The sequence below is a fragment of the Sphaeramia orbicularis genome, chromosome 24 (assembly GCF_902148855.1).
Source record: "Sphaeramia orbicularis chromosome 24, fSphaOr1.1, whole genome shotgun sequence".
NCBI lineage: Eukaryota > Metazoa > Chordata > Actinopteri > Kurtiformes > Apogonidae > Sphaeramia > Sphaeramia orbicularis.
The window spans coordinates 15,595,222-15,656,169 of NC_043979.1; the positions used below are offsets into that span (position 1 = coordinate 15,595,222).

General features: G+C 37.9%; 2 protein-coding genes across 2 annotated transcripts; both read left to right on the top strand.

Annotated features, from left to right (window-relative positions):
• The first annotated feature begins 17,270 nt into the window (after positions 1–17,270).
• Positions 17,271–42,560, top strand: sptlc2b (serine palmitoyltransferase, long chain base subunit 2b). The gene is made up of 12 exons (XM_030127834.1): positions 17,271–17,524; positions 20,946–21,140; positions 22,738–22,892; positions 24,679–24,827; positions 25,349–25,473; positions 29,143–29,236; positions 29,798–29,903; positions 31,509–31,728; positions 32,507–32,633; positions 38,118–38,253; positions 38,553–38,682; positions 40,199–42,560. The coding sequence occupies exons 1-12, from the start codon at positions 17,381–17,383 to the stop codon at positions 40,304–40,306; spliced, it is 1,689 nt and encodes a 562-aa protein (XP_029983694.1). The 5' UTR covers positions 17,271–17,380; the 3' UTR covers positions 40,307–42,560.
• Positions 42,561–47,603: 5,043 nt separating this feature from the next.
• On the top strand, positions 47,604–57,978 carry ism2b (isthmin 2b). The gene is made up of 6 exons (XM_030127847.1): positions 47,604–48,322; positions 51,637–51,888; positions 53,061–53,391; positions 55,254–55,391; positions 55,596–55,664; positions 56,779–57,978. The coding sequence occupies exons 1-6, from the start codon at positions 48,212–48,214 to the stop codon at positions 57,294–57,296; spliced, it is 1,419 nt and encodes a 472-aa protein (XP_029983707.1). The 5' UTR covers positions 47,604–48,211; the 3' UTR covers positions 57,297–57,978.
• Positions 57,979–60,948: the final 2,970 nt, after the last annotated feature.

The window sequence follows — 60,948 nt, forward strand, 5'->3', positions numbered from 1 at the left end:
GAAGACGGTGGCCAGAGACAGATCTTATCCTCCTATGTGAGATTTGTCCTTCTTTTCCAGCACTGAAGTCTGTCACTGTAACTCAGACACTTTTTTACGTTGCATTGATGAAACCCGTTCGCATTCATGGGCAAAATGATTGTCCTATTTCCTCTAATCCACATGGACAGATGAGTTGTTTTCAGGAATATAAACTGGATCGTGAAAGTTGAAAATCCCCTGTTCACTGTGGGCCCAGAAGTTAAATTGTGCTGTCACAGCAGGGGTTTCTAATCATCACAGAGACAGAGTATCCCTGATTTTTAAATAACTCAGCCTTGAATCCAAGCTGTATTAATATTCATAAAAAATAAAAAAAAAACCTGACTTTGTGTATTGTGAAAGTTACCGCTGTCATGTGGTGACAAACCCACAGGGAAGTGTCAACCTGCTCTGTGTTCCCCTCGGAGACTTTAGTGTCACCATCAAACAGAATGAGCGCTTTACCACATTGAGTAATATCACAGTTTACTGCAGAAAGCAAAATGAATCATATTAATAAAGTTTTAAAATTACCAATCAAATGTACAGACACTCATTCATTTTTCTTTATTTTTGTCATTATCTTACATTGTAGATTCATGCTGAAGACATCAGAAAAGTGTTAAACACACCAGAATCTGTTTAATATTTTCAATTATTCAGTAGCCACCTTTTGCTTTGATGACAGCTTTGCACTCTTGGCGTTCTCACAATCAGATTCATGAGTTAGTCATCTAGAATGGTATTCCAACAATGTTTATTATATTCTAACATACAGTCAGGTCCATGTGGGTGCTTTGATGAAACTGGTCCCTAAAAACAGGACACAGGGGCTAAAACAGTGTTTTTCAACTTTGGGGTCGGGACCCCACGTGGGGTCACCTGGAATTCATAAGGGGTCATCTGAAATTTATAGTAATTGATAAAAAAAATATATATATATATATAAAACAAATTACAAATAAAAATATTTTTTAATGATTCAATATATATTTCATTATAATTAAAACATCACACATTTTTCCTAATAAAAATCCAGTTCAAATAAAATGCAGGACATAATATCTGAGAGGGCATATCTTGATTGACCCGTTCATGTGACCACATGCGTTACTACGCTTCAACCTGCCCGGACACAGTCGCAGTCAGAAAACCAGACCCAACAGAGAATGGAAAGATTTCTTCACTCACCTGGCCCCACTAAGACATCTCCAAGAGAAAAATGTCTCAGTTTTGAATGTCTGGGGTCGCCAGAAATTTGTGATGTTAAAATGGGGACACAAGCCAAAAAAGGCTGGGAACCACAGGGCTAAAAATTCAAACAAGATATAGACTAATGTTATGAAGCATGTTTGGAAGCACTTTGGGTCTATTTTAAAAATAAATTTCACTGAAATAAAAGAGAAACTATTTTCCAAATAAAACACATTTTTATATTATTTTTATTTAAAAAAAAAATATATCTGCATGTAACATGGTAAAAAGGACATGAAAATTATGCACTACTATTTTTTCAAATATCTTTTTATTCTCTCCCAGGTATATTTTGGGAATCGAACTAATTATGCAAGAGAGAGTGTTTCACAAAAATGACTGCTGTTGCAAAATCACTTGCTATTTATATATGTTTAAATGGGCAGGTTCTGCATGTAATGTGAGTGGACACGATGGGTTACACATGAAACCCAGAATGAGACTGAGATTCATGAAAAACCCACATGTCTGGATTAGAAAAACCACTAGCATCATCAAATTTAACACAGTGTCTTTATTTATAGCGGTATGTAAGACCATTTCCAGCCATGTTTTCCAGATCAAATGCACTGACACCTAGGTAGTTTTTCAAGTCCCTATTTTGATCCTATTTTTGGCCCCAATATTTCATTAAAAATTAAATAATTTTGGGATGGCTCAGAGCAAGAGTATAATTTTTTTTGCATTTATCTGAGGTCATCACTTGGTACATCCTGGCGGGAAATATGTCTAAATTTCTTTTTTATTATTGGGTTTAAAAAAAGCTGGCAATGTGCCGGGTACCAAATGAACCCAGTTTCACAGAAGCACCCATATATATTTGGACAGTGACATAAATGTTGTCATTATATTTCTGTACACCAGCACATCCATTCATCCATCAATGTTTGAGATCACGTAGTTCTATTAGGGGTCATGTAGGTTGCCGCAGCCTATCCTGGACACCTATATAGAAATGCAGGGTTCAAAATCATCCCAGCATCATCATAATCATCATAATCATCATCATTATCACCATCATCATCATCCCAGTACATACACACTATAATACACTGTATTGTGATACACTTAAGCAGCAAAAGAGGTGTTTTTCTATCGGTTTGGACTGAAAACAGCTCTCATAAAACACCACAGACTTTTCCTTTAAGCCATAAAAACCCAAACAGCCACCACTGACCAACAGCATCTTATGATGTAAAATGTTTAATAACTATTGATCCACTAATCTTATCGATACATATAAATAATTTGTGTAAAATGCATTTTGTCATCTTTTCATGGTCATCAGACATGACCCATTTGGACGTTCAGACGCTCCGTAGTGAACGTGGAAACACCATCATCTTCTACAAGTGTGTCCATCCATTATTATTGATCCAACTCCATGGGTTTTACTGGTGAATCAATGTTTTATGTTCAGTTGATGATATATTTGCAGAAAAAGTCACTTTTTCTTCAGTTTTCTCTGCTTTTGATATAATAACCCTCAACTTTGATCTGAACTTGAAGGAACATCTACATGATCAGTAAATTAAATATCACAAAATACCAGGTTTTCACTGAAAAAAATGCAGAATACAGATCATAATATTGGAATAAATAGTGATAATTCACTCTGGAAAGGTTATATATTGAGAGAAATTAATTTGGGAACTGACAAAAAAGGTAGCACTGGGTCTTTATGGGTTAATCTGTTCATCTGCACCCTTTGCTACTTTTTAATTGAAGCGATAAGAAGAGAAACCTCATTATTGTTCAGTGTGTAGTGTGTAGAGGACATTTCAGACTGAATATTGTGGCCAAATAAAGTACCAGTTTCACACTTGTTTTTCAAAATTGGATTCACTACTGTCAACCTTAATAAACTGAAAATGAATTTGTTACGTGATTGTTCATCATTAGAGGTCAAAGGTTAATCTGCTTTATTGTCCTTATGGGTAAGTTCAGTCTCTACATTTCACCCATTCTAATACACACAGTCCATACCATTAGCATTAGCATTAGCATTAGCACATAGCACCCATTATGAGCAGTAAGTAAGTAAGTAAAGCTTTATTTATGCAGCACTTTTTAAAACAACATGTTACAAAGTGCTTCACATAAAGGAGAGATAGATAAGAACAAATAAATCAAATCAAATTTTATTTATATATCGCCAAAAGTTATCTCATGGCACTTTACATATAGAGTTGGTCAGAACAGACTAAGTCAATTTACAGAAACCTAAAAGAATCCTCCAGGAGCAAACACTTGTGAGTGGCAACAGTGGCAAGGAAAAACTTCCCTTTAACAGCAGAAACCTCGAGCAGACCCAGACTCCTGAAGGGTGGCCGTCTGCCTTGAAAAGTTGGGGTTAAAGTGAGAGAGAAAAGGAGGAGAAAAGCGAGAGCAATAGAAATAGAGAGAGGCTGGGGGAGAGGGGGAGAGGTAGGGGGAGACACATGGAAGCAGCTGATGCACAGATAACTGAACTAGAACATCTATGGAACTGTATAATAAACACTATCATAACTATATGGATAAGTGAGTGATAACGATGAAGGTGGAGAGAGGCAGGACCACAGCGGCAGGTCTAGAGATGATCCTGGGAAAACCTGTGATGATCCTGGAAAAACCTGTGAGGCGATAAAGCACTGAGACTCCAGGGAAGAAGTCAAGTCAGTAACATGTATTCACTGGGGCATAAACAGAAGAGTGAATTAGGAGAGAAAAAGTCAGGGAGAAAGAGGAGCAGAGAGGAGGTCATAAAGGAGGAAAGACAAGAACAAGAAAACAGTTTCAACATGCAGATACAGACTTTCTGGTGCAAGTAACACACACTGAATGAACACCATGGCCACATATGTCACAAACAACCCCTATAAGACAGACCCATAACCAACACTTAATACACCAATACACAGACACAATATAAATGTTAACAAACCTCCATACACAAATATTTGCATACGCACACACACACACACACACACACACACACACACACACACACACACACACACACACACACACACACACTACACTGTCCAGTGAGCTGTCACTGAAGACCCCAGGGACCAGCTGTAGATCTTCAGGAGAACCGACAGGAGAATTGACATCTATGTACCTGTTTTTAACCCTTTATCGGGCAAGTGACTATTTTTAGGCATTTCCGCAAACATTAAATATGGGGCCAATCCTGTGCCTCAGTGAGGTCAAGAAGCATGTTGGTTTTCACAACATTATACAATGATTTAGAGAAATTTCATAAACATTTTGAAGCTGTAAATAATGAATATTAGTGATTTTTTAAAAATCAATTTATGACTTTATAACAGTTGTTTATAACAGTCAACAGGTGTCTGAATCAAGGTTGTTATCGTTAACGAAAACTAACGAAATGACGAAAACTAGAATTGAAAAAACATTTTCGTTAACTGAAATAAATAAAAACTATAATTAAAAGGAAAAACAGTAACTAACTGAAACTGTATTGTGTGCTTACAAAACTAACTAAAACGTATAAAAATTATGGGTAAAATTCCCTTTGTTTTTGCCTTTGTCAGTGTTGGACTGATATGAAATCAATTTATTTTGCTCGAGCAATTTTAGTTGGTGGCACCACTTGACACGCGACGGTCTGTCACTTCTCGTCATTTGTCATTTAGTCGTCTTGTCATCCCAACTCTAACTGGAAACATGGAGACTGAAATTGGGAGAAAGCAGCAGAATCCTGTATGGGATTTATGTGAATACGACAGTGAGGAAGAGAAAAGATACGAAAAAAAAAAAACTAAAATTAATACTAAAACTAAACTAAAACTAAGCATTTAGAAAAAAATAAAACTAATAAAAACTAGCAAACCTGCTCGAAAACAAAAAGAATTAAAATTAACTGAATTAGAGAAAAAAAAAAAGTCAAAACTAAATAAAACTAAACTATAATGAAAAATCCAAAACTATTATAACCTTGGTCTGAATCAGCACTTATGTTGTTGCATTATTCTAAAAGTGATGTTGAAATGTTCTCAAATACATGTTCCTTTCACCTTATATGTGTTTTTCTTTTATGTATTTACTTCTTGGATTCTTTTCTTTGCCACTTATGGGTAAGGAACTAAATTTGGTAACTTCATTGACCTTGATTTTCTACATTGGCTAAAATTTACTTAGGGGGTCAAATGAGTGGCCATTTTTGTAAAAAAAAAAAAAAAAAAAAAGTTGTAAGAAATGCAGAGAACTGTGCTGAAATAATGCTAATCCATTTGTACACAGACTACTGATATTATTTGACAGTGGAAGCTCTATTTTCAGAAATATTGGATTTTGAATAGCACGTGTATGTGAAAAGTTTTGCTGGTGGACGGACGTGACATTACCCATGATGATCTGGTCAGTACCAGTACTTTATTAGTAATAAACTTATAGACTTACTATTGCTAATTCTCCTCTTATTCATAAATGTTAGTATTGTGGATCTAAAACAATAACAGCTGACACAAAAACACAAAATGTGGCAGTGGACGGATGTGACATGGTTGTTACGGATCCCATCATACTGATGCTCGGCAGCCATGTCACCATTTACACTAATGATCCCTGTGCAAAAACTAGTATCAGTATTATTTATTGTGTAGTTTATCATCATACTAAAGAGGAAATAACAATATAGAATTGTTATTTCTTCATAAAAATGCTTATTATTACAAAACTGTTGATTTAAAAAGTGACATGTGACATTCTTAATGTATGTGTTGGCGTAACATAAGCAGGATGGATCAGCACCATACTCCATATTGCAACCTGTAAAAATAAAACATGTGATATGTAGGATAGAATCTTGTGAGAAAAACTGGGGAATCTAAAAGAATAGAATATTTGTTTTTCAGGTAAATTCAGTTCAAATATAACTTGGCCATTTGTGACATGAAAATAAAGCATTAATTGTGATGAAATTGAACATTTTTGACCTGAAAACATAGTTCATATGACCATCAACATGTTGCAACAGAACTGAAATCCTGTAAATTTGCAGAACTTGCATTTACCAACACAAAGTTCCTTTAGGGATTCACTTATATTGATTTCTTATGCACAAAGACAGAAATAAGACCTCTAAGCAAATTTTAGCCGACTCATCAATAAAAATTTTGTAAAAGTAATAAGGTCTTGTTATGTCCTCCAATAACACACTAACGTTGAAGTGTTGAATTTCAGAGTATTTCTATGTGTGCCCCATAAAGAGTTAAAATTAACAGTTGTCTAAAATCCTAAAGATATAAAATCTGTTTGTGCACAGTCAGTTCTGCTCAACACTGTGTGAACGTTGCTCTGTCTATTTGCATTGTCAGTGTAACTCATGGAGTGAATTTCTAGTGAATACAATCTACAGACGCTGTGAATTGAATCTGTCAAACTGACATTCAGCACACTCCAGCAGCCTGTCACTTATACACTTTCTTATCATTAGTTCCTCATCTGTGCATATTTAGGCCGGAACTCACTCATCATTAAACTGCAGCAGTGTGAGTCTGGAGCCGGACAGAGTCTACTGCTCACTGGAAAATGGTCTTCCTGTCAATCTGTCCATCCCCGCCTGTCTTTACCTGAATCCCAGAGTGGAGAATTCATCCTCCTGCTCACTGGTTCCCTCTGTGGGCGATCTATTATGCTGGGAAAAAGTAGACAGGCATAACAATCTCTAATGGTTGTGTCAGTCAGAATGCGGCCTACCTGCAACGCTCCAGCGACGGGGGCCCGGCCAAGCGCAGAGGGAGTCATGTCGACTGCTCTGGGATTTGCTCTGACAGAAACTGATTGATGCCTCAGCCAATGTCTTCATTTAAGGGAAAGGCATCGGCTGGAGAGAATGTGGAGTTTGAATGGAAACATTTTGTGGCAACGGAGGATGTAAGAGATATTTAAGGGGGGATGGGGGCGGGGGATTGTTCTTTCCAGAGCTGTGTTTGCACTATTCCAGTCTTGGACTGTGTGTGACTGTTTACTGAACAGCAAGAATTAACAGATCTCAAAACTTTTCAGCTCAAGCCCCTCAATTTTTTTTTGAATGTTTACATTTTTGCTGAGATTCTTTTTATGTTAGTTTGGACTTGTTATGTTTTTATTTTTTCTTTTTGTCATATCTTCCTCTACACCATTTTTGTCCTTTTGCATTTTACTGTATTTTTTTATGTATTTTGTCATTGTGTCACATGATTGATGTCATATTAGTTTTGATGTTTACATCATTTTTTGTTTTTTCACTTCTTTTATATCCTTTTCAACTTGTGTCTTTTGCATCATTCATGTCTTTTCGTGTCATTCTTGTAATTTTGCATCTTTAATCAATTTTTCATCCTGTCACATCATTATCTTATCTTCTCACACCATTTTTTTTTTTTTTTTGATCAATTTTTTATTAATTTTAATTGTGCATTTCCAAAAGTACACTGCAAAAAAAGAATGAAATTCACATTTCATGATATAAGATTTTGTGGCATACAAAGTATAAACCCCACCCCCCCAGAACCAATGGCGACCCCCGTAGAAACCCAACTATTATCATTATTGACATCAATTATTAACATCCCGCAGCAGTCCTTTTGCATTTTACTTTTTTAATTAATTTATTTATTTGTCATCTTGTCACATCATTTACACCATTTTTGTTATTTACATCAATTTTTCCTTTTTCTATCTTTTACTTCCCTTTCATTTGGTTATGTTTTGTGTCATTATTATGTTCTAGGTATTTTATTTTATTTATTTATTTATTTTTTTATCTTTTTACGTATTTTCCATTGTCCTGCTGTGTCTTTTACATCATTTTAGTCCTTTTGCCCTTTTGCATTTTGCTTTTTTCTTTTTTTTTATTTGTGAGTGTCACATCATTCATACACATTATTTTTGGTTTTTATATCATTTTAGTCTCTTCACATCTTTTATATCCTTTTCATCTTGTGCCTTTTACTTCATTTATATCTTTTCGCATCATTCTTCTAATTTTGCATCTTTGACTTATTTTTCATCTTGTCACATCATTTACATCATTTTTATTATTTACATTAATTTTTCCTTTCCCCATCTTTTACTTCCCTTTCATCTAGTTATGTTTTGTATGTCATTATTATGTTCTTTGTGGGGTTTTTTGTTGGGTTTTTTTGTGTGTGTGCATATTTTCCATTGTTCTGCTGCATATTTTGCATAATTTCTGCCTTTCACACCATTTTTGTTCTTTTGCATTTTTTGATTTATTTGTCATCATGTCACATCAATCAATCATGTCACAGTTTTGATTTTTACATCTTTTTTGTTTTTTTTCCCCTTCTTTTATATCCTTTTCCTCTTGTGTCTTTTACATCGTTTATGTCTTTTTACATCATTCTTGTAATTTTGCATCTATTACTTTCTCCATCTTGTTGCATCATTTATACAATTTTCGTTATGTACGTCATTTTTATTTTATCGTATCTTTTACTTCCTTTTCATTTTGTTGTCTTTTTACATCATCATCGTCTTTCACATCATTTTTGTGCTCTTGCATCTTTTATATCCTTTTCATTTTTTTGTGTCATTTACACAATATTTGTCATTTCTGTCATTTGTACCTTTTGCTTTATTTTCATCTGGTCTTGTTTTTTTTTTTGTGTCATTATTATCTTTTACCTCTTCGTGTTCTGGCGTTTTCATTTTGTTGTTTATTGTTTACATGTCTTTTTTTCCCTTTTAGCACATTTTCCTTCCTGTTCATCTGGTTGTGTCTTTTACATCCGTTTTGTCTTGTTACTTTCTTTATAAATCAGACATATCCTTGGCATTTCACACTGCTTTACAAAACTGGAAACTGATAAATGACTGCACATATCCTATTACTGTTTTCAGTTTTACTCTGCCAGTTGACGACCCTATAAAAACAGCTCCATGATCCATTTTAGCTCCTGACCCTAAGTTTGGGAAAAGCAGCTCTAGATAATTGAATGAGATGTAACTTCAGTGGTTTGAATTTCTTGCGATGAGCCTCCTCATTTATACTCATTTACATGGTTACTTGTGTACTATTGTTATTTCATCATTTGTTATCTACCACATTTAGACGCCGCTGAAGTATGAATGGCTGCTTGCTTCCACTTCCTCTCTGGCAGTGTTGGGTCTTAATGGGCTGTCGAGGGAATAGGAGGAGAGACTGATCCTCCTGATGATTTCATTAGGTGACATCAAAGCGGGGAAATTGCAACAGGGAGCTGGAATACATTTTCAGTGAATAGGAAATCATCTGTCATTTGAAAGATACAGTGAGAACAACGGGAATGATGTGTAACTTTGTCATTGGAGACAGTAATTATGGGGCTTGTATCAGTCGCTATGTAGGTGCTTCTCACTGTGCGACATCATTTATAAATGCATGATGTTTGTTTTATGGTCGAACAGGGATGCTGGGGAACACTGATAACATGAACAGTTTAACTTAGATCCTCCAAAGCCAACTGAGATTGAAATGATTTACATATTTCAATATCTATCTATTGGAGTTACTTTTAACCCTTTCATGCATAGTGGTCACTCCAGTGGACAGCTATTCAAAGCTGTTCTCTTGTGTACTCATGGATTTTGTTGTTTTACTTGCATATCAACCAACACAGTGGACGCTAATGCATCATCCCATACACTGCAATTCACATCACTACTGTAACTTTACTGTTCTGGATAAACTTGATCTGCACTAACATGTTTGAGTGCAAATCAATTGGTAATTGTTATTACACCATAATTAACAGGTTTTTTTTTTAACCTTCCTCTTGTGTTAGCTTTCAGTTACCATCTGTTATGTTAATGGGTCAGTTTTGACCCATGTCTTAAATCAGCTGCAAAACACACTAAAAATAATTATCTATCATCCAATTGGCTTCTCATCTCTTGGGTACCTTAGGCTTCCTTAGCCATGAAAATATTGGTTTTAATATTTTTGGTGTGGGCCTCTGGGCCTTTTTTTTTTGCCAGTATACCCCTCACTGTGCACTGTGCCAGTCACCAACTCTATACTGAACTGACCTCACATGTGTGGATATACCCGTCTGTGCTTGTTTTGTTTTTGTGCAGGTATACTGGATAACAAGGCAAAATGAGAATCCCCAAAAGCTCACATGATTGGTAGTGGAGCTGGCTGTCAGTCTCTTGGCTGACAGTGCACTAATGATTTCACCTTTGGCTCTAATTATTGCTTTATAATCATATTTTTTATAACTGAGTCAAAACTGACCCTAACAACACAAAGGTCATAATTTCAACCAGAGCATTTCATAATTTAGTGATTTGTAATTTTTTTTTTGTATTATGTTGTTGAAATAGAGGATCTGGACAAAGTCAAAAAGCCTTGATGCAATAAAAAAAAATTTTGTGGTTCTTTTATGCATTTAAAACCTGAAATGGGTCAGTACCGACCCTAACACAAGAGGAAGGTTAAACAAAAAGTTGTTGTTGTTTTTTTGCATATTATCTGAGTGAGTAATAACTAGTATTATAGTATGTTAAAATGTGAGATAACAGCAGATTAGGAGCTTTAAAAAATGTTTTTACTTCATAGTTTTCACACAGTATATCAGTAAATGCATGTTTCTTTGCTTCAAAAATTAACACATGGTGTCCCGCTGAGTGGACATTTTTGTAACTCCATGAAAAATAAGTTCATAAAACATTTTCAATCACATTGTTTTTTCAAGCCTAAAGAGGAATAAAAACACTTAGGGGAAAAAAAAAAATCTTGATTAAGATTTTCATAATTCATGCATTAAAGGGTTAATTAATATCTTAGACCATGATTTATTTTTAAATGTGTGTGATTGTTCAAAGTTATTTAAATCTATGGGAAAAGGACAAATCTGGATGTAGATGTTTTTCTAATTGAATGAATCGTGTTCTGCTTTGAGATGCTTTTAAGGAACATTGTTGTTATACTTTTAGTACCTTTCAAAATAATGGTGACGTTTTATGTGTGTATGTTCTTATTTAGTGTTTTATATATGGTTTTAGTAGTGACTTTTATTGTGTTTTATATATACTTTCTTATGTATATTTTCAGTGTAATTGTATGGCTGTGATTTCTATTTTGTGTAATTTCTGCTGCTGTTGTCTTGGCCAGGACTCGCTTGAAAAAGAGTTTTTAATCTCACTGAGCTTTTCCTGATTAAATAAAGGTAATGATAATAATGATAATGATATAATAATTGTGTTGCAAGCACAATCATTATCTGCACCTTCTACTCTTATACTTTCAAGACAGGGTCATTGCTTTAGTTTTAATGCATTTGAAGGGGATTATTGCTATGTTTTATTTTGAATCACATAAACCTTCATAATATTCAAGACTGATATCAACTTAAATGGATAGAACAGAAACACAAAGTAAAGACAACCCTTTAGTAGATCCATCAGTGAATATCACACACCCCAAATACATAAAAGGGGTCACAAGATGAATGTGAAAGATGACAAAAATGATAAAACAAGATGTCACAAAATGACATTTACAGTGGTATGTGTCTTTATTTGTACAAGAAATAAGCAGGAAATACATTATTCTACAATATTCAGATATTTTTTCCTGAAATGCATGACCACACATATCCATTACTCATTTTTTGTAGTAATATAGGCATAACTGGAATATACAGCCAATATGTAAAAATGCATTTGTGTATGTATGTGTGTTTCAATGCTGAGCACAAATTTCCTGCATATTTCTTGTTATAAATAAAGAAACAAATTTCAGTCCTGCAACAACAACAACAAAGCTAAGGCTGCCTAAGGCTTACTGTATATATGTAGTCTGTGATTTTTTTTTTTTTTTTTTGCTTATTTTGTTAATTATGTTTATTTTGATGTAATGTTGTAAAGGGCAATGCATTTGGTTTGTGTTCTTATTCAGCAAAGACATGATGGAAAAAAACACAACAAGATAAAAACAACATAAAAGGTGCAAGAACATGAAAACAGCAAAAATGGCATAAAAGAGGTAATGGAACGAAAACACATATAATAGACCCAGGAAGACATTAAACAAGACAAAAAAGATGAAAATAATGTAAAAGAAGTAAGAAGTAAAAATAGACATGAAAGGGAGAAACTGCAGAGAACAGAGTCTTAATAGTTCAAGTCCTGTCCTACTTTATACTTTTATACTCTGAGTATATTTCACGTTCACTTCTTTGTTTTACTTTACTTGTTTAACTTCTGCCTTCAATAAAGAAAGTGTTTGATTATTTAATGTAACTTAAGTATAAAGTATTATAAAAGTAAGTATAAATTGAGATGTCTAAATCTGTTTTATATATGCCATGCTCTCTCATGATAGTAATGTAGGTGTTGCAAATGTTCACTTGCTAATAATGATCTTTTTCTCATTGATTTTCACTTAAAGGATTCCTTAGCTCAGCAGAATCTGCATGTTGTATTGACCAGTTCAGAGAAGTACCCCTAATATCTGTATCCAAACAAGGACAGAGACAGTTTTTAACTTTTCTGCAAAGTGAAGTTAAAGTTTTTTTAAAGGAACTAAACCAAGTGTTTGTTTAAAACAAAATGATGTCATTGTTTAGAGCAGTAATGAAGACCTAATGAAATCGATGTATGCATGTGTACATCATACAACAAATAGATACACATTTTATTTATTTATTTATTTTTTAATTTCATTGAGAATATGTCAAAAGGTCAAATTAAGCCCCCGGTTTAAACAGTTTGGGTTTCCTGGTTCTTAGGCTTCACACAATCAGAAGTGACGGAAAATCAGATAATTGTGATTATTGTAAACAAATGTGCATTTTATCAAATTACCCAGGGCTTGTGGGCCCTGAGGCACTGGTTTCATGACAGATACAATATAAAGCGGTCGTAAAACTGTGTCACCACTTATCTCAGAGCCTGTATCAGTCTGTTGTTACCCTTTCAGAACTCACAAAGCCTTTGGTGAATGTGGAAATGTATTCAGGATTACATTGTAAATCCTGCTCACTGCTTACAAAAAAAACCCGAATCACTGTCAGCAGGTTTTAGACATCACGTCAAAAGAGATAATTCTAAAGTTGAAATTGCTTGTTCATCTAAAATCGATGTCATTTTCCAGAGTCCCGTTCTAAATTCCAGTCATTGTTTAAGTTCCTCGCAGTGTCTGTATCAATGAAAGTGGATCCTCTTTCCTTTTAACCCTGCCTCTGATCCTATTAAAACTGGATCCTTATCACCTTTATCAGGTCTGGAATGGATGGGAGCTTAACTGCCTCTGTGCACACTGGCAGGAGCTGGTCTGGCTGATCTTTCATTATGTTGCACTCAAGGTTACAACCTTGAAAGGAAACAAAAGGGAAAGGCTCGGGAATTGATTATAGAATCAAATCATTAAATGTTACCATCAGTGTCTTCATCATGAATGTCACACCCTGAGCTCGCCACACGCCCTACTACATAACCCCAGCAGCAACACGACCTCTGACTGTGTGTGTTTACAGCGTGGCTCACCCTCTGTGTGGTCCAACAGTGCCATCTAGGAGGCTGAACGAGCAGAACTGAGTCACTCTGCAGAGAGGAAGCATGCTAGTGCCAGTCAACAGGTGGACTATTACTGTTATTATTATGAAACAGCCAAACTATACCTAATCTGTCACTCATGCCAACACAGTAGGACTTTGTGCTACCAGGCACATTTCACTACATTGTATTAACCAAGCAGGAAGACAAAGAGGTCCAGTATAAAATACAACCATGAACTCCAGGAAACTCCCCCAGTGTTACACTGAATTCTTTGACTTCCTCATGTACGTAATGTGTTTACAACAGTAGCCTTCTGCTGCACACTGACAGGAAACATCTCACACAGCAATAAACATGAATCATAAATGTATTAATAACAGGCTCTTATCCTTATCATAGAGATAACATTTGTCATGTGCAATAAAGTGTGAGGATTGTTGCCCTGCCCCCCAAAGGAGAGGCAACGGGTATTGTTTTTGGCCCAGTTTGTTTTGTTTGTTTGTTTGTTTGTTTGTTAACACTCTAGCAGCAAAACTATTGGTTGAATTCTTACCAAATTTAGTTTACAGATTGCCAGTAACCCAGAATAGATCTCATTACATTTTGGGAAAAGTAGGTCAAAGTTACTTTTTTTTTTAATGAATTTTTAAAATCTTTTTCTTTTCCCCATTTACTTATAATGGGCTAAATTTCACATGTCTGTAGCACCAAAACTATTGACTGAATTCATACCAGACTGACTTTATAGATTGCCAGTGACTCATAAAGATCTCATTACATTTTGGGAACAGTGGGTCAAAGTTAAACATTTTTTATTACTTAAAATGGGCGAAATATGTGCGAGGGGCGGGGTTTGTTGTGCCTGGCTCCACTAGTTTTGTTTATGTTGCATATGTGATGACATATAGAGTTATAGTTTAACAACATGACCATGAACCCATTACTGGCATGCTTTATTTCATTAAAGTCACTGATTAATTATACTTGAATACACACAGGTGTTTAACAAACAACAAGGGACAAGATCAGAGACTTTTTTTCTCATTAGTAAAGGAGCCTGTCATATGGGCTCCTGGCCTACATAAGTATGTGTGGTGGAAACCGCCTCGGAGATATGTAGCCTTGACCCTTGTTTGCATCCTGCTCAGGTGAGAAATGCCGTCACCGGAGAGGGGTATTAAGCTGACGCCTGGAAAAAAGGTTATTGTGAGTTATTTCCACGGGCTGGGCTGTAGGACGTCCCACGCCGAGCATAGGATGACGTCTGGCAGAGAGGGGCGGAGAGACGGAAGACGTCTCACTCTGAACTCTATCAGGATTCAAATGACGACTGGTGTCATTCTACTGTCAACAAAAACAGGAAATATGATTAAGATTGAATGGAATTCAAAAAAGAAATCCTTCATTAGAAACTGTACTCATGTGTAAATGTTTAAATGATTATAAAGGCTTTTCCATCATATTTTGTGTAATTAATCTTTGATTCCTTGAAGAAGGGCCAAATATGCATACACACCGTTGGCCATAAAGTCGGAATAAAATATTTTTACCTTTTCTCAAATGATTGTGACAATATGCTTTATTCATGATCAAGTGTAATGTAATTATTGCACCTGGTCAAAGGTAATTACTGATGTGTATTAATAGAGGAATGTGTCTGAAAACAAAAGTATTCCAACTTTATGAGTAACATTATATTTTTAGTAAAACTATTTAAAAATAATAATAATAATAATAAGACAATCCCATCAATATCTTCATTTTTGTTCTTAATCAGATATGTCTACCTGTTCAAAATGTAGTAGGAGAGTGTCACAAAATTAGCAAAAGGTTTCAGAAAGTCACGTTTTGTTTGTTTGTTTGTTTGTTTGTTTGTTTGTTTTTTGTTTGTTTGTTTGTTTTTCAGTTACAAGAAGGCTCAATGAAGCTGGTTTTATAAATTTCTAAATAATTTATTTATCGCCTTCTTTATATTTTTTGGACTTTTTGCCTCACTTTAACCTTTCTTGGGTTATTGGTCATTTTTATTTTTATTTTTCAATATTATGCAGAATTTTGGAATCTATTGTTGAAGACAAAACATAACTGAAAAACATAGTCTTTACTGAAAGTATATGGCATATATGACTGGAAAGACACAATCACAAATAATATAGCCTATTACAAGAAACAATCAGGTTGTATTTTGAGGTTTTGTTGAGAAAAGCCTCTAGAGGAATGATCTCGGTTTTACAATTTAAGGCAATTTTCATGATTCATCAAAGGCAAAATCCAGCTAATTCGATAAATTACCCAGCACAACAGATCATCCTTTAATATTGGCAGGTAGGTCTTACATAAAGCTACGTTTTAACAAAGAGTAAGTTAAAATGACATGAATGAGAAACAAATATACTAGTGGAATTGTGTTATATTTGTGTTTTATTCTTTCACACATGCTTACACTTACCCACATCACATGTTTTGGTGTTTTATTGCCACATATTTTTCCTCCATTAACCCTTTCATGCATGAATTATGAGAACCTTAATCAAGATGTTTTTGTCCTGTTTTCATTCCTCTTTAGGCATGAAAAAAATAATGCGATTAATATTTTTTAAGAACTTATTTTTCATGGAGTTGCAAAAATGTCAACTCAGATGGATGCCATGCGTTTAATTTTTTAAACAAAGCAATGTGTATTTACTGATATACTATGTGAAAACTATGAAATAAAAACATTTTTTAACATATTCATATATTTTAACATGCTCTGAATACTTGTTATGCTGTATGTAAAGTGTCTTTGAGTACCATGAAAAGCACCATCCAAATACAAAGTATTATTATTATTATTAGTAGTAGTAGTAGTAGTAGTAGTAGTAGTAGTAGTAATAGTAGTTACTACTCACTTCATGGAGATAATATGCAAACAAAACAAAAAAAAATGTTGTAAAAAACAAAACATTACAATCTAATGACAATCAGCAATTGACTTACACTCAAACATGTTACTGCAGATGAGGTTTGTCAAGAACAGCACAGTTACAGTAATGGTACGAATGTCAGTGTATGGGATGATGCATAACTGTCTACTACGTGGGCTGATATGGAACTAAAACAACAAAAACCATGAATATACAAGAGAACAGCTGGAGGAGAACTGTCCACTGTAGTGACCACTATGCATGAAAGAAAGGGTTAATTGCACAAAAATGGTAAAAAAGAGGTTGTCATGTGTTTTGCCCTAAAGAGTATGTGTATTTGAGAATATAAAGTAGAAGAACGGAGATACTTAAGAGGAAATTTCAAATTTCTTCGAGCAAGAAATGAAGTATCTGAGTAAGATGTACAGGAAAATGTTCATGTTCTTTTAGTCTAAGTGACCGCGCACAACCTGAGCAGTGAGTGATTGTTCCCACATAGACGATCTTCGTCCTGGAGTGTCAGCACTGTCCAATGACAAGCTTCGGAGGCGTGTATTTCCGGCAGGCTCGTGCGGTCACAGTGCAGAGTGGGCGTCTAATCTGTCTCCTCCAGCTCATACATGACTTCACGATTAACGTTACACAAGTTGGCTCACTCCAAACCCTGATCCCTCCTGCCGTATTCCCTCCCCACAAACATGACGGAAAGCTCCGCGAACAAGCTCTTAAACGGAGACGCCTGTCACCGGACGTCAAATGGGAAAAAATCGACTAAAAATGGCTTCGTGAAGAACCACTGCCTGTTCCAACAGCCTCAGAAGTATCGTCGCCCAAGGGAGAAGGTAAAGGCCCGACGTCAAACTGCACGGCAGGGGAGCGTGGCTCCCCCCGTGCCGTTACGTCCACTGTACAGTCAAGTAGTTTGACATATTAGCATGGTTAGTCCGTCCGTGTTGAGCCTGTAAATTATTCTTTCGGACTAAGTATGGGTTTTATTTACACTCGGGTGTCAAGTGAGCGCTGTGCTTGAATGACGGCGGCAGCACTGTAAGGAAAACGGTTTGAAAAGGGAGTTAAGCTAATTTACCAACAGCTGCCATTTAAGCATCTATTGTTAGCTAAACATTGTGTCATAGCTTACCGGTACGTCCTAATGCGGTATATTTTTAGCTTAGCTGTGCTCTCTTGCTACCCGGAAGGCTACTTTATTTTACATCACGTGACTCCAAACTACTAACTTTTGTTATTACTATTATTTTTGAAACGCAGTTGAAACTTCAAATGGATACTATGTGAAACGAAACCTGCTTGTATTATTGCGTCTAAAGCAGTTTGTATGGTGATGCTTGCCACTTGATCAGTGAGGATTGTAGTGGTGACTGTTGTAACCTTACACCCTGTTGTTCATCTGTGTGTGTGTGTGTGTGTGTGTGTGTTGTCAAACCTGTCTCTGTTTACATTGAATGTGGTGTGAAGAAGCCCTAGCTCTGCTGTGTTATTAACAGGGAACCTGTGTTCGTCTCCTGGGAAAGAGGAGGGCAGGTCTGCCTCCACATGACACTTAAGCGGGAGAGGAATGTCTCCAGGCTGTAAAGGGTGTGGTTCCTTCTAGCTGTGGAGTGAAAAGCAGTGGAAAACAGTGCGATTGTGTGTGCCGGTTGTAGGGTACACACTCAAGTCTTTGTTTAGTTAATTTTATTTTAAAGCACGGCACATAAACAGAGACAGCTTGGTTGTCACTTACTACACCGTTTACAGATGGGTGACACATTGACGGAAAACCCAAAGAGGAGTGGTCTCTCCTAGGATGACAGTTTACTCATCCACAGGGCGTGTAGGGTCACTGGATGGAGTTTGAGGAGGATGTGATGAACACTTATGGGAGATTTTGAACATGTTATGTCCATCATCAAAACATTAAGTGTAGGAAAAATAGTCATCCATTGCTCACAGATTTTTATGTTGGTTTTGTCCATTCTCTGTGCATTCTGAAAGACATACTCAACTTAAAACAGGATAAAAGTTTTGATTTCAACATATTGTGGATATGTTGCTTTGGATTTAGGTGCAATGACTGTGATCTCAGTTAAATCCATTTTATGGTACTTGAAGACCTTATGATAATACTGATGTGCTATGAACGGAGTGTGAAAAGGCATTGTGTTTTGGCTGTAGATAGACTGAAATGAGAGAATAATAACTGCAACTAAAACTATTCCAATATTGTTGTGACTATCCATGCTTTTGAATGATAGCTGTGTATAAATCCGACTGTGTAACATTGATGACCTGTTGTAGAATAGCTACAGACTTTAATTTGACACATTATGTATGTTTTAGCGCACACTGTTAAAAAAATGGGTTAATCCACTAAACATCATCAAGATCATACAATACTGAGTCTTTCAAAAAGCATACAGAAACTAAAATTGTTTTTTTAAAGACCCACAAAGGACAATATGATCCGCAACAGGGCTGGCGGACTGCAGTTAATTGCTTGTTTTTTTAGTTGTTCAACACCTGAGTGTATGACCAAGCTGGTTTGTTCTTATTATTCCTATTGATACTAAGAAATTACGTGTTGAATGTGATGTCCTATAAATTCAGGTGTATTTTGATTAGCAGTATTTTTTATCTCATCAAGTGAACATGTCCTTCACCTTTGCTGCTGTTATAGCTGTAATATGAACATCCACTTGAGTAGGAGCAATTCAACAAATTGTTTAGTTATCCTTCTTGGTGTGGATGCATTTATTGTGGTAGAGGCAAGTGTTACAGCTTTCTATAAATTTTACCAAAAAGATACTAATATGCAAGGGTTTGTAATACGCAGGAACACTACCCACACTCAAAACATTGCCACAGATCAGCTTTGCTTAATCTTCACAAAGAATACACAATAGTCGGGTTCAGATCCACATTGGCTGGTATCTTCGTCTGGAAAAAATAATTATCTCTACAGCGGGCCCACAGGTGTACCATTCATGCTGGCTGGTTAGCGCACTCCTCAAGATAAATACAGTATTTAGATTACTTTAAGTAGATTCAGACTAATTAGAAATTCTCACCAGCTGAGAAATTAGTCTTAACCTTCTTACCAAGCTAGTTGTAATCCCCATTAGGGGAGTTTTTTCTAGAATGAATGATTTCAGCTTCTAGCCAGGACGTTAACTGCATAGCTAAAACAATTAGGCTAGCGGACTTATTCACTTATTCCCCCTCCTTTGGTCCCAGTGAGACAGGTAGACCAAGCTGTTTTTAATGTGTGTACAGTGTAATGTGATCATCAGTTCAGCTGTAGAGCAAGCCTGTGAAAAGGCTCGATATCCAGGTGTCAGGTGACAGCTATAAACAAATTGCACAGGTCTGCCTTTTTTCTCACTAACCGTTGGTCTACAGGTATAAAAAATGAAGCAAATGTTACGTCATTGAAGCTGCATTTAGCTGCTGTGGTTGAATTGTGTATGTGTGAGTCTCTTTTGAACGGTGAACTTGAGTGTGAATGTGTCTCTTTCAAAGGTAAAGCAAACCATGTCTACTGGATTGCAAACATTTGAGTATATTATGGCAGATCTGTAGAGAAAGGAGACATAGTGTGGTTCTGGGCCGTGATGTCCTTTTCCCCGGCTGTGAGGTATTTCTTGGAGAAGCATGACTGGTCACATGTGGTGTGGTTGCTAAGCTGCAGGGCAGAGCTTTTAATAAATGACCATCCTCATTTGTTTAGCGTAGGTTCGGTACACAGCCAGTACACAGTTCACTTTTCAATGACGCATGTATTCTTTGTTTTAGTAGCCCATACTTTATTAGCTTAGCACATTAAGTAGGCTAGTCTCTGAATTGGTTTTGTGTGCTCCCCTATGTTGAACCACGTTTATGTGGCCCCATAATCCTCAATCAATATTTGTATTCATAAACGTCACTGGAGCAGAACTCAGGATTGATGTTCATTTTACTGCTCACTGGTCCCTCAGGGCATGGGCATGGTTTGGTCTCCACAAATAAATGCGCTTATTGTGGCCTTTATTAGGTTTCAAACTTCTTTCCAACCAAAACTTTAACAAGTAAACAGACCTCTGCTGTCTGAGGGAATGCTCTAGGATTTACGTAAATCTTTACCATAGGCTTAGATGTGTCAGTAATCTTAGGAAAACTTGGTTATACCCTGAAAAAGTGTGTGAAATTAAAAACAAACTCAACTATGAGCAATAAAAAACTTTCAAGAGTAGAGTTACAACTTCTTTTCTTGTATTGTTCCCCCAGAACCACAGTGTCCCAAATAACTCCAGCCTGTACAAGAAACCCTTTGTGGAATCATTTGAAGAAACTCCTCTTCTTGTGGCCGTTCTTACCTATATGGGCTATGGCATCCTCACCATCTTTGGCTACCTCAGAGACTTCCTCCGCCAGTGGAACATTGAGAAGTGTCATGTGGCTCGGGAAAGAGAAGAACAGAAGGTAAGGTAGTCCACAATCCTTTTAGTCAGACAAATGATTAGTGGGGACTTTGTTTTAAAGTATGACTGTGATCACTAATCATACTGTCAACACTCTCCATGTGACTACATTAATATTTATTATTTTATGGCTTTAACTGTACAGGGTGGGGAAGCAAAATTTACAATATTTTGAGGCAGGGATTGAAAGACAGTGTATGACCAATTAGTTTATTGAAAGTCATGAGAATTTATTTGCCACAAGAAAATTTACATAATAGAAAATGTTTTTATTCTATGTGTCCTCCTTCTTTCTCAATAACTGCCTTCACACGCTTCCTGAAACTTGCACAAGTGTTCCTCAGATATTCGGGTGACAGCTTCTCCCATTCTTCTTTAATAGTATCTTCCAGACTTTCTCGTAATAGTTTTGCTCATAGTCATTCTCTTCTTTCCATTATAAACAGTCTTTATGGACACTCCAAGTATTTTTGAAATCTCCTTTGGTGTGACGAGTGCATTCAGCAAATCACACACTCTTTGACGTTTGCTTTCCTGATTACTCATATGGGCAAAAGTTTCTGAAAAGGTATGGATAATAGTGTTAGGTATGATTATGACATCAATATATGTTTGGTTTCAAAACAATTGACGTAGTGCCTGCTGAGAAAAAACAACTAAATGTTCATTGTAAATTTTGCTTCCCCACCCTGTAAATGGTAAAAATGGAACAAATCTGTATTGCAACTATTATTTTTATTGTGAGACCATGTACTGTGTTAGCATTTAACTAACAAATATAAATACTCGCACTGAAAAAAACTTTCAAATAGTTTTATTTTGTGAGCATTATTTGCTAAATAGAGCATTGTTTTTATTGTAGTACCCACATTAAGGTTTTACACGTTAAATATAGATGTCTGATCCTACAGCTAAACAATACTGCAGAGAAATGTATGGGAAACAAAACTACAAAGAAGTAGTTTGAACTACTTCATTAAAAAAATCCAATTGTTAATGTACCCGTGATACGGTATACAAAACCACTAAAAACACCACTTTTTCCAGTATTTTTCAAGTGTAATTTTCAATGCATTAATAGCATCGTAGCCAGTGTGATTACAACAGTAATGAAACAATTCTAATTATTGTTTTTTTTTTGTTTTGTTTTGTTTTCTGAAGGTGCCTGTGTTTTTTTTTAGTTGTCATAACAGGATCTACATCCTATTATGGCTCAGACGTTTTAGTTTGAGAAGTTAACTACACAAAAAAATGGCAAACCACACCTACTACTACTACTACTACTACTACTACTACTACTAGTTCACTACTCAAGCACTGCATCCTTCATTATCACTACTGTCGAGGCAGCTTCCATTTGTTACCTGTCACAGTATAAGAGGCCTCACACTTAGGACTCCATATCTAGTCTAGGAGCAAACATTGATGGTCATCATGCTGCCATGACTTTGCAAAAGTGCGTATGTAAAAAGAAAACAAAACATTTTTTTAACTGTGCAGTATTTTCTGTATTTCTGCTATCTGTCTTCTCTTATCATTTTTTGGAATGTATTCTTAATACATCCTTTCTATTTCTATTTTTATTGTTTCTCTTGCAGGATTTTGTCCCTCTTTATCAGGACTTCGAAAACTTTTACACCAGGAACCTGTACATGAGAATTCGAGATAACTGGAACCGACCCATATGCAGCGTCCCTGGTGCCAAGATGGACCTGGTGGAGAGAGTTTCCCATGACTACAACTGGACCTTTGAGTAAGCTGTTGCACTGTAGTTTGCCTTTGTTTGTTGTTGCTTGTCTGTGTGCACATAGGGTGGATTTAAAACCAAGGCGTGGTCTGAAAATGCCCTAGGTGTGTGTCTCTGATCTTTGGTCAATGACCTTGTATTTCTGATAATGAGAGTGACTTAAGCAGTGAGTCATGAATGTGTAGAAATCGCAAATTCTGAAAAAGGAAGTGGACACTAAAACATGTTATTGAGCCATAAACTGACTTGCATGACTTCACTGAAGTGCAACCCATTTTTCCATTGATAGTGTGTGTGTGTGTGTGTGTGTGTGTGTATATATATATATATATATATATATATATATATATATATATATACATATGCATATGCATATATATGTCTATTAGGGCTGTTAAAAGTAACGTGTTAACAGATTAATCCATCATCAGGATTAATCTGATTAAAAATTTTACGCAATTAACCCAGAGTCAACCCAGAATGACTCTGAACATCTCAGTCTGTTTGCTCATGCAAAATGAAACTTGTCATAACATGTTAACATGAAACATGTTATATTAATGTTAAAACTGTCTAATCAGAGATATGCAGTCTGTTAGTTTGGTTAATTTTACATTTGTATCCAAACTAATATATCAAAAAACTGTAATCTGGTCTGTTTGAGGAATGTTTCAGGGTCTCAGTTCTCTGTCAAAAAGTTCTGTACTTAATGCAAAATAAAGCAGTGAAAGTATTCTAAATATGGCAAACACTTATCTGTTAGTAAATTTTTGCAGGTAGGCATTTTTATAGTTGGAAAACCAGAAAAACCCCAAACTAACCCTTTCACACTCCCATAGGGTTTGCATTGGTCCTTGGGGATGTTCCTGAACATCCTGTCCCACGCATTTATGCTTCTCTCCTCAGCCTCGTGGTGAATTATTTTTGTAGAACTTTTCAGATTCATACAGTGAGACAGTTCAGCTCAGAGTAGTGTGACGTTACACTTCAGCAGAGACTGTATAAATCAGTTGTTAAATTAGTACTCATGTATAACTGATCTAGTAAATACAGTTGAGGCAGCATGAAACTCATTGTCATTGTGGCATTTTATTATCCTTTGTTTTTTCCCAGGTGACTGAAAACTTCCTGACTTAGTGATCCATGTTAACTGTTTGACTTCCCCTTGTGTATACTTTTATTTATTCATATATATATATATATATATATATATATATATATATATATGTGTGTGTGTGTGTGTGTGTATGTATATATATGTATATATGTGTGTGTATGTATATATATGTATATATATGTGTGTATGTATATATATGTATATATATGTGTGTATGTATATATATGTGTATATATATATATATATATATATGTGTGTGTGTGTGTGTATATGTTTTGGGTTTTTTTTGGGACAAAGTTAATACAGTAATATGTATTCTGCGTGTTAGCAGATCTCAGCAGTGCTAATGGATTTAAGTGTTATGTTAATGTCTTTACATGCATGTCCTGTTGATCTTCAAGGTTTTGGCATATTTTTCACATTTTAACCCTATTATTATGGTACAGGTATTTTGAGGCTTCAGTCTAATTTTGATATTATCCATGCCAGCTTAATTGGGATCAAAAAGTATTTTATAGTCATGGTGCATGCTCAGAACTGTGTCACTTGTAGGACAGTGAAGGTGTTGTCAGGCAACCAGCAAACAGCCACTCTTATTAAAGATGATCGTTTCTATTAACCTCAAGTCCCTGTGCCAATTCTGTGACTGCGCCTGACTTTCTCTGTTTTTTTCAGGCACACGGGCAAAGTCGTGAAGGACGTCATCAATATGGGCTCATACAACTACCTCGGCTTTGCCGAGAACATTGGGGCTTGTGCTGATGCCGCAGTCAAGGCCACACACAAGTACGGAGCTGGAGTGAGCAGCACTCGGTGTGAGATGGGTAAGGCTAAAAAAAACCTTTGAACAGAGAAAAGTCTTTTTTCCTTTTTCTTTTTTTTGCACAAGCTTCCACGGTTTGTCATCTTCTGAGAGTGCTTTCAGTTTAGAAAATGAGCTCCCACTTCAAGGTGAATCAAATAGACTCAATAAAAACCTCTGACTGCTCCCTCTTTTGTTCATTGCACTTTCAGGATACAGCAGAAACCACAGGCTCAAGTGGTTTTAAAGAACTGAAAGACTCAATTTTGAAATGACAGCTTTGAAGTAGAAGCCTTTTCATTGGGAGCCTATTTTTCTGTTGGCTCAGTTTGACCTGGACAGTTACTGATTAGGATGTCACATACAATCTTTGTATTGTTTGCAAAAGACGAAAATGAATTTTTAAGTAATCACAAATTTTTATCACAATTATGAAGGCTTGGAAAACAAATACTAGACTTAAATGTGTCTGGTATAAGGCAAATGTAAGTCACAGTACGCTCATAGAAAACTATAGTTATACTGAGATGTTATTGTTTTTAGGAAACCTGGATATTCACGAGGAGCTGGAGCAGTTGGTTGCCAGGTTTCTTGGTGTTGAGTCATCCATGGCTTTTGGCATGGGCTTCGCAACCAATTCTATGAACATTCCTGCACTTACTGGAAAGGTATGGAAACAGCTATTGTTTTCTGTTCCCATCAACATCCCGCTACTCTTTTCTTTTTTTTTTTTCATTTTTCCTCTTTTAATGGCCAAATTGATTCTTGTACTCATACTTCAGTTCTGGAAGCAAATTCCTTTAATGGTTTAATCACAAAGAAAAAGCACTCTTTCCTGTTTAGAGAGAAAGCAAGTTGCTTTTTCAGATGTATGGCCAAGCTCAGAGAGTTCAGACTGTTCCACAACACACCAGTTTCCGGCCCATGGTTTCAAAACACTCTTGAGTGCAGGAAAGTGGCGATTGATCTCTGATTAGTCCAAGCCTCTGTTCCAACCACGAGTCACACATAACAGCATTTAAGTTTGTACCCACTTTTTTTCCTCTCTTAGTCTGTGTTTTGAAAAGACATTACAAATCTTTGCTGACAGACATGTACCTTTGAGTACAAACGCATTCACTCACTGCAAAAATCAAAGTCTTACCAAGTATATTTCTCTCATTTCTAGTTAAAATATCTCATCACACTTAAAATAAGACAATCACCTAAAGAGTAGCATTTCAGTGAGATATAACAACTTATTTTTAGACAATAGATCTTGAAAATCTTATTTCAAGAAATCTTACCAAGATAATGTACACTTGTTCCATTGGCAGATTTTTTTGCTTTAATTAAACACAAAAATCTTTAATTAAGCAAAAAAAATCTTCCAATGCAACAAGTGAAAATTATCGTGGTAAGATTTCTTGAAATAAGATTTTCAAGATTTATTGTCTAAAAATTAATTCTTATATCTCACTGAAAAGGTACTCTTTTAATCGATTTTGTCTTATTTTAAGTGTAATGAGATTTTTTTGTCTAGAATTGAGAAAAATAAACTTCGTAAGATTTTGATTTTTGCAATGCCGTTGAATATAATTCAGAAACAAAAATGTAAGAGTGAGAAACATGAAGATTAACTCTTTAAGTGCCAGACAGTTAAGGGGCTAATAAGCCTTAAAAGTGCCACAGATTTTGGCCGTTTTTCAGTATTTCGCGTCGTTTTTATAATATTTGAAGAATCCTGCAGGAAACCGCTCGGTAACATCCGACCGATTGCTAATTAGATTCAAAACGCACCGGACGCAGCCGATTCATTATTGATCGTAATTTGCATAATTCATAATAATAATAATAATAATAATAATCTTTATTTATATAGCACTTTTCATACATTAAAAACTGTAGCACAAAGTGCTTTACATATCAGTTTAAAAATCAGTACCGCCCCCCACCCACACCCACCCACTCACCCGCGCGCGCACACACACACACACTTACCCGCACACACACACACATATACATGCAAACCCACAAGCTCACACATACTTAAGAAGACTGACTGAGCACGGGTAGACCAGAACAAAAATGTACAAGTAAAAGTAAAACATCAATTTAGGAGGCGCTGTCTCAGGGAGCCATCCGCACCAGGAGGCAGCCGCCGACCCCGGCGACCAGGCACCAGCAACACAGCCCCGCATCCCAACTAGTGGGAGAGGGCCAACTGGGACCCCCACCCACCAGAAAGGAGCGGACCCCAGTGAGAGAAGGCGCCACAGCCCCCGGAGTCCACAGCCGCCCCCCGGCATGGAGGGCTCCCTCTGATGAAACACCGGAGAATAAGAAACATTAAAAAGATATAAAAATATTATTCGGTCGCGTGACCTCAAATTCCCGTCTGCTTGGTCTCAAAAGGGGGACACAGAAAGAACGTCATCGAAATGTGAGAAAGAAATGGGGGTGGATGGTTTGTTTGTACACAAATATGGCGTGTTCTCCAAAGCCGATCTGATCGGCCGGTGGCACTTTACAGGTTGTTTTCGTAAAGCCGATTTAATCGGCCCATGGCACTGAAAGTGTTAAAGTTGCTGGTCACAAGCGTTCATGAATTCTTAATTCTTCGTGTCACTCTGTTACCAGATCTCTACATTGATTGTGCATTACACAACAAGCTAATTTATTCATCCCCCAGTGGAACTTGTGTTACATGAAGCTTTGGCTGTGTTGACTTAACAGGGTGAAAAAAGTGTCAGCAGAGTTAATGATTGAATAAATTTTTTGAGGGAACACATTCATTCAGTCATAGGATCAGGTATGGTAGGTCCCAGAGTATTAAAGGTCCAGGTGAACAGGTTACCCAGGGAAGGCCCAGGGTATTGTTCCACATCATCCAGTCTTCACAGACAACTGTTTCTCAAATAGACAGTATCACAGTCCAGGCAAGAGAGATATTACTCAACGCAAAAATCTCCCAACTGTGAAATCCTGGCTTGTAACAGTTGTGCAAGGGAAGTTCTGAGAAATGCTTTTACCTTAAGTGCTGAATAGTGTTTGACTTCCTGGTTCATTACGCATCACGGCTCCACTGACGTAGAAACAGAAATCACCAGCCTCAGATTTCTACTTCTGTGCCAGCTTTTAACCAAACTTAAACTGGTTAAAAAAACAACTCTGCTGGATCCAACACACGTAGATGCATAGGAAAGTGTTGCATTCAGTTGCACCTGGTGAAATCTGCATCCCTTTATTTGAACAGAAAAGTGTGAACTCATCAGTGTTAAATGACCACCAAGTTTGTTTAAAGAAACTGGCCCACATCTGTTATTCACTTTTCGTTCCTTTACTTAATTTTTAATAGTTTGATGTTAAAATCTTAAAATCATCAACTCCACAATGTTTCTGTAGACCAGGTCCCCGAGTACCTTTTGTGCTTCTTTGTTTCTTTATTAATCAATCAAATAGAATAGATTTGAGAGCTAAAGATAAGTATATTAATAAGTGGCAATCAAAAAGAAAGATAATTTTGCTTATAACTCAGTCCTTTTTGCTTGAGAGTTTAAAAGTTTTGCTTGCGAGTTAAACTGCACTTAATGGGCGGGGCCTATGCTGATGGATGAAAGGAGAGCTTCAATTGGTAGGTTTGACCCAGCTCCAGCGCCGGCTACACCTTCCTCGTTACACCCACTTCTCCCATGTGTAATGCTACTGGGAGGTACTTTGGTAGTCTATTGCTTTTTGAAATTGAAATGTGTCTCATAACACGGAAGGTGTAGCCGCAGCTGGAGCCAGGTCAAACCCGCCAATAGAAACTCTACTTTCATCCATCATCATTAAGTGCAGTTTAATTAGCAAGCAAAACTTTTGAACTCTCAAACAAAGAGGAGTGATTTATAAGAAAAAGGAAAGTTTTTTTGATTACCACTTATTGTCTTTTACTCTCAAATCTCTTTTGTGGTTGCAAATCTATTCTATTTGATTAATAAAGAAACAAATGTCTCTCCATAGATGTGGTGTGTCAATGCTTTTAACAGTTTAGAATGAAAAACACAGATCTGCCCCCCCCCCCCCCCCCCCCATCAACACTGTCCCAAGTTTTCCACAGCAGGTTTTTAATGAAATTGTGAGAAATATTACATTTAGCAGTATGATTATTAATATGATGTACTTAACATTACATATACACTTTAAATGAATGGTTTGCTGTTTTCTTATCAGCAGTTTATAGATGTAAGTGTTATGGGAAATCAAAAATGTGTAAGTTCCCATGAAGTAACCTACCTATCTTTTGGGTGGGAAATGGTTTGGTAGCCTGTGTTCTTTGCTAATAAATAAGGAATGTCATCTTTTTTTCGTTTCAGGGTTGCCTCATCCTGAGTGACGAGCTGAATCATGCATCCCTGGTGCTCGGTGCTCGTCTTTCTGGTTCTACAATTCGAGTCTTCAAACACAATAGTGGGTGTCCTCCTGATAATTGCTTCACACACATTATAGTTGTCAATTAAGATACACCCAGGGCACGCTGGAACACACAGAAGATTAGCAAATGTCACAACACTATCAGACAAACGTTTTAGTCTGATTTACCCAACATTTAACTTGAACCTGTTGTAGCAAGCTGATTTACTGAATGTTGTTTGTGTTGAACTTGTTTACTTACTGTGTTATAATAGTACAATTGTCAGTGTGGTTTCTTAACAGTTTAAGGATGGACACACATAAGCAAATATGTGAGAACAGTCAACAGAGATGTCTATGTGCAAACTCACTGTCAGCTGCCAGAGAGCGGGAAGACTATCTGCTAAAAGCATGTTCCCAAAGCTTCAAATGGTCATGAGCATAAAATATTGATACTTATCTATTAATTAAAAATGCACTCCCATTACTTTAGAGGAATATAGTCTGTCCTCAGATGACAAAAGCCTAGAATCAAAACGTTTCTTTTGTTTTTTTGTACCATTTGCTTTATAAGCAAGATAATATTTATTTTTTCCTCCAACCTTTCTGTACGGTTAGATATGCAAAGCCTGGAAAAGCTGCTGAGAGATGCAATCGTGCACGGGCAGCCGAGAACACATCGACCCTGGAAGAAAATTCTCATTGTGGTGGAGGGCATATACAGGTATACACTCTAATCAGACATGTACAGGACAGAAACCTGTCACTATGTCAATGCTGATTTGTTAAAGCTGTATCACCTTACACTCACTTAACACTTCCTGAAGCTTTAATTACCTTGACTGGTTGATGTGCATTTAAGACAAAGCATCAGAACTTAAAGGGGTCATATTTTGCTAAACCCACTTTTAATAGTCTTTGGTACATTTATTTGTGTATTTGGGGACCATAATAGTTCAAAAAGGTGCTGCAACGCTATCTTTATTTTCATTCATTTCATGCAAAAATCTAGTGGATTTCTACAACCTGTTTCAATTCCTGCTTAATTTGTTACGTTTCATAACTAGTTACGTCACGACTTTTGCACATATTAGGTCAAGACTCCTGACAAACATTTCTCCGAGTACGTCATAATTGTTTATCAGCAGCAGCGGTTGTAGTAAAAACTGAAAATATGTCCACACTTCGAGCCAGTTACGTAAAATATTCAGTTGTTGGTTGAACGGGACAGAAAGCACGGTCAACAACCTGGAGGGGGTGGGGCATGAAGTGGCTCATTTGGATTTAAAGGGCCAGCGCTCAAAACGACCTTTCTGGTGTCATTAGTCGAAGGGTTGAAGATGGACCTGTGGAGTTTAATTAATAAAGAATTCAGACCCAAGCATAGCATTTACAGTTTATGTAGACCACAGGGAAATGTTATAAAATGCATAATTCCATTTTTTAAAAAAGCTAAATATCACTCGTTTAAGTCAAACAGATATTGTGTTTCACTTGACTCTTCTTAGCCACAGTCAGTCATCAATGCATAGCAGTGATAGATCTGTTACTCATTTGAAATATTATTGCATCCCAGTGCAAAGGTATTGATTTACCAAGCCTGCAGGGAGCTCTAAAGACCGGGTTTATAATATGAACACGGACCTGTCTTCACTGTAGCAGCAACGTAATTTGCAGTAAAAGTGAGGCACTTTTTACAAGATTAGCAAAGCAATATTTCAGCAGATTAAAGATCAACGCACGAACATTCCTCGACATCGATTTTACTTAACACTACACCTACCTGCTGACTTTGCATAAAAATACAGCCCAAAGAAACGCGCCTGTGTGTGTCCAGATAGTGAATATCAATTTCACACTTGGTAATTCACACATTTTCGTAGCCGTGATCCGTAGAGAATAATGGCAGTTTGGAAGAAGTGTGCTTGCTCTTTGCTAAAACATAATGTATTCCTCATTCTTCAGGGTGGACTTATTATAAAGACAATCAATCGTGCTGATCAATATTGTTTTCGCTGCAGCTGTCTGACATAGTCAATGCACTTTACTAATTCAGTGCTGATGGAGTTTAATTTCCACTGGGACTTGAACAGCTGTTGCTTTGACTGTTAAAATGAAAAACCGTCTCCACACAAACACGCCTATGGTACACATAAGCAAAGGCTAAGCAGCTATCGGTAGATCAGCTGGTTATGAGCTTTGTCAAATTTTAGTTGGTTTTGAGGTGTTGACTAAATTACTATATATTTCAATCACACAGCGTATTACAAAAGCACTTGTTTTGTTGTTTTTTTTTTCTTTTTTTCTTACATCATTTTCTTGTCCTCAGTATGGAGGGGTCAGTTGTGCGTCTGCCTGAGGTCATTGCTCTAAAGAAGCGCTATAAGGCCTACCTGTACCTGGATGAGGCCCACAGTATCGGAGCCCTGGGACCTAATGGTAGAGGAGTCGTGGATTACTTTGGCCTGGATCCTAAAGATGTAGACATTATGATGGGAACATTTACCAAAAGCTTTGGTGCTGCTGGAGGATACATTGGAGGCAAAAAGGTTAGTGCGTTCTCACTGGTTAAGACCCAGGCTGAAAGGTCGGAGAGTAACAAGTGAAGCTTTCTGTTTAGTAGAGGGATTACTGCAGTCCTTTGGTGATGGACACTCTTAGTCATTCTCCTCTGGAACCTAAACAGTTTCTCAACTGATGTGCATCACCTCTTGCATCATTCAGTTTCATTCTTTACCACAGTGGCAAATTTCACTTCCTGCTTTTGTGCAGTTTTGATTCAGTCTTAAGTTTTAGTCAAGAGCAGAGATGCACCTGTCCATATGTCATTGTTTCTGACTATTTTTCTTAGAGACCCACTAAAAAATGATGAGCCTTTGAGCTGCAGTTCATTATAGTTATTATTTATAAATTCTGAGAAGTGCAAATTTGTGCATAAATGAACATTACTATTTTTTCTTGCCATTCCTGTACAGTCTTATCTTACGGTATTATCTCACAGTACTTACAGTAGTATCTTTAACATGTAAGCCTGCCATTCAAAGAGAAGTATATATTTCTACACATTTTACAACTTAAGAAAACAGAAGCTAAATATACATAGGTGGAGGTAACATGTAGTGCAATGGCTTTTATTTCCTCTCTTAACTTCGAACAGAATGTAGGCTAACATTTCATACTGGATTGAATGTTACAATTGATGTTTTATTGTATTTAACATTTCATATGACTCACACTTAGTGGTCTAGTTGACATAGACTTAGAGCAAAATACAAGGTTCACTCTTTAAAAAACATGTATGCAATGTCCATGTCATGTCACTTTTAGGAGTTAATCGACTACCTGAGGACCCACTCTCACAGTGCACTGTACGCCACCTCCATGTCCCCTCCTGTGGCCCAGCAGATAATCACCTCTATGAAGATCATAATGGGGGAGGATGGGACCAAACTGGGTATGTGCCATAAAATATCAGAATTAGGTTTTTTGTAGATTTCAGTTATTAGTAATGAAGATAATTCTGTGATTACCACAGTGTTGGTCTGATAAGACGTTTTTGTGTTTGTTATTCTGTAACATGACCACAAGGTGGCAGTATAACCCTTTGATTAATTTCTTTGCATAGAGGCGTGTAGCTGAGAAAGGGCTGGTAGGTTTTTGTCTTTTAAACTCACAACTTTGCCACCTTTTACACTTTGCCTCCCTTCAAGTGAAATGCATTTGTCTACCTTGGCAATTTTTAATTTCCCCTTCTACTAATAAAACATGGGATCAGCAGAAAACAGGTAATTATTGACCAGTAACTTGGTGGATTTACCAAAACAATTTGCAATATGACAGACTTAGATATGATTTTTAATGGTGCATAAGCCCTTCATCTACTTGCATTAATAACAAACAGCAATGAAATTAAATGCAGAATTGAGTAATTCCAACATTTTCTACTGCAAAGCATCCCATATGTGTGCTTACACATCCTTAAAAAGTCTGAAAATGTTTTCAATTTTATTATAATAAATATTCATTAAATTGTGTTTACTATGAAATCATGAGGTCTTTAATTGTCATTGTAAGTCAAGCTTTTTTGAATGAAAGCTCATTTCTGATGTTAAAAAAAAATCTTGCATGACGCCTGCCTCTGTAGAGGACCATATCTATAATATTTCTGTTATATTTAATTGCAAGGCCTAAATAAGGAAATGATTAGTGTTTCAAATTTCAGTTTTAAATTTGGTGCAAATGATCTCAGAAGGTCTTAAAAGTTGTACCTGTAAAGAGCCTGGAATAGTTGTGGTCGTGTGGTGGTGTCAACTTACCACCACGCATTTACGGTTTTCACATGTGTGTTTCTTTGCGTCTGTGCCTCTTTGCCTTCATGCTGGGTACAAAGCAGCATGGTTCTAAGGGCCAGGGCATCTGTACAGATCAAAGTCTGCTGGACTCATCCTCCACATACACAAACAGGTCACTAGTTCTTGTTTTTCTTGTAAGGCGACCAACAACCCACCCCCTTAAGTCTTTATGAGTCTTGATTGATGCAGTCTCCCTTAAAATGCTGATGTGAGATCAGATTACCATGCCTCCCAGTCATTTAGTGTAGGAGTAAACATCTGAGCCTGGTTCAGTAGCACAGAGCGGCCTTCGTATTTCGGCCTTTCCAGAATGTCATCAACTGTGTCTCCACACCGTTTTCTTGAGAGGACAAGGCCAGACTGGCTGACCTTGCAACATATCCCAGTCTGACAAGTGTTCCTCGTAGGAGAGTAACAATGACAGTCTGATTGGTTGCAGCCCCGTCACTGTTTGAAATTCAAGCCTTTGAAGATGTAGACGCTGACACAAAGTCGGACTGACAGTTGAGTTGCCTGCGAACGGTTTGCTGCTACATTCATGGGGTTCCCGGCACAGGCCTCCATCAAAATGGATACTTATTGTTTGAAACGCACATCAATCAAATGTATGGAAGGCACATAAAAGTACAAGGCTGTCTTCTCCAATATAAAAACAACACTAACATATATGAAAAGCAAACCGCCTGAACATTATATGTTCCTTTTATTGCCAACTGATCACTCAGCACAGAGAATAGATTCAGATTCCACAGCTTTAAAAAAAAAAAAAAAAAAAAAAACTCCTGGATGAATATATTGTCAGACTTTGTTGTGTCTCGGGGTGCTTTGAAGCTGCGGTGTTTCTGCTGTTCTTGAGCACAACTGGGCAGATATGTATTGCTGTTGGCTCTTTGTGCCATATGGTTATTTGTTTGGTTTAGATGCTATCTCTGGAGGTTTGGCCTGGGGATTCAAGTGGCTGAACATGCAGCGTGCATCAGACTGACACGTGAGGATTGATGCCTGTTAAGTTTCAGCTTCTTGACCTTAAAAACAAACTAGAGGGATCCTGTCTGCCTTCAAAGGAGCTCATCACTAGTCGGACATCATCACCAGCAGGAATGTAATTAATAAGACTGACAACTTATCACCACAATAAGCTTTTTTATTCAGGGTATCTTTTCCATTTCTGAGCATATTAAAACAGCAGAACTACTTTTACAGCTGTAGTGGGATCATCCAGAAAGGTTATAATTGTAAGTGGTTGTTGGGAGTCTGTTAAGGAACTTGTGCCTCCATGTCGTGCTCTTACCATAAATCGCTGCCATTTTCCATTACAAAGACACGGGAGGGAAATTAAAAGTGATATTTAGTGGAGAGTCTCACACTTGTCCTGTTGTCATTTTTGCAGCTGACTTGCCTTCCATCCGAAACGATGTTTCCTCTGAAGGGTTAAAAAAAAAAAGTGAGACTCACTTAGGAAAGTCTTTCTCATTAACAGTGACCTTGGAACAGTTTTTAATAGACTAATTTGGTTTTGGGCTGTCAGAAGATATTCATGCTCTGCGATTTAAAGGCATGCCGAAAAAACACCACATGCCCACAAGTACACATTGTTTCCTTCGCTTGGTCTGTGAACAACAGGGGTAATAGTTTTACGAGGTTCACAAGCAGGAATAATATGAAAGAAATGGTGTTATACTTTAAAACACACACACATACAGGTGTTTTCACTTATTCTGGCTGATTAGGACTCTGCACAGGTTGTCTGCAACTGTGTTGGGTAACCTGTCTTCATTTAGTAAACGGAAAAGTCTTGTTTAGTTCAACATATTCTGACATGTCACAGCAGGAAAAGCACAGGTATGATTAATGCAGTGAATGATGGCTAAATTCCAGTGGTGTTGGTCTCACCTACGTTGTCATGGCCAACTTGGACCTTTGAGACGACCGGCCATTACTAGTGTTATTAATGACATGTATGCTTGTTGTGCTCTGTTGAGTTAAACTGTCTGTTGTAGTGTTACTTCTCAATAAGCACCGCAATCTGACTAAATGTGGAAAATTTCAGTCAGAAACAGTGCAATTTAAAGGGTTTTCAGGGTTTTCCCTTGGTTTTCAGAGAGCTTAGTTGCTATTTTGGTTGTAGCATTTTCCCCAAGTTTGCGGAAGACTTGAACTTCCACGGTGCATGGTTGTGGGGCTGGTAAGTCCTTCCACAAGAAAAAATATTTTAAAGTAAAACATATAATTTAACATCATTTTGGACAATTTCTATTATCATATGCATACAAAAATTTGGAAAAGCATCCAAAAAGTATGGACTGGGGACCAACCGTAATCATTGGATCTGGAAAAAGTTTCTCCATATTGATTTTACATGAATTTGACTTGGGTGCTCAAGTCTTCTAATGGTAGGAAACACCCTGGTTTTATGAAACAAAATTTAAAAAAAACACTAGATATTGTTTCTTTCTTGTAGTGGGGAAAAAATAAAACAACACCCTTAGTAACGATGAGTTACGTACAGTGGAGTAATGGTGCGTTTCAAAGTGCTGGGAAGGTTGGAAGTGTCCACCATCCAACTAGGGGTCTGATCAAGCGGTAACACGTGGACACATTTGGTGTTCAACAGTCTGCCATGTAAGCAGAGTAACTTATATACATGTATTAGACATATTTGAGTAGGTATTTATAAGCACTTTAACATTATGTACAACAAAATTTGGGGAGATAAAACTTTTAGGTGAAAAATGTCAAATTACTGCTTGATAACGCATGGACTTGAAAGGGACATCAAATTTTTAAGCTTTATGCAGTCATTCAAAACATGCGGTTCTCGACATAAATTGATGTCAAGTAGGACAAAACCTTTTAAATATTATGTTCAACTATGCTGAAAATACATTTTGGAGTAAAATATTGAAAGGCTCTGTTTCATCGACATGATAATGTTGTAACACGTGGACAGGCTGCCATAGTAACACATGGATGACTCTTTACCATTGTATGCATCGCCCCAAATGTTGACTTATTTTTCAAAACAGCAAGCCAGATATAATCACAATGCTTTATTTAATGTATTTAAACTAACACAGTGTTATTTACAACTTGTGGTGGTCCATACTGATATAGATAAATTACTAATAGAGAGTCATTTCTGGGTAACAGTTCACAGATAGTCTTTTTAAATGTGACCAGTGTATGAATTCACAAACTTTATCATTCACAATTTGAATTTCTCAAAGTAATAGACAGTCTTTTGGATGCCATGTCATGTTTTTGTTAATTTAATGCGGCCTAGAAGAAGGTTTGGAACTTCTCCTGTACTGTGTAAGGGGTATTTTAAAAAGAATAACCGCTCCATACTAGAAAAGTACTTGGAGAGCAGACCTCCGCCAAGGCAGATCAGTGCTGCCACCGCCCCCCGATCACCACCAGAATTTAATCATTTGTTCCTTATCAACATTTCCTGAAATTTTCATCCAAATCGGTCCGCAACTTTTTGAGTTATCTTACACGTGGACAGACGGACAAACCAACGCTGGCAAAAACATAACCTCCATGGTGGAGGTAAAAATACAGATCTTTAGTTAAAAAAAGAGCCCCTTTGATAAATGATGTGTGCGAATGTACTTTTTCATGTTGATGTTCACTTTGGCTTCATCGGACCCCTAGGTAAAATGCATTTGAACACCCACCGAGTGCGGAGGTCCTAGTTGAACTACCCCTACCTCACCACGAACTATAGTGTGACGTCAGCACAGCAATGGCAGCACACAGAGTACAAGTTCGCAATGGGAAAAAAAACTTTGCAATGTATAATTAGCTCATCTGTTGTTTCGCCTCTTCCATCTCATTTGTGTATGTAAGAACACTGTACTGTTGAGTCAAAATGCTTGTTCAGTAAGAAGGCAAATAGGAGCTTAGATCTGCGATCCTCCATATTTGTTGTTTATGTTAAACATGGATCATCTGGGATGCTTTGAGGTGGGATGTCGTTAACTCCAGTTGGGATATATCCTTCCTCCCAGCACTTCGAAACGTGCATTAAAGCTTAACAGCATTTACCAATTTGATGTTCTAATACAGTTTGGATATTCAGGAAATGTGCATTCAAATCTCTCCACAACTACACACACTGAGTGTGAGTTTTCTGCTTCACCATGTTGCGTTTGGGGAAAAAAAAAAAATCAATTACTAGCAGCATAGAGTAGAAGGCTCCATGCTGCTGGGTCTATCCAGTTCTGCAGAGACGTAGGTGATATTTTTGGATCAGTATGGAACCCTTTGAGGTTAAACTGGTTTTTACCAAGCAGATTTATTTTTGCCTCTGTTTTGCTCAAGTAATGTTCTGTCTTGGAGATGCTTGACTCGAATCCAAAAATGTGTGTACTATTTCTACAACTTTTTCATTTGTTCTAGTTGTGTATTGTTAAATGATTGCTTAATGTTTAATGATTAATACGCTGTTGTATGGTTATTTTGCAAGAATTAACAACATCAGCTGGGGCACAGAATTGTACACATGTATATTTGTGCATGCAGAAGTACTGAATATATATCTTATGTCGATATTCTTAGTATGTTTTCCCTGTTTCCCCCAGGTGCTGATCGTCTCAGGCAGCTATCAGAAAACACCACCTACTTCCGCAGAAAACTCCGGGACATGGGCTTCATCATCTATGGCAATGATGACTCACCTGTGGTACCCATGATGCTTTACATGCCTGCAAAAATTGGGTATGATTATTCTACATTTTCTGCTATTGGAGAAAAACATTCATTGATTGTGGTGATGATGTGGGAAAAAAAATACAGGGCCACATTTGGAAAAGACATAAAGGTTTATAAGCTAGTTGTAATGTGTGTTGTCATTTTTCCAAATACCATCTGACTTAGTGTGTGAGGAAAGTGGTTTATGGTTTTAGTTTCACACATGAAAGAAAAAAGATTTAAGATGTGGTGGCGGTAGAGTGGTCGGATCATCTTCAGGCTTGCAATGTGTCGCCCTCTGTCTAATGTCCCTGTTTGCTTTGCAGGGCATTTGGTCGGGAGATGCTGAAGAGAAACATCGGTACAGTGGTCGTCGGCTTCCCAGCAACGCCCATCATTGAGTCCAGAGCACGCTTCTGCATTTCAGCTGCCCATACCAGGGAAATGCTTGACACTGTGAGTCATCTGGCAAATCTGAAACCTATATACATATGTATATAAGCATAAATAATATTCCATAGATGCATGTGTCTTCATACAATATGTGAATACAGATTACTTTAAATCAAGAACACAAAAAAGTTTAAGATTGGTTTGTAAACCTGTTGAGCACTTGCTGCATTGAAAGAGATGAACAACAGCTAGTTGCTTAGACAGATTGATCACTATTTTTATTGATGCTGCTGAGATTCATTTGTTCAGTCAAAGTCTGACTTCTTAAACAGTGGATCCAGCTCAAGGGAGGGTTTTACAGTAAATGACTTTTATGGCTTTTCTCAGCAGCTGATGAGCTAGATCTCCCTGCCTGACTGCTGACTGTCATCCGTGTGTGTATTGTATGTGTGAGAGTGATTATTAAAGGCTCCAAATATGTCCTTTATTATGAAGGAGCTTGGAAGGCCAAGCTGTCTACAAGAGTTACAGTATGGCGCAGACAGAAACTTTTATTTGAGCTGCTACGTCTCTCCAAAGACAGTTCATTCATCTTACTGAGGAGCATGTCAACACCATTTGTAATAGCCCATTTAAAGGGCATCAGCCTGCCTTTGTAGATCACTTCGTGGAGCCGCTTTTTCCGTCTTTGGAAAACCCAGCCCTCACTATTTCTCAAAGCATGGAATCAGAAAAAAGGCCAGGAGGAAGGTAAATTGTTTCCAGGTGCCCTGCAGTGTTGCAATGCTGATATAGTCTCATGTGGAAAGAAGTGGAGGAGTCTCTATTCTGTTGTGGTTTATGCGGCGTGCCTGCTGTTCACCTTTTGCTTCAGATTCCCTTCTCTTTCACCACTTTGACATGTGCAGCGCCTAAAGATCCAAGTGTGATTAAGGCTCATCACTTCATTTATCACCTGCAGAAGCAGTCTGCCCTCAAGTTGTGTCACCTGTGCAACCAGGACTTCTCATTGTCTTGCATTTTTAATTTTCAGGGTGTTCCAGAATGACGTTTTTTTTGGGCCCCTTTTCTACCACACTTCACTAGTTATCAGTAGTCAATATTGGGAGGCTTGGCTGGATGAATTATAACACATAATATGTTATGGACCTCTGCTAAATTCTTTCACACATTTTGCTGTACCACTTTGTTCTACGTTTTGTTTTAGTTTGCCTGTTGTTCAGTTCATCCTGTTAAGAGGTAATTTCCTTTATGTGAGATTAGTGAAGCCTCCTTGAGTGGAAGAGGTTGTTGGGCTGAAGACAGCATTCATATATTAGCACAGATAGATTGTGACTACGAGGGTGTTGTGCTCATTGTGCACATTAAAAATCTGTTTACTGAACAAATCAATATCTGTGCTCTTCCTGTTACAACTGAGTCATTGTTCACTAAATAAAAAAAAGAAAACTCTGATTATCTGTCCACTGAAAACCTAATCGAAGAGTCCAAAATTCAAGTCCCGCCTTACTGATTTTGATGAGCTTTGTTTTATTGTTGTTGATTTGTAGTAACATCCTCCTTCCCTTTTCTCTGCTAGGCGTTGGAGGCCATCAGTGAAGTGGGTGACCTGCTGCAACTCAAGTACTCCAGACGTGAACAGCCCCTTCCCTCTTGGATGACTGAAGAAAGCCTGCTACAGGATTGAGACACATTGTCCCCCTCTGATCATATGAACCCTCTCACTCACTCTGCCTCCTCCCAATTCTATCCAAACACTGTATCTTATATTTTCTAATACCCCACTACTTGCCCTACCCCCCACCCCACACTCTGAGGCAGTCCCTCCACCCCACTTTTGCGTATCCCATATCAAACCCCACTGGACTCTAAGAACCAAAGTCTTGACAGGTCCAAGCCTTACTTTAGAACCTGCACACACCACAGCTTCTTAGCCTGTGTCCAGTCTGTGACAAGGGAGGGGGTCAGAATCATCAATGTCTTACTGTATGTGTCTATTGTTACAAAATGCATCCAGAGCCTTTCCGTTTGTCCTAGCTTTTTGTGACTACACCAGTCTAACATCAAGTCTTATTCCTGTGTGCACATTCAGTGTGTATCTTATTTGTGCAATAATAACAAAAAGGTGGAGTTCATTGTAAATTAAACACCCTAGAGCAAAGGAAAGCCATTAGTTCCCACTTATACACTTGGAGGGAAAAAAATCTATTAAAAAAATCAGAGAGCAGATCATAGCAGCTGCTATGCACACAAGGAAAAAGTGATATATGTAAATATTATTTATTGTGATGTTGGTCATACTGCCTTAGGGTAGCATCCTAAACGTCAAACAGATACATTATTTCACAGGAGTAACATAAGCATATGTTCTCCATATGTATTTATCTGATGGCTTTTTTTCCTAATCACTTTTACTTGAATAGAGTATAGATATTTGGTTCTTTCCCTAACCAAAGGATATATATATATATATATGTATGTATATGTATAGATCTATTTTCTACCTTTCTCTTAAAATGCAAAGCAGATGTTCTAAAAGAAATCATTTAACAGGGAAAGAATCCCAGGGAGCAAGGCTAAGGAATATTTTTTACTGCTTGTTTTCTAGAAAATAAAAATCAGCCTTATTTACTGTTTACACCTGCACTCAACAAAAACTTGAGCCCAGTGTCTTTAACATTTCAATAAGCTAATGAGCTACATGTGTGATTTTTGTTTAGTTCAGTCTTACTCACTCGTGTGCTTCATTGTGAATCAGCGTCGACATCTCTGCGTACCATGACACGCTGTAACTTAGATCTGTATGTATGACGATGCTACTGTCGAGTTCATCTGATATACAGACCACTTTATTTAAAAGCCTTTCAGCAAGTTTTTTTGTGAAAAATATAACCGTTATCTGAGAGGCACTTCAAGAATGTCCCAGAGAGAAGTGTGCGTTTGTGTTTACTTACATGTCTTACTTCAGTGCTAGCACTACTGAAAGGCATTCTAAATGCACAGATGACGTAGTCACTGAAATGTTCATCTACAAGACTGGCATTCCAAATCATCCCACTCTCAATGCTGAGTGTTTGTTTTGTCGTACTGCTGTGTTTTAGTCTGACTTTTCTGTGTGACCGATGGCAGTCATGTCACCCCTGCACATGTCTTTGTCAGACATCTTGTTTATGGCTGTGTTTATGTTCGATCACCTTATTGATGTGAAATGGAGGCCATGTCAGTGAAGCCAACCTGAAACTGGCCATTGTCTGGCACTGTGACCATTCCTAGAAATGTGCATCAATTGATTAAACTCAGCACAAGTTCAGAGATGTTTTTGATATTTTATTCATTTTTACACAGCATGATGTTTTGGGGTCTCATTTAACTGTACATCTATTGGACATTAATTTTGTTGACTTTCAGTCATTCCAATACTGTTTTTTTTAAATATATATATTAAGGGAAATGCTCAAATAACTCAATGATCCATCTACTTCAATAAATACAATAATATACAAAGGTGGAACATATGACCCTAATCTGGACCTCTTATTAAATCTGTTCTGATGTCTTTTTTCCATTACAGTTTTCTTAAACTGTGTGCAGGCCTTTGCAGTATGTGTCTACATTTCTGTCTATGAAGGCAAAAATGTAATTGCAAACAGCAACATGACTGTTTTTCTCAGCCAGGTTTTCCGTCACTGAAACTGAGGAATTGAAGTCCAGACATAGTTGAAGCTCTTTGCTGCAGAAGGGTTTTCCTCAACCTACCTATCACGAATTACTGTAAACTGACCTACAGTGACCACTGGAAACTTTCTTGTCGGTTGCTTTTGCCCTTGGAAATGTATTTGACTTGAAGATAAACCACTTTGGGGAGTTTGTAAAGCCGTGATGTTTGTTGACCGTGCTGTTGGAAACAGTCCTGCAAAGATTAAATACTTTCTTTGTATCAAGCTCTGGAATGGGTTTGTGTTTATTTGCAGCAGGCACACACACACACACACACACACACAGACTAGGTACAAATGACAAGTTCAAGACAACTTTGTTATTAAGCTTTTCAGTCACTGGCCAGGCATTACCTAGAATTCTGTTATTGTCAATCATCTGCTCCTGGCAGTATCCCAATGAGATAATTCCCTTGAAGTGTGGACAAAAAAATGTTTTAGTACAGGGATGTCAAACTTATCTTAGTTCAGGGGCCACATTCAGCCCAATATGATCTCAAGTGGGCTGGACCAGTAAAATAATAACAGTGAAAAAAGTAAAATTATATTATGATAATTTTAACATCTACAAAAATCTGAATAACATGAACAACTGGAAACATCTTAAGAAAAACAAGTGCAATTTTAACAATATTATGCCTCAGATTATCAGTTTATCATTTACACATGTGCATTACAATTTACATTACAATTACAAATGCATGAAACATTTAATAACATGCAGAATATTGGTAAATTTGCATTTATTTATCTTAAGACATTTCAAGTTTTTCACTTTTTTTGTAAAATAAGTTTTTTTCATATAAACATTTTCATGTCGTACTTTTTTTTTTTTTTTTACACTAAAACAAAGATAAATTTAGCTGTTTTCATTATTTATCGGTTTAATATGATAGTATTTTACTGATCTGACCCACTTGATATCTAATTGGTCTGTATGTGGAATCTGAATTAAAATGATTTTGACATCCTTGATTGTTAATATCTTCAGTGTAACTTTTGTACACTGTAACAAGTTTCTGTAGTTTTCACAGTATTATTACTGTATAATGAGCAAATGCTTACTGTAAAACCTGTATACAGTATGTTGCTGTAGATCTGCAAAGCATCATGGGCAAAATTAATTGGCGGGTGAATTCTACAGTAAAATATATTTTACTGTGAATCAAAATACAATAATTTTGAGCTGGATTTTTTTTTTTAGCTGCTCTCTTTGGGTTATACTACGTGTTCAACACTGAATATCCAGAGGACGTAGCCACATCACTGGAATTTCTCCGGAGGTAAGCACGTATTTGTTCTTAATATTCTTCACTAGGGATGGGAGCAAGTATTTATGTGACTACCTACTCCACAAGTAAATACTACTCAAAATGTATCCGATTTTCACAGATTTTCACCGTTCAAACTTTAAAATGTTCAGCTTCTTCAGGACATTAGTGCTTGTATTTATATTTTTCAATTTTTTTTGAAATATTCAGCTTTTTATGCCAAAAATTTTTAATGGTTTCTGATGGAGAAATCAGCACTTCTTCTAGTACTTGATGGCAGCGCCTGCGGCCAATCAAACTTGAAGCACTTTTTGCACTTACTAAGGGTTTTTCCCTCAAGTCTAAATTCTTGCTTATGTTGTACATCGCTTTGGACAAAAGTATCTGCTAAATTAAATTGTAAAATTGTAGAAATCTTCAACAAGCCACACTTTCAACTTTTTCAGCTCTATTTTCAACCTTTCTTTTCAGCTCAAAGCGAATTTTAACCACCTAAAACAAAGCCCACCTAAATAAATCAATATGGGTTCAAGAGTGCGCTAAAGAAAGGATATTCCCATTTTTTACATCGCTATCAGACAGCCCATTCCTTTGCCATAACATTTTCTCAACTGTATACTTCAAAAAATCCAAACTATCACCTCAAACAGCAGTTCTTTACTTTTACATACCATGCAAAAGATACAAAAGTAAGAACGGCTTTTATTGGTTCCATCACATATCTACATGTCTTTTTTCGCGTCATCGTTTTAAAACAAAAAGTTGAGTGCTTGTTTTTGTTTTGGAGTATTCAATAAAATACCCCAAATTTCCATTTCACAGTAGTCCTCTATTTGCTGTGATACAAAATACATCACCATATTACAGTTCTGTAATAGCAATTACGGTACTGTGATTGGTTCTGTCATGACGATAGAGAGAATGCAGATACGTCACTTCCGCTCTGGGCCACGCCCCTCCAAGTCAGACTGAGTGGCAAAAACAAACCGGCTCAACATGGCGGAACATAGCAGTAACTACAGCGAGACCAGGAAAAATGTGGAATATAACATGAAATTAAAGACAACTGGACTCGACACGGATCCATACAAGCAACCAAACAACAAGTGGTCTACGAACATTGATATGTGGCCGGAAATCACGTATCCTGACATTTATATGAACCTGATTTCAATGCCGGGAAAATCCACAATGTAAAGGCTGAAAGCATACAAAAGCCAAAGAGTTGTTGACATCCTGGTCATCGTTAGTTAGAGGATTACAGCTGGTGAGTGCTTTCAATTCAACATACTATTGTTTTTGAGGTTTTATGTCAGTGAAGACGTATTTTCTTGGCGGTGATTGCCAAGGTAAAGGCCCAGCAGTAGTGCTCACAGTTCACTACTGATTTACTGGAGTTTAACCCTTAGTATTGACCCAAGTGAGTGGATGATCTACTGGTACTGTGGATATTTAAGTAGAGTTAACATCAAATACTTGATACAACACAGCTACAACAGCTTTGTGCTAGAGTACCCCCTTATTTGGAAAACTAGGTTAGCCTCAGTTTAAGCTAGTTTACAAATCAAGTAGAGCACAAGGTTCAGAATCACGCAATTGAAGACAAAAACATTTCAGTTATCAAATATAGAACTAAATGACAAATGCGAACATTAAGAGCTTTACTAAGAAGTAACGTTAGCCAAAACGATATGTAATTTAAGGTATGATTTTATGCAAGAACACAGCATAAATTAACGTTACCTGACACGAAATGCCAACCACAAATCCAGGTTTCGTTGTCTGGATTCCAGTTATTTCTACGAATTGCAGCGACCCATCTGTTTCTTCCGTCTTTGGCTTTAGGTCGCCGCTAAAACAATAGCTCCGAGTGCTTTTTAAACCTGTTTGTGCAATCAATGGCACAACGGCTCTGCCCCATTTTTTAGATTGTTCTAAAGTTTTCGCAGTATTCAAGCCAAAGCCGCTACTCGTCTCAATCTTTCTGCCACTCAGTGGGCGTAACCACGGTGACTTCCGCTAGCGGTGACGTCACGTGCATACCCTCTATTACAGTATTTTACAGGTACTGTAATTTAATCCTTTCATGCATAGTGGTCACTACAGTGGACAGCTATGCTACAGGTGTTCTCTTGTATATTTATGGATTTTGTTGTTTTACTTGTCAGCCAACACAGTGGACGCTTATGCATCATCTCATACACTGCAATTCATACCATTACTGTAGCTTTCCTGTTCTTGATAAACCTGATCTGCACTAACATATTTGAGTATAAATGAACTGCTAATTATTATTAGTCTGTAATTAACATTTTTTAAAAGAAGAAGATGTTGTTTTTTTCACATTATCAGTGTGTGTAATAACTAGTATTATAGTGTGTTAAAATGTGAGAAAACATCAGATTAGCAGCATTAAAAATGTTTTTATTTCATAGTTTTAACACAGCATGTTGCTTCAAAAATGAAACGCATGGTGTCCAGCTGAGTGGACATTTTTGTAACTTCTTGAACAATAGGTTCATAAAAAAAAAAAACTCAATCACACTGGGGGTTTTTTTTTGTTGCTTTTTTAGCCTAAAGAGGAATAAAAACAGTTTGAAAAAAAAATCTTGATTTAAGTTCTCATAATTCATGCATGAAAGGGTTAACATACAGGGTGGGGAAGCAAAATTTACAATGAACATTTAGTTGTTTTTTCTCAGCAGGCACTACGTCAATTGTTTTGAAACCAAACATATATTGATGTCACAATCATACCTAACACTATTATCCATACCTTTTCAGAAACTTTTGCCCATATGAGTAATCAGGAAAACAAACGTCAAAGAGTGTGTGGTTTGCTGAATGCACTCGCCACACCAAAGGAGATTTCAAAAATAGTTGGAGTGTCCATAAAGACTGTTTATAATGTAAAGAAGAGAATGACTATGAGCAAAACTATTACGAGAAAGTCTGATAGATAGATACTATTAAAGAAGAATTGGAGAAGTTGTCACCCGAATATTTGAGGAACACTTGCGCAAGTTTCAGGAAGCATGTGAAGGCAGTTATTGAGAAAGAATGAGGACACATAGAATAAAAACATTTTCCATTATGTCAATTTTCTTGTGGCAAATAAATTCTCATGACTTTCAATAAACTAATTGGTCATACACTGTCTTTCGATCCCTGCCTCAAAATATTGTAAATTTTGCTTCCCCACCCTGTACAGTAAGTATGCTGTAGAATGTAATACAACAACTTACTTGCTAATTGCTGCCAGCAAGTTACTGTACATTTCACAGTATCCTTGTTACAGTGTAGTTCACAAATCTATTCTAAGGGCCAGATTGGATCCTTTGGTGGGCTGGATTTGGACCCTGGGTCGCATGTTTACCTCCGCCAAGGAGGTTATGTTTTTGCCAGGGTTTGTTTGTTTGTTTGTTTGTCTGTCTGTTTGTCTGTCTGTTAGTGTGCAACATAGCTCAAAAAGTTATGGACAGATTTTGATGAAATTTTCAGGGTTTGTTGGAAATGGGATAAGGAAAAAATGATTAAATTTTGGCGGTGATCGGGGGTGGGGGGGCCCACGGGGGGGCCCATTTCCAACAAACCCTGAAAATTTCATCAAAATCTGTCCATAACTTTTTGAGTTATGTTGCACACTAACGGACAGACAAACAAACAGACAGACAGACAAACAAACAAACAAACAAACCCTGGCAAAAAACACAACCTCCTTGGCGTGGGGGGGGGGGGGGGGGGGGCCACTGATCAGCCTTGGCGGAGGTCTGCGCTCTCCGAGTGCTTGTAGTTGACACCTGTGTTTTCATGAAACTGTGGCAAATTCCCATAAATGTGAGGTAACTTTGCAGAGTTAATGCCTTGCCTTTATAAACTACCATATAGGTTAAATCCAGTGCGTACCTTTTAAACCCCAGTGACCCAGTACACCCACCCACCCCCAGCTGTGAGTAATGAGCATCCCACCCACAGCTCCTTCAGCATCAGCCCCTCTGAATGCGTGCGTGAAAGCAGGTTTACTGAAACGGGTTGGCTGTGCGGCACACACACACAGACACACACACTCCAACCGGTGGATGAACTTCAGCTGGATAATGGATTAACCCATCAGACAGATAGCAAAAAACGCACAGCATACCAAGGACTCCAGATGTCAATGTATTGGAAGAAAACACCCACCCACCCACGAGGGAATGACTCAGTTTAACGTAGCTGAATAAGTGAGCGCCGGTGCGGACTGGGAGATTCTGCGTGGGGTATCTGACTTCTTTCTGGTACTTAAAAGCTCCTCCACCTTTGGTTTTTATGGGTTGAGAAGCGCTGAGCTCGACCCCGACATACGGACAAACAGTTGCTGCGCGAGACGCTGGTGTCAAATATGGACAGCGCGCGGGATAGCTCCGGACGCTGGTGCGCATCTTCATAAAGTGCGACACTTTGGACGTTGCCGAGGCCTCAAACTTCACCGGTTCTCAATCAAAGTTGTAGACAAACGGAGAACGAGCGGGACACAATTGCTGCTTCTGCACAAACATCCAAAAATCGAAGGAAAAAAGTCTCAGAAAATTACCCGCTGTGTGTTTTTTACGTGACGCCATCAAGATGCGTAAAGAGGTCGCGCGGAGATTTCAGATGCTGCTCATAATGTGGTCAATATTTCTGGTTAGTTTTGGGACGGGCTTTCCTACAAGACACAAGAATGTTGCCCACAAGGTAAGTTTTCTTCTCACAGTCGGTAGGTGTTTTAGTTTTAGACTTAGAGAGTTAAAGCAACAAGTTTCAACAAATGCTGACGTCTTAAAATCACACCTGCCGCGCGGAGAAAAGTCGTTTTTAGCTCATTATTAGCTAGCTAACGGTTTGTTTATTAAAATGTTTTGCTAACTTTAACAAATCGTAATTTTCTTTGTTCCCTACGTTCCATTTTGCTGTAGGTTACAATATTAATCCTACATAATTGACTTTCCTTTTAAAATATTGCATACAAGTGTAGACTATATCAGGAAACCCATATATATAAATAATATTAAAGTTTGGCTTGTATTTGAATTATTTGAAACTTAATTTTAAAGCATATACTAAAAGTGGTAATAGCTTAATTTGTGTTCAACATTTGTGTTATGCTCAGGAAAAGTAATGCCCCTAAAGACAATCCTGGGTTTTTTTAATTAGCAATAATTCTTATTCATTTTCCATCAAAATTTCAACCAATCAACTGAGCTTATTTCCTTTGTTGCAGTTCTCTCTCCTTGTATAGTAAGGTTTGCCATCACTGGGCACACACACTGCTATAATAAATCCAAACTCCTCCACACACATGCTGTGAAGTGTGTGGTGTGTCTACGGGAATGTTTGTGTTTCGCATGGACATATTTGGATATCAAAGTCTGTTTGTGTGTGTTTTTGCTTTTGAACTTCCCTTCTTGTGTGGCCTACTATGGATGTCCTTTCGGGTCTCTTTCTCTCTCATCATCCCTCTGATTGATGTCAAAGCAAAAGGAGACAGACAAAACGGGGAGGGAGGAGAAGAAGGGAATGATTAGTGAGAAGGGGGGAAAAAGTTGCACTGTAGCTGGAGTGATTGCTCCTTTCATTCACCGAAAGTCTGCAATTGGTGACTGTCGTTTCGCCTGTGACCTGTGTGCAGTGGATGGAGAGGAGAGATTAGCACTGGAAGAGAGAAAAGGAGGAGGGGAGGCTCAGTAAAGCTGGTGTCCAGTAACGAGATGCTTATGTAACCAGAATAAGGCATCCCTCACACTGGAGCTGGGGTCAAGTGTCATTCATCTGATTGTTTACATAGGGTCTTTTTTGTGTTAATGTGGAATTTCCTGTTTTTGGTTTTACCCCCATCTCTCAACAGAGAGAAACAGGAGGAGGGTTTTGTGTTGAAGTGGCCTCTTTCCCAAATATTGAGACCTGTTTGCCCTGTTTGTCCTGTCTGTTTTGAACCACCACCCCTACCCCAACCTCCACAACCTCACCCTGATTCCACCAGGCATGCATTTGTTGTTCCTCTTTTTTTTTTGTGAAAGATGGCGATCAAAGAGCGTCCAGAGTTTATTGTTCTTCTGTAATGGTTTGGAAACAGCCAAGTGCAGAGGCCTTTGATATTCTCGGGCACATAAATCAGGGCTGCCACACTGCCTGCCTTCCCAGCCTGCCCCCCCACACCCCACTGGATCCCATTCCTACCCTTCACCTCAGCCCCTGCTGCACTCATCCGGTCTCCTAATTTGTTTCTACAACCCAAATGTGTGTCACCATCAGCGGTAGCAGTGACAGTAGCCTAAAAGGGGATCCACTCTTTTCAGTCAGTGAAAAGAGGGCACAACGCTTTGCCAGAAACGTTAAATCTTTCCATAATGTTTGTCTGAGGGATGAAACCGTCTCCTGCACAGGCCAGGGTTCCCCACTGCATCCATATAGCCTTCCCTGTTTAACACACCACATGCCATCAGCAATCAGGCCTTTGATCCAGTGAGCCCTACTACTGAGTGGAGGAGATCAGGATCACAGAGAATGGGGGGGGAAGAGGAGAGTGATATACAGGGTGAAAGAATACAGGATCCAGATGTGTAACAAGATGAGGAGGGTGTGAAAATATGTGGACTCCCCTGCCACTCTGGACTTTCTATATCTAGCGTGAATGAGTGAATATTGTCATTGATGGTCAAGTTTGGCACTCATGTACTATTCTGAAAAGTGACTTAGAAAAGGAAACAAATTTTTTAATATGTATGGTATTTCTTTATAATAACCAGGTGTTTCATGAGGGTATGATTATTTTATTGCGTACACACTCTTGAGAGTTTTTGAAATAAAATGCAGAAAAATGTAGTTGACAGTTTGCACTCATTGAAATATGTAAATTTGAGGGCAGTGTTTGGAGAAAAAAAAGGGTCTAAAGTTACAGATATCAACTTGCCACCATCAGATATGGGGGAATATATGGGCCAGTTTCTCTTCATTTATCATTTCTCATGGTTGACAGGATTCTCTTCTGAACAGGCATTATGTGTTCCCATGCTTGAATTTGACAGACCACATAGCTTCTTTATGGGACAATTGCCGGCAGGCTCTGAAAAGTACGTTCTGTTCTAGGGGCCATGATGATAAATCATCAACTGTTTGGTCATTAATCCTTACATTTCCTGTCTTCTGTAGCTCTCCAACTGCCACTGGTTTGCTCAATACTGACCACAAATTGGCCTGTGTAGTGTATTCAGATTGATATATACAAGAGTGGATGACAGAAAAGGGGTCATTAGAGGACTTGGATTTAGGTTATGGCTAATGTCAGGCATGAAGTAGACGCATGTCCTGTTCAACATGAAATAGACACTTGCAAATTGGAGAGTCATTAATCATTGTTCCACATTTCAAATATATATTTACAAGATCTAAATCTAAATCCATCAATCTCAGAGTTCAACTTTGCCTCCTGCCGTCTGAGTAGCTCTAAGACCTGAAATGCTAAAATAAGTGATGGCTGTTGTGGCGTCGGCATGGCAGGTTCAGACACACTCACATTAGTGCACGGGTCCCACGCCTCCCAGGCCCTCTCATTAAAGCTAAAAGAGGATCTCTCTGGCACAGGCCCCTCTTTGTCCATGGCCTGGATGCCATGACTGTTGTGGGAAAAAAGAATGAAATGAACGAAAGCCTGGCTGGTTACTTAGCCGGTTAGTTGGATGCCTGAGGGGCTTTTTGGATTGCAGACCAAACTGCTAAAATGGAAGATGTTGTCAAGCTTTCTTCCAGGAAACAAGACACTAATTGTTTGCTTTACACATCACTGAGCCACTAAGTGACTTGTTATTAGCTGCAATGTTGCCTCTGGCTTTGGAATATGTGACAATTGACTTTGTTGCCCTTTTTCTTACATTTTTGCAGGTGATGTCCTCACAGAACTAGACTTGGAAACAATGTCTCTCCTTTATTTAGCTGTCATTTAATCTTCTTTTTTTAAACTAAACAATATTTGTGGTCTAGATGAACACAGTATCTTTTGTCCTTTCCACCAGGGTCATGGACACTTAGTCCACAGCGACCAGGCTCAATATGCCCCTGAGGCTCTGGAGCAGCAGAACCAGGTGCAAACATTGTTGCCCGAGTCTCACACTCACCAGAGAAGGTGGTCCCACCCACAGCACCGCTCTGTTGGTGTTCTCCCACAGCCTGAGCCAGAGGAGGAGACCAAACCTTTCATCCTGGATCTTAAGAACTTTCCAGATCTCGCCAATGCTGATATAAACTCCCAGAACCCCAATATACAGGTTAGTGGAGTAAGGGGAGTCATGTTTCTGAATTCACAGTGCTTGCGTAAGAATATTTGATAATAAGAAATTGTTTGAGATAGGATAAAGATATGTCCGTCATTTCAGAATAAACACATCATATGTTTTAGCCTGTTCAGTGACCGGCAGATGTTAATTAAAACCATGTCTACAATGGGAATTTCTTTTACATGTATGACTTACTTCCTTGACACAATCAGCCATCTCTCTAATCTTTGAAACCCTGCTGTGTGTCCCTGTTTAATTAAAATATTATACATAAAGGAGTTTATTTAAATGTCACACATTAATCCTCATCATTGCTTTTAAATTGCCCTAAAAAAGTTCAAAAATGTGTTCTGTCTAATTTATTTTGGGGCACTTACCCTACATGTCTGGTCAGACTAATCAGGATGTGGTTAGGGGGACATAATGATAGCGACCCATGTCTGCATTAACTACAGCAGAGACATTAGTTTTCATGTACTGTCATGTGCATATAGACCAGATACACCACACTGACGAAAATAGATATTTAATGAAAACAAATGAAAGCAGATCCCAGTCAATGGGGCCATACTTAATAAACCTTGAAATTTATTTCACAACGGTTACAAAATGATAGTATTCCCCTGCACACCCCCGTTGCCTGGCCTTCACATCAGATGAAGTGGGCCCTTGAAACTACTGTAGCTTCTTGGATGAGTCATATTGAGGTAATGAGAGGTAGTTAACCAGAATAAATGCTCACATTCTCCCCTCAGAGGATCGTTTGGTTGGCTGAGTGCTCATGCTCACGTCTGGCTGGCTGACTTAGACCCAGGGAATGGGTTCACTTGCAAAAACACTCTTTTGAGAATTTGAGAATGGTTGACTTCTTGAGAAGAGCTCAAAAACTCAAGCACTATACCTGCACTGAAGTGTTGGTTGTCCTTCACAGTATCACAGGCAAAAACAGAATTACCACAGTAACTTTGGACAATTCAGTTGTTTGTTGAACATTTTATGTTGGCATTTTCTACTTTAGTTTGTCAGTGGGCCTACAGGTTGAAGTCTTGGCTTTCAACTTTAGATTTTAAGGCTAGAATTGGTCATATTTGCAAATACTGAGGATGTCTAGTGTAACATGACTGAGTTTATCCTGACAGCAGCTGGTGTCTCTGTCTACATAGGTAACCATCGAGGTGGTCGATGACCCTCAAATGGAGGTAGAGATGGACCTGGCGAAGGATAAAGAGTGGCTACCCTCCTCTTCTTCCTCCCCCTCCTCCACAGTGGATTGGCTTGGAGGCAAGAAGCTTTTCTGGCCCCTTTTCTGGAGTTACACCGACGCAGATTCCAGTGAGGACAGCAACAGCCGGTCAGGCGTGGAGGAAACTGGCGAGGAAGAAGAGGAGGAAGATTACTCTCTGGATTACGGCAGTGAAGAGCCCTTACCCAGCGGAGTAGGCGACTGGGATAGTCGTTGGAACGAAGGCTGGGATCCAATGCAGAGCTACTACGGTAGGTTTTGCCAAGTGGCACACTCACTGTGTGCTAGAATTGCCATATGAACACTACTTTATTTAGATATGACTTTACAACAGCTTTTAAAAAATTACCTAAATTTATCTTGCGAGTTTTATCAATGTAGGGACAAACTCTTAAAGGGCAAAGTAGTTCAGAATTACAATTACTAAGTTTTTCTTATCAAAAAAGAGGTCAAGACTTCATGAATGTCTGGAAGGAGAAAGTGTGAGATAGTGGCTTAGAAAGAATGGAACAGAGAAAGCATGATAGACTGCCCTCAGTCACAGAAGCAGGCGATGCCAGCATGCAAGGCAGCATGAGCACTCGACCATCAGGCCATTGTGGATTATGGGCACTTTGAAGTCGACACTGGTCGTGCTAGTCGCAGAGGCCCCTTTTGAAGATGGGTCCGATGCCCTCGCTAATGGCAGCGTGAGGCGGCACTGTTCTCTGGGACAAAACAACCCTCCTCTTGTGGACAATTAGAGGGCATATTGGGAACACAGAATGACAGAGCCATTCGGCTGTCTCTTTCATCCTTCCCCCCGGACCCCACGGGCCCCCCCAGACCCTGGCGGACCTCACTGCCCTATGCGGCGCAGTCTTTTGAGCAAGTTCAAGAATTTCGGGGGGCTTTCAGGGCTCTGCATAACTTTTACAGCTCTTTTTCCCCCTCTTAATTTTGCCTTCCTCTGGTGGGAAAAAATGTATCTCAGTGTACACAGACCACATATTCAACAATAAATAATGAGAGACAGAGAAAGGTGTACGTAGAGAATCTACAGAAAGAAATGGAGAGAAAACAGAAAAGAGAGACACATAATAAACATAGAAAGAGCAAAAGTGATAGGAGTTCTTCAGCAGATAAATGTGCTTTTATGAACTTTCTGCTGCCTGAAGCTTTTATTCTACAAAGATAGAAATCTGTGTATGATTAATGAATTTTTTGATGATTACGGTGAATGGGGTAGTTCAGAATGTGTGGGAAAATACCTAAAAACATGGATTTTCTGATTTTTTTCCTCTTTACCCATCTGCCAATGTATAGACTTTATTTGTGCATGTACATCCTCCAGCAGAAGGCAACAATGCCTATTAAGTGGTCACATCTAAAGTCTCAGTGAACATAAATCAAGGATGTCTGCCTTCGCTTCTTCTGTAATTAAGACTCTCCTGAGACCTTATTCCAGTATGGCCACATGGCGAGTTGGCAGCGCCCACAAAGTAAAATTGGGTGCTCGCTACACCCAAGCTGGTATTTCTGCACCCACCTCGCCTTTAATCAAGAATGACTTGTTTTCAGTGTTATTAACACCACAAGGAAGCATGGTGCGGAGGCGGACAGCCACAGCACAGCTTCTCACTCTCTAATTTTACTAAAGCCTTCTTAAAAAGAATATGGGTTTGCATGGGAAAGGTCAGACCAGGAGAAAATGTATACAAGCCAGTAACTATGGTGTTATGGATTAAAAACTTTGAGTACATATTAAGTTAACTTCAAGGCAAAGCACTGCACTTTGTCCTGATTTTGCAGGGTCTTTTTAACCTGTTGAAGTTGCTACATTTTTTCTTGCAAAATACAGAGCATCTAGTAATTACCAATGTTTACCTATGCCTGCAAGAGCTACAGAGACTTCCCGACTCTTCAAATTTATTCCATGCTTTTCTCAAAGTTATTTTCTGTCTGTCTGCCTGTCTGTCTGTCTGTCTGTTTGTCCATCTATCTATTAAAATTTTGTTTTAATATATAAAATTCTATTTAAGAAAATTGTGATACAAGATACATTCTTAGTCTCGAATGTAGCACAGGAGTAGTACCTTCCTGACTTTGTTGAATTTTCCTTCTCTGTTCATAGAAAAGGACACAGATGAGTGGACCCCCTGGTCTCCTTGCTCAGTCACATGTGGACATGGTGAGAGAAAGAGGACCAAGTCCTGTGGCTACTCATGTACTCTGACAGAAGCCTCAAGATGTGACATGGAGCCTTGTCCTGGTGAGACACTTGTGTAATAAACTACAGTTTACTTATAGAGCATAAAGATGACTGTAATACACAATAACCTGACATTAGTAATGGTCATTTACACACATACTCTGAGCAGACCTGGATTTTGGTATAACCTTTCGTTTTTGATTGTTGAGGTGTCTTTTATAGTCTCATACATTAGAGATGCTGATGTCGTTGTTGCCCTTACAGGTGATGTCAACACTGTGGTAGAACCATTTCCCTTTGAAATGGAGAATGGCACAGAGGCATTTGGGACAGGTATGTTTTCCTTTTTTAAACACGTTTAGTTGCACTTTTTGTGGGTTTAAGAGCCTTTACCATGTTTTCCAAAGTGGTGAAATGTGGCTTTGTACTGAGGGATAATTCTTAAGTAAACTAGAAGCAGTCGGAGAGCGCAGACCTCCGCCAAGGCAGATCAGTGGGCCCCCTGTGCCCCCCCCCCGATCACCACCAAAATTTAATCATTTGTTCCTTGTGCCAGTATCAACATTTCCTGAAATTTTCATCCAAATCTGTCCATAACTTTTTGAGTTATCTTGCACATGGACAGACAGACAGACAGACAAACCAATGCCGGCAAAAACGTAACCTCCTTGGCGGAGGTAAGAATTTGAGGTACCTGTACTTTATTTGGGTATTTTCATTTTATGCAGCTTTATGCTTTCACTCTGCTATATCTCAGTGGAAAGCCTTGTAGTTTCTCCCCACTACATATTAAAGCTTTTAGTTACTTTTCAGATTACAGTTTTTTTTTTATCCCCTTCCTGTCCATTGAAAACCATGTATCTTCAAATGTAAATGTCTATGATAACCTGAAGGTTAAGGAGTTCATTTACTGGTCAATTTTAAAATTTCACTGTGTGTTACTATGTGTTTCAATCAAATAAGCGCTTTAAAGTCCCTCTTTGGAAACAGCAGTAGATATACTGCCAAAGACTGAACTACACAACTAGTTAAAACAAGGTCAGCTTTAAACATCTATAGCTGTAAAATGCAATTAAACAAAAAAAGCATCACTGATATGAATCCAAAGACATCATATATGTATACTACAAAACACCAACACAGACCATTTTATTGCAAAGTGTATATTTAACTTTTCATATTTTAAGTGTATTTTACTTCTCAGTGGGGTATTTGTATTTTTGCGTGAGTAAAGGACATGCATACTTCTATTGGACTAAGGCCACTATTCAACTATTTGGAACCTGCTGTACAGTGTCCTTGGGTGTTGTGAAAGGCGGTTATAAATAAAATGTATTCTTCTTATTATTATTATTCTTACTTTAAAGAATCAGTAGTTTATGCTGTCAGTAGTTACCAGGATTAAATGATATGACCAAATGTGATATTTCTGTCCTTTTGCCTCTAGATGTCGACAGCTGTGAGAAGTGGCTTAACTGTAAGAGTGAGTTCCTTCAGCGGTACCTGCACCAGGTGTTATCAGAGCTGCCCAGCTGCCCCTGCTCTTACCCCTCTGAAGTATCCTACACTGTGGTCAGTGTGTACGATGAGACTCGCGACAGACAGTTTCGCTGGCGTGATGCCAGCGGCCCAAAAGAGCGACTGGACATCTACAAGCCTTCGGCCCGCAGTTGCATTCGCTCAGCACTTTCCAGCGACTTTTCTACTCTGGCAGCCCAGCACTGTTGTTATGATGACCGTGGGCGGCTGATCACACGGGGAAAAGGCGCAGGTACGCCTAACCTGATCAGCACTGAGTTCTCACCTGAGCTACACTTCAAAGTGGATGTGCTGCCTTGGATCCTGTGCAAAGGAGACTGGAGTCGCTTCCATGCTGTGCGGCCACCCAATAATGGGCTGAGCTGCCCAGAAAACCCCCACGAAGACGTGTTCATGAATGAACTTGAAGAGGCCAGAGAGTACTGAGGGACAACAGCCAAAACTATCACTTCACTTCAGAGAGTCAGAGGGCCTAATCCTAATTTCACAGGAGACTTCCTACCTTTAAAGTCATGTAATATTCTGTCTAAATCATGCATTGGGGGAATGCACATTTGTGATTTGAGAGTTGTGGGGTTAAAGAATGATGGTGAAGTTTGCCCGTCAGTATTTAAGATTTGGTGCAGTGTCCTGGTATCAGGCTCTACTGAATCGAACTGAAGTACATGGAAGGAAAAAACACAGTGTTCTCCTATTGCTTGCCAACGTGTTACACATCTGGCATGACATCAAACTTTCTGTCTCTTTATATTCAGTACACTCCTCTGAGTGCGTGAAAGCATGATGTCCACCTACTGGCTTTTCTGATTGTGTCCTAGAGTGCTTGTGATTGATAATAGCAACATATGAAAACATCTGATCATGCTTCTTGTATGAAAAGTAGGATTATGGGTTGGATAGACCGATGAAACAAACAGAGGCATGAGTCCAACAGAAGAGTCTCATATCAATGCTGCTACATATTATAATCCTTCAGGTTTAAAAGGTATATAGAGGAGAAACACAGCAGGACATCGATACACCCAAAAGATGCCACATGCAATCACAGTAAAATACATTTCAGTCAATCTTTTGGGACTCTTAACTGAAATGACCAATTCCAAAAAAATGGAAATGGGAGTATTTGAAACAAACTGTTGTCGTTATTGGGTTTTGTAGTGAGAATAATTAGAGCAGCCTTTAGGCAGTAATTGATTTCAAGTGTTTTGCCACACACAGGCACACAGACTGTGTGTTACTTTTACATTTTCACAGCCAGGAAAATCTATGATCAGGGTGCCAAAGAGTTAAAACCCAGACTGTTGGTGCCTGTGTAAATCCAGCCTCCTAAGTCTCTACGGTGCAAATGTAGGGGAAAAAAGCTCTACAATGAGTAGATTGTGTCTCTATAATGTTCTCAGGGGGACTAACCGACCATGATTTAAACAATTTGTTCATTTACCTCTACAGTGGAGCACTATTGGACCTTGTACAAAGTGTATTGGGCTAACGATTAGCTAAAGGTGTATATTGTGTAATCCTGATTGGAACTGATGAACAGATAATAAGCTTTTTGTGCAGTTTCAGAAAGCAGTTGAAACTCTTCTAACTGAATAGGTGTTGCTGGTGCATTGCGTGTGGTAAAAAGATGTCATTGCTGTTTAAGCTGTTGACGTGCAGTCTTTGGGTTTATATATGCAACTTGACTGGATAGAGAGGACTTCCTACTAAGATAAACATTCCTAATTGGTCATGTAGTTGGCACTCTTACTCTGGATGACTTTTGTAAGTGCCCTGTAGTGTCTGTATCCCAAACACTTCAGTTTTTCAGTGTTTTTCCTTTAGGTATCTTATACAAGATTTAAAGGGGTCATATTTTGCTAAACCCACTTTTATTAGTCTTTGGTACATTTATTTGTGTATTTGGGGACCATAACAGTTCATAAAGTTGGAATTTGAACCCTCCAGGTGCTGCAAAGCTATCTTTATATTCATTCTGGCAAAAATCGAGTGGATTTCTACAACCTGTTTCAATTCCTGCTTAATTTGTTACATCTATAACTAGTTACGTCAGACATTTGCACATATAAGGTCAAGACTTCAGACAAACATTTCTCCAAGTATGACATAATTGTTTATCAGCAGCAGCGGTTGTAGTCCATACTGAAAATATGTCCAAACTTCGAGCTGATTACATAAAATGTTCAGTTGTTGGTTAATAATGAACTCAAGTGGCTGCATGGGACAGAGCAGCACAGCCAACAACCTGGAAGAGGGTGGGCTCATGTGCATTTAAAGGGCCAGCGCTCAAAATGACCTTTCACGTGTCATTACTCAAAAATAGGGTTGAAGATGGACCTGTGGAGTTGAATTAATGAAGAATTCAGACCCAAGCATAGCATTTACAGTTTATGTAGACCACAGGGAAATGTTTTAAAATGCATAATTCCATTAAAAAAAGCAAAATATCACTCCTTTAAAAGGCTCATGTTTAAGCCATGGAGATTTTTTTTTTGCATTGTAGCCACGTTGCTATGTCGAAACTCTCAGTAATCTGAATTTTACCTCAGAATCGCCCTGTCTGTCCAGTCAAATGCTATGGTTGTTTGCTCCAAACATTTTTTCAGGAATTCTGCTTCCAGATGTGTATATGCGAACACGCATTTACATTATGGAATCACCGATTTTAAAGGAAGGCACTTTATTTAACATTTAAGGTATATATACAAGAGATATATCAAAATGTAGTCATGTTTGCCATTTGTTGATGATAGTGTTATTGTGAAGGAAAACTCGCCGGAAATGCTGCATTGTTCTATGAAAGTACTTACAGTATATCAAGTGTTCTGTTGAGAAAAAGCATGATCTTCTTGTGATTTCTGAATCTAGTATTACATATATGGTGTTGTACAGTATTTATTTGTCTGATCTCTTTTTTTTAAGTTTGCTGAAGCTTTGAAATGACTCTATACTCAACATGGTGCACTAATCAAACTTAAAAATGAAGGCACCCAATATCAAAAGGGAAACCACATGCCTCATATCACTTCATACAGAAACATCAAGTGTCTGTGTTTCATTCTACATTGTACTGCAGTGCTCTATGAATATGTTGTTGCAATTATGCTGAAGAAATATATAAAGAACTTGCATTCATCATCTGCCTTTTAAATGTGTCATTTTTCTCCAGACTTTAAATTCCACATGGCAAAATCAATAGTGTAGCAAACCTGCATAAAGTTACATTACCACTATGTTTTATGACCACAAGAGAAGTTTGTTTATTGTGAGGTTATTTATCCAGATGTTGTGTTTTTAGACATAAAAGTTAAGTTTTTTTTTTAAGTGCTTCAGCAGTAGTTTGAGGTGTTTTTGTTTGCATGCAGTAATATTTAATTTAGTGAATACACTTTTCGGTGTGCTCCACATTGGACATGGGAACTTACTAAATCATTCATTCAATCAATTATTCAATCTGTCATTCATAATATAACTGAAAAAGTGTTGCATTAAAGTGGCAAAATCCCATCGCCATGCAAAGTTCAGCTAAGTCTTTGGTTTTTTGGATGTTTTTCCATGATTTGATAACGTTAACTGAGCTGGAAAAAAAGGTGGACGAAAAGCTCAAACTGCTGCAGGCTAAGGGTTTTTCTCAGAAAACAAAATGTCTCTGAAAACCAAAAATATTGAGGCTTGCTTCCACATTCAGCTAAATTTGATCTCCAGTGGGCCGAACCAGTAAAATAATAACTTAATAATATATAAATAATGTCAACTCCAAACTTTTCTCTATATTTTACAGTGGAAAAAAGTCAAATTAAACAATGAAAATGTTTACATGTACAAACCGTCCTTTCAAACAATGTGAATAACATGAACAAACTGAAAGAATAAGTGTAATTTTAACAATATTCTGCTTCATTTTATCATTTACTCATGTTTATTATAACATATAGGTCACAGTGGATCTACAAATACACACAACATTTAGTATCAGGCAGAATATTGTCAAAATTGTATTTATTTTTCTTAAGACATTTCAGGTTATTCACATTGGTTCAGGTTATTCACATTTTTTGTGAAATTATACTTTGTTTTA

What these genes read in the sequence shown, in the direction of transcription:
- ism2b (XM_030127847.1), top strand. Translation starts at nt 48,212, where the DNA reads ATGCGTAAAGAGGTCGCGCGGAGATTTCAGATGCTGCTCATAATGTGG. An exon ending in ACAAGAATGTTGCCCACAAG is followed by an intron (nt 48,323 to 51,636) that starts GTAAGTTTTCTT and finishes CCTTTCCACCAG; the next exon opens with GGTCATGGACACTTAGTCCA. An exon ending in CCCAGAACCCCAATATACAG is followed by an intron (nt 51,889 to 53,060) that starts GTTAGTGGAGTA and finishes CTGTCTACATAG; the next exon opens with GTAACCATCGAGGTGGTCGA.
- sptlc2b (XM_030127834.1), top strand. Translation starts at nt 17,381, where the DNA reads ATGACGGAAAGCTCCGCGAACAAGCTCTTAAACGGAGACGCCTGTCAC. An exon ending in GGGAAAGAGAAGAACAGAAG is followed by an intron (nt 21,141 to 22,737) that starts GTAAGGTAGTCC and finishes TTTCTCTTGCAG; the next exon opens with GATTTTGTCCCTCTTTATCA. An exon ending in GTGGTGGAGGGCATATACAG is followed by an intron (nt 29,904 to 31,508) that starts GTATACACTCTA and finishes TCTTGTCCTCAG; the next exon opens with TATGGAGGGGTCAGTTGTGC.